Source organism: Gopherus evgoodei, chromosome 11 (assembly GCF_007399415.2).
Source record: "Gopherus evgoodei ecotype Sinaloan lineage chromosome 11, rGopEvg1_v1.p, whole genome shotgun sequence".
In the NCBI taxonomy this organism is placed as follows: Eukaryota; Metazoa; Chordata; order Testudines; family Testudinidae; genus Gopherus; species Gopherus evgoodei.
This window is the reverse complement of record NC_044332.1, coordinates 6870414-6942502: the sequence shown is the minus strand read 5'-3', so window position 1 is coordinate 6942502 and position 72089 is coordinate 6870414. Positions and strand designations below refer to the sequence as shown.

Here is a 72089-nt window from a genome sequence, read left to right as displayed (position 1 = left end):
ACATGCATCTGACGAAGTGGGTATTCACCCACGAAAGCTCATGCTCCAAAACCTGTGTTAGTCTATAAAGTGCCACAGGACTCTTTGCTGCTTTCTCCCTAAGAGCATCACAGAGCTGTGCAGTGGGAGAGTGTTCAGTGTTGGGAATTACACAAGGCTCAGCCGAGTGCATGGCTGGAGAAGGATGATCGGATCAAGAATTAGGGTCCAAAGCCAGGTGGGATTTTGAGAGAATCCCAGGACCACAGAGGCACCTGCAGCAGGGGGGCATCCTGGTGATCCCGTTCCCCCTTTGCTAGAGTTGAAGCAGTGGGAGTTGGAGCGGAAAGCAAAGGAGGAACAGAGACTATCAGACTGTGAAAGGCAGCGAGCTGACCAAGAGAAAAGGGTAAACATGAGGAGGAGCAGAGGAAAAACCAAGAAGAGCAGCAATAGCATGAAGTGGGAATGGAAAAGCAAGAAGTCTCTTGGGGGGAGAGTGGGGAGAGACCAAAGGAAGCCAGTTCCCTAGGAGCCCAGATACGAAATGGTTGGCCCAGCTTAATAGGCTGGGGTGGGGGGATGCGGTATAGATGCCTACCTCACTGCCTTTGAGAAGGCTTGTGACTGGAACCAGGTTGATCCTGCAGACCATCTTCTCTGTGATCCCTCCTACTTGGTGCCAAAGTGATAGAGGTGTATAGCCAGGTAGGTGGGGTTGATACTGGAAACTATGAACAGGGCTCTACTGCATAAGCTTGAATTGATGTGTGGCTTATAGGAAAAGGTTTTGGGATATGCAAAGACCCAGGGTTCATTGTATATGGAAACTGCCGCCCTGGTGGTGAAATATCTCTGCAAAGCAGGTAAAGAGGCAGGTGTCACTACGCTGGAAAGTTTTTATGACCTAGTGAGGTTAGAGCAACTCTGTGAGATGTGTCTCCATGAGCTTCAAATGTGAGTAGTGGACAAGAATCCTGAGGATCCGTGTAGCACATTCCAGGTGGCAGATGAGTTTGTGGACAGTAGGACCCAGAGTGAAGAAAACCAAAGGGTGACTGGACCAAGTTGGTGACCCAAAAGGTGGTGGTGGGGGGGGCTACACAGGGGCACCCCAGAAGTGGGATTCAAGTAAATTGAAACCCGGAGTGACAGGCAATGTGGGTAGACGAGCTCCAAGCGATCCTGAAAACCTGACATGTGGCATCTGTAGGAAAATTGGGCCTACGTGGGTGCGCTGCTCAAGGCTGGAGAAGATGGGTTGTGTCCAGGCCCGAGGGGCTTACCCATGCTGTGTCCAGCCAAGAAGGCTGCCTGTAGCTCAGCCTCATCTAGTGAGCTATGTGACTGAACTTCCGGAGGAAAGCAGTCTCACAGCCATCTCCTCTGGGTGAAAGGGTGAGCTGGAGGATGAGCTCCCTCCCCAGGCACTGGGCGTGTGTCCGGTGTGTTCAGACTCGTCATTCCCAGCAGGAGTGGAAGGTGGTTACTGGAGGGACTTTACTTGGGTGGAGAGATGCTGGGAATGAGAGACCCCTTGTCAAAACCCGTGTGGTAAAAACCCCACTGAATGCTGAAAGGAGGCACAGCCTGGGGCAAGGGGCCAAAGGTGAAGCCATTTGCCCTACCTGTGGCTCATGTCCCTGTGCAGACACAGGAAGGAGCCATGGGCTAGCTAGGAATGGGTTCTCCAGGATCTCACTGTGACTCTATCGGGGTTCCCAAGGTGTCTGGGGTGAAACACTACCAGCTCCATGCAGTGTGGGAGATCCTCGGCTGTGCCCACCAGGGGAAGTTCTCCCAAACCTGCCAGCTTCTGGCAGCACAAGCACACTGATGTGCTCTACGCGTTCCCTCTGCAAGCTAGCAGTTAATGCACCCACCTTGTTACACTGAAGTACCCACTCCCTTGTCTTCTGGGCACCCACTCTGTACAGTGATTTGCTGCCTCGATAGGAAGCAGTGCACCCTGGGGTCGCCAGCCTCCCTCTGCTTAACACATTCTTGGTTGCTTCTCACTAAAGAGTCGTGTGGCACCTTATAGACTAACAAACATATTGGAGCATAAGCTTTCTTCGGTGAATACCCACTTCGTCAGACGCATGTGGAAATTTCCAGAGGCAGGTATAAATATGCAAACCAGAATCAGTCTGGAGATAATGAGGTTAGTTCAGTCAGGGAGGATGAGGCCCTCTTCTAGCAGTTGAGGTGTGAAAACCAAGGGAGGAGAAACTCGTTTTGTAGTTGGCAAGCCATTCACAGTCTTTGTTTAATCCTGAGCTGATGTTGTCAGATTTGCAAATGAACTGAAGTTCAGCAGTTTCTCTTAGCTAACTCAGCACCTACACTCATGCTTCATTGACCATGGTCCATCAGTGCTTGGGATGTCACTGTGTTGGTGCGTCTCTTGGTAGGAGACAACTTTAAGCATAGACATGTGAACAGTTTTGTAGCGTAGAGCAGGCCTGTAAATAGTGTGACTGCACTGGTATGTAAAAGGCGGTGGAGTGAGACAGTGTAAATAAACTTCAGAGTGGTATCTGTGCAAGAAAAGGTCTCTGAGTGGTCTGTGCAAAGCCAAGAGGACAGGCATAGTGAGTGCTCCATCACACGTGGGGGCTTGTCTGGCATCCTGCCTTTCTCCATGTGAATAGATAACATGACAAGCGAGATGCTGGAAAAGTTTGGCAGTCCAGGAGATGGAGGAAACTTTAAAATGGCAGGTTGATGACCTTGCAGGCCTTCATGCTGTTCCACCATTTGAGGAAGAGAGTCCTTGCTCACCCGTCAGGCTGAGGAACTAAAAAGCATGTGGGAATATATAAGGAAGGAATCCCTGATGCAGCAACAGCTATTACAAAATATGGTGAGTCCTGTGGTGGGAACAGCAGCTGGGCACAGGGGATTGGCCTCTGCAAGATGGACCCCACAGTTGACCCCAATGGATATTTGGTCTCATTTGGGATGGTGGCTATGGGGACAGGATGGGAAAAGGGAATATAGGCCCTATGGCTAGCTCCCTGTTGAACAGGGGAAGCTCAGGCAGCTTCCCTGACACTCAGTGATGAGCGGGAAAGGATCTACGAAATGGTTCAGGCAGCTGTATTAGATTGGGTGGGCCTCTTGGCAGAAAAGTACTGGCAAAAAAATTTCAAGCCGCAGGATGGACGGGAGGATTATGACCCTGGACATTTGCCCAAAACTGACAGACTGGGCCACTCGTTGGCTAAGGCCAGACACCCAGTATGTGGCCAACATTATGGACACTCATTCTTGAACCGTTCCTTTAAAATCTCCCAGACAGGAGCCCATTATGGGTCAGGCGGCATGAAACAGTCACCCTAGATGCGGCAGTTAATTAACAGAGTTTGCAGAGGCAGACATTCCCAGAAGGGGTTGGTAGTTTAAGAATCTGGATCCAGGGAGGAAGATCAGGGAAGCTACATCAAGAAAGGGAGCTGAGAAAAAGAGAGTAGAGGCTGAAGAAATGGTGGGGTCTCGGCTGATGATGTCTTACAAGTGTGGGGGACCAGGACATATGAAAAGAGACTGCCCATATATAGAAGCTGGGTTTACAGAATTCTGTGGTTGGGCCGGGACTCGCTGGGCAGGGAGGAAGAAGGAAATTACTGACCATTTAGATAACATTGAGAAGGAGCTATCAAAGGGATCTGGTAGACATTGCCTCAGCCTTTTTACTAATCAGGCATGAGTTGGTGAAACCCCACTGAAGAGTGAGGCTCAAATATAGAAATGGGGGTAAGAAACTGCCCTGTGGCACAGGTGCCCTTGGAATTTCAGGGGAAGTTTAAATGGAAGCCAGCTGGGGTAGTGGATGGGTTACCCCATCTCCTTGTGTTAGGCACAGTCAGGAACCCCTTCCTATTAAGGTTTCAAAGGGGCATCTGGAAACCCTGGAGGGAAGGAATGACACAGTTAAGGGAAAGAGCCATTAAGCACAGAAAGGTCAGAAAAGATCACACAGGAGAACACAAGCCAGAGAGAACATAAAGAAAGGTGAATTCCCCAAGAGATGAAGAAGGAAGAAGAAAAGGAAATAGCTGCAGGGGATAAAGTTAACCCAAGCTCATTAAAAGCAATTGAGCGGGTATTGGAACTGCTGCCTCTGAATTGCCAAGGAGGGGGGACCCGCAGGAGCAGCTTGGAAGGCTTGCAGAACAAGAGACAATATATAGAGACCATGAGAAGGAGGGACACCAGCAAACTCCCCCCACAAAACAAAGAGGTTGAGAATGAAGTGTGTGTATCATTCCCCTCTCCCCACCACTCCAGTATGAGGACCTGTGGGTTGAAGTGAAATTATGAGACATCCTCTGCCCACCACATATGACTTTAGTGGGTGGAGAATGGATGGGCCCTACAAAGGGATCCTAGATGAGTGAACAGGAAAGAGTTTGCGTAACCCACAGCTCAAAAGCAGTAGTGACAGACAAAGGGAATGTAACGCATACATACACCCAAAAGACCTACTTGGTAGGAGATGGGGAGAAACTGGGGAACAGAATTTTTACCACCGTGAGGAAGCAGCTTGAAGCCAGTTGAATACCAAGGCCCTAGAGAAAGCTGACTCTGCAGTCTTGGTAACTGTAGTGGGGTGCTTACCTTGCTCCTTCCCTGAAGGGCTTAAAACAGCCCTGGGAGAGGTCTGTGACAGGGAAAGCAGCTACTAGGCTGACTGAGGAAGCAGCGGCAGTGGGGCCATGCCCCAATCAGGCATCAGCTCGCCCTGTAAAGGAGCTCAAGCAGATAGTCTCTCTCTGTGTTCAGAGAGCAAAGGGCCTGGCTGCAGGGAGGTGAACCAGGTATCTGAGTGGAGCAGGGCTGAGGAAAGGCCAAGGGAGCTGGGGAGCTCCAGCCTGGAAAGCGCTAGGCTACGGGCTGGTAAGGCCTATTAGATACTGGGTTGCAGGGGCAGCCCTCGGGTAGCCAGAGGCAGCAGGTCCAAACCCCTTTGCCTGTCATGAGTGCTAGTCTGCCCCAGTGAATAGGGGCTAGATGAAGACTGGGCAGTCATGAAGACTGAGATGAAGTGGGGATAGTGGTTGGGGATTCCTCTGGGAGGGGGAGACCCAGAACTGTGGGGGTACTGCCAGGGGGCAGCACCCAGTTAAAGGGGTACCGGGGTCCTGGGAGGGACACAGGGGGCCCAGTGGTAGCGGATTACCAGCCAACAGAGGGCTGGTGAGCTAATTCCCATGGATGACCAGCTGGAGGTGCTGCAGGGGTGAGTCCTGCATCATTACACTAACACTTGTAGCTGAGACCCAAGAAACAGATAAGACCATGCAAAGAGTGCGATCTGCAGCTGAGAGACACAGAGGAGACTTGCTGTGGGTGCTCCAGGATCAATTGCTCCAGGAGGTGTGACAGCTAAAGAGGGATTTGGAAGCAATAAAGCACACTATCTGGTGGAGGCACAGCTCATAGACCTCACTGGGGGTTGGAGCAAGGTTTTTAAGGGTGGGGGACATATGTGATATGGTTTCCTCCCCATCACCTGTAAGACAAAGGACAGAACCTAATTAGTTATGTGCTGCACCTGGGAAGTGATTAACTGATTGCCTGCTGGCCAGAGGAGGGGGAGCTAGATGGAAAGAGGGTCTTGGCAGTGAGGAGAGCGAGAATATTTTCTGATCCTAAAATGAAGTTCCTTTGGAAAATGAAGAAAAGCCTAGTAGGGAGGGAAAATGGATCCAAGTAGAAAAGAAAAATAAAATAGATGCAGACTCAGATGATGATACCAGCAAAAAAGGAAAGCTGAGGAAGGAACTAACCTGAACTGTTATAACTAAGGGCTGGTCTACACTATGGGGGAAAATCGATCTTAGATACGCAACTTCAGCTACGTGAATAATGTAGCTGAAGTTGAAGTATCTAAGATCGAGTTAATCATTGTCCTCACGGTGCGGGATCGATGTCCAGGGCTCCCCCTGTCGATTCCGCAACTCTGTTTGGGTTGGTGGAGTTACGGAATCGATATAAGCGCGTTCGGGGATCAATATATCACGTCTGGATGAGACGCAATATATCGATCCCCGAGCAATCGATTGCTACCCGCCGATACGGACCCTAAGATTCTCTCGCCAAAGCAATGAGAGCAGGTGACGTTAACCCTGTGAAAGTAGCTGATTGGGTTATAAGATGTGGATCTTTTAACTAAATGTAAGAACAAAGAGCAGGTTGATGAACTGCTGTAAACTGCAATGCTAGGTAAAGTTAAAATAAGTTGCCAGCTACAAAAGTAGATTCCTAGAGTGAAGGGGGGTGATGTATAGGATGCCATTGGAACTGAGCAGTGATGAGAGAAGGAGTATTAGGAAGTCTGTGCCTGTCATTGGGCTTGGGGGCAATGCACATCAGTGGGGGATTGTGTCACCACTAGCCCTGAGTGCCCCACAATGCTTTGCAGCTGTGCCTGCCAACCTGGTTGGATCCCACAGAATATCAGGATAACAGGGAATTAAATGGCACATAAGTTAGCTAAAAATGCTTCAAGAAACCCTAGCACAGAAAAATATAAAAAAAGAATTGCAAAAATTTTGGACTAACAAAAAAAATAAATAAAAAGAGGCAGAAGGATTTTGAATTGTGCCCTAGAGTTTAGGATAACAACATACTTCAAGGCCTGGTTAGGAAAAATTAAATGATTTTTAGGGCTGTCAATTAATCACAGTTAACTCATGCGATTAATTCAAAAAAATTTATTGTGATAAAAAAATTAATCACAGTTTTAATCGCACTGTTAAACAATAGAATACCAATTGAAATGTATAAAACATTTTTGATGTTTTTCTACATTTTTATATAGTATTCTGTTGTAACTGAAATCAATGTGTATATTATAAATATTTGAACTGTATAAATGATAAACAAAAGAAATAGTATTTTTCAATTCACCTCATACAAGTACTGTAGTGCAATCTGTCGTGAAAATGCAACGTACAAATGTAGATTTTTTTTTGTTACATAACTGCATTAAAAAATAAAACAATGTAAAACTTCAGAACCTACAAGTCCACTCAGTCCTACTTTTTCAGCCAATTGCTAAGAGACAAACAAGTTTCTTTACATTTACAGGAGATAATGCTGCCGCCTTCTTTTTTACAGTGTCACCAGAAAGTGAGAACAGGATTTGCTTGGCACTTTTGTAGCTGGCATTTACTTGCAAGATATGCTAAACAGAAATCTTAAAAGATCAACATTCTTATGCGGAAACTATAGAACCCAAACCACCAAAAAAGGAAAAACAACCACCTGCTGGTGGCATCTGACTCAGATAATGAAGATGCATTGGTCCATACTGCTTTGGATTGTTGTTGAGCAGAAACATGGTGGTTGAAGCATGAAGGCGAACATGAATCTTTAGTGCATCTGGCACATAAATATCTTATGATGCTGCCTACAATAGTGTCATACGAACGCCTTTTCTCACTTTCAGGTGTCATTGTAAACAAGAAACAGCAGCATTATCTCTTGCAAACATAAACAGACTTGTTCATCTGAGCAATTGGCTGAACAAGAAGTAGGACTGAGAGGACTTGTAGGTTCTAAAATTTTACATTGTTTTATTTTTTAATGCAATTTTTTTGTACATGATTTTATATATGTAAGTTGCACTTTCACGATAAAGTGCTTGCACTACAGTACTTAGGTGAATTGAAAATACTTTTTTTAGTGCAAATATTTGTAATAAAAATAAATGTAAAGTGAGCACTGTATACTTTATATTTTGTGTTGTAATTGAAATAAATGTATTTGAAAACGTAGAAAACATGCAAAAACATTTCAATAAATGTTTTAATATTTAACAGTGCAATTAATCACAATTAATTTTTTTAATTGCTTGACAGCCCTAATTATTTTGTTTAGAGTACTAACTAGCCACAGTGGCCTAAACATGGAAACTTTTTAGAAACACCATAATAGAGGTGTTTATTTGTTTACCCCAAATAAAAAAAATCTGTAAAAGCATCAAAAAAAAATTTCACCATGGCTTAATAACCAAATAAGAAAGGTGGTTAGAGACAAAAAAGCCATTCTTTAAAAACTGGAAGTCAAATCCTACAGAGGAAAATAGAAAGGATCATAAACTCTGGTAAGCCAAGTTTAAGAGTAGAATTAGACAGGCCAGAAAAGAATTAAGAGCAGCTAGCAAAAGCCACAAAAGCAAACAGTAAATTTTTTTTCAAGTACATGAGAAGCAGGAAGACTGCCGAACAATGAGGTATGGCCACTGGATAATCTAGTGTTACAGGAGCAGTCAAGGAAGAAAAAACTATTGCAAATAAGCTAAATGAATTCTTCACACCTGTCTTCACTGCAAAAGAATGAAAAAGAGATTCCCACACCTGACCTAGTCTTTTTAGTGACAAATCGGAGGAACTGTCCCAGATTAAGAAGTTAGTGTAGGAGGTGTTAGAACAAATTGATAAAGTAATAAGTCTCTAGGAATCCAAGAGTTCAGGTGAAAATCAAATATGAACTTGCAGAGCTACTAACTTTGGTATGGAACCTATTGCTATCATGGGGTCTATTCACCGCTTGTATTAGGGGTGCTCATCATGCCCATTCTCTTATGTTCCCTGAGTGCCTGCATTTCCACCAAATTGTCACAAGGTTCGCTCACCACTAGGGTACTTCCTCCTGGCTGCTCTGGGGATTAGCTTTTTCCAGATCCAGTACCTACTTCTGCAGCTCATTGCACACCCTGCTGCCTCTGTCTCCCAATCTCTACCACTCTGGGTGCTCTCTTTCTGTGGTTTGGCTCTCTAGCCAGATCACTGTATGTTTTGCCAGCTATTAAAGTCTCTCCATGAACAATGTTTCTAGCAGTTTTCCCATCCACTGCCTGGTCTGTACCGCTTCCCTGGTAGATGGTAGGGGAACCCGGGCCAGCCCTCTACTCTAGATTTCAGCTCAGGGGCCCTATAATCAGCAACCAAGGTCTGCACCTCTTAAACTTTTCTGCCATTTTCCTGAGCCTTTTGTACACCCTCTCCTGCTTGTTTTCCTTGCTTCCCTCTCTAATGTGAAGAGTGGCTGCAGGCTCCCTCACTGCAGCCTCTTTCAGCTGCCAGCTTTCTGTTTTTTCCAGCTTCCTGCATGGTGACATGCCTGCTTGGTGCGAAGGTTGCGGGTCTCTCGAGACATCTAGATAGGCTTATGTGTAGTGCTGGGGAGGAGCCGGTGGTCGTGGTACATGTAGATACCAGTGACATAGGGAAGGACAGGAGAGAGATCTTGGAGGCCAAATTTAGGCTGCTAGGTAAGAGATTGAAGCCCAGGAGCTCCATGGTAGCATTCTCTGAGATGCTCCCAGTTCTATGCGCAGGGCCAGTTAGACAGGCAGAACTGCAGAGTCTTAATGCATGGATGAGACGATGGTGTAGGGAGGTAGGGTTTAGATTTATTAGGAGCTGGGGAAACTTTTGGGAAAAGGGGAGCCTATACAGGAAGGATGGGCTCCACCTAAACTAAAATGGAACCAGATTGCTGTCACTTAAACATTAAAAAGGTCGTAGAGCACTTTTTAAACTAAGGGCTGGGGAAAGCCAACAGGTGCGGAGGAGCACGTGGTTCAGACATCCCTTAGGGGAGGATCTAGTAATAGAGAATCTCTATGTCCTAGTGAGGATAAGAGGATGGAAAATGATAAAGTACAGGTAGGGTCTGATCAGAAGCAGTCAAATAAAAGAGTCCCATTCAATTAAATTGTGTAATGGCAGACAGCTAAAAGGAGACAAGTTTTTAAAGTGCTTATATACCAATACTAGAAGTCTAAATAATTAAAATGTGTGAACTAGAGTGCCTCGTATTAAATGAGATTATTGATATAATAGGCATCACAGAAACTTGGTGGAATGAGGCTAATCAATGGGATACAGTAATACCAGGGTACAAAACATATCGGAAGGACAGAACAGGTCGTGCTGGTGGGGGAGCGGCATATGTGAAAGAAAGCGTCGAATCAAATGAAGTAAAAGTTGTAAATGAATCAAACTGTACCACAGAATCTTGCATACTATAAGAATATAACGGTAGAGATATATTACTGACCACCTGACCAGGATGGTGATAGTGACTGTGAAATGCTCAGGGAGCTTAGAGAGGCTATTAAAATAAACTCAATAATAATAATGGGGGATTTCAATTATCCTCATATTGACTGGGTACATGTCACCTCAGGACGGGATGCAGAGAGAAAGTTTCTTGATATCTTAAATGACTGCTTCTTGGAGCAGCTGGTCCTGGAACCCGCCAGAGGAGAGGCAATTCTTGATTTAGTCCTAAATGGACACAGGATCTGGTCCAAGAGGTGAATATAGCTGGACCGCTTGGTAATACTGACCATAATATAATTAAATTTAATATCCTTGTGGCAGGAAAAGCACCACTGCGGCCCAACACTGTAGCATTTAATTTCAGAAAGGGGAATTACACAAAAATCAGGAGGTTAGTTAAAGAGAAATTAGAGGGTACAGTGCCAAAAGTGAAATCTCTGCAGACTGCGTGGAAACTTTTTAAAGACACCATAATGGAGATTCAACTTAAAATTATATCCCAAATTAAAAAAAGAGACCATGGCTAAACAACAAAGTAAAAGGAGCAGTGAGATGCAAAAAGACGTCCTTTAAAAAGTGGAAGTTAAATCCTAGTGAAGAAAATAGAAAGGAGGATAAACCCTGGCAAATGAAGTGTAAAAGAGATTTTGGAGTCATTCTGGATAGTTCTCAGAAAACATCCACTCAATGTGCAGTGGCAGTCAAAAAAGTGAACAGAATGCTGGGAATAATTTAATGTAAATTTAATTATATAAATTAAATATAAATCACTGGTGTGCCCACATCTTGAATACTGTGTGGAGATGTGGTCGCACCATCTCAAAAAAGATATACTGGCATTAGAAAAGGTTCAGAGGGGGCAATTAAAATGATTAGGGGTATGGAATGGCTTCCGTATGAGGAGAAATTAATAAGACTGGGAATTTTCAGGTTGGAAAAGAGACGGCTAAGGAGTGATATGATTGAGGTCTATAAAATCGTGACTGGTATAAAGTAGATAAGGAAGTGGCGTTTACTACTTCTCATAACACAAGAACAAATGAAATTAGTAGGCAGCAGGTTTAAAACAAAGAAAAGGAAGTTTTCTTCACACAATGCACAGTCGAGCTGTGGAACTCCTTGCCAGAGGATGGTGTGAAGGCCAAGCCCATAACAGGGTTCAAAAAAGAACTAGATAAATTCGTGTAGGATAGGTCCATCAATGGCTACTAGCCAGGATGGGCAGGAATGGTGTCTCATAGACTTTAAGATCAGAAGGGACCATTATGATCATCTAGTCTGACAATGCGGGCCACAGAATCTCACCCACCCACTCCTGTAACAAACTCCGAACCTATGTCTGAGTTATTGAAGTCCTCAAATTGTGGTTTAAAGACCTCAAGTTGTAGAGAATCCTCCAGCAAGTGACCCGTGTCCCACACTGCAGAGGAAGGCGAAAAACCTCCAAGGCCTCTGCCAATCTGCCCTTTAGGAAAATTCCTTCCTGACCCCACATATGGCAATCAGTTAAACCCCGAACATGTGAGCAAGACTGACCAGCCAGCACCCAGGAAAGAATTCTTTGTAGTAACTCAGATCCTACCCCATCTAACATCCCATCACAGACCACTGGGCATATTTACCTGCTAATAATCAAAGATCAATTAATTGCCAAAATTAGGCTATCCCATCATACCATCCCCTCCATAAACTTATCAAGCTTAGTCTTGATGCCAGATACGTCTTTTGCCCCCCACTACTCCCCTTGGAAGGCTGTTCCAGAGCTTCACTCCTCTAATGGTTAGAAACCTTCGTCTAATTTCAAGTCTAAACTTCCTAGTGTCCAGTTTATATCCATTTGTTCTTGTGTCCACATTGGCACTTAGCTTAAATAATTCCTCTCCCTCCCTAATATTTATCCCTCTGATATATTTATAAAGAGCAATCGTATCTCTCTTCAGCCTTCTTTTGGTTAGGCTAAACAAGCCAAGCTCTTTCAGTCTCCTTTCATAAGACAGGTTTTCCATTCCTCAGATCATCCTAGTAGCCCTTCTTTGTACCTGTTCCAGTTTGAATTCATCCTTCTTAAACATGGAAGACCAGAAGTGCACACAATATTCCAGATGAGGTTTCACCAGTGCCTTGTATAATGATACTAACACCTTCTTATCTTTACTGGAAATACCTTGCCTGATGCATCCCAACACTGCATTAGTTTTTTTCACGGCCATATCACGTTGGTGGCTCATAGTCATCCTGTGATCAACCAATACTCTGAGGTCCCTCTCCTCCTCTGTCACTTCCAACTGATATGTCCCCAATTTATAACCAAAATTCTTGTTATTAATCCCTAAATGCATGACCTTGCATTTTTCACTATTAAATTTCATCCTATTACTATTGCTCCAATTTATAAGGTCATCCAGATCTTCCTGTAGGATATCCGGGTCCTTCTCTGCATTGGCAATACCTCCCAGCTTTGTGTCACCCGCAAACTTTATTAGCACATTCCCACTTTTTGTGCCAACATCAGTAATAAAAAGATTAAAAAAGATTGATCTCAAAACCGATGCCTGAAGAACACCACTAGTAACATCCTTCCAGCCTGACAGTTCATTTTCAGTACGACCCATTGTAGTCTTGCCTTTAACCAGTTCCGTATCCACATTTCAATTTTCATATTGATCCCCATCTTTTCCAATTTAACTAATAATTCCTCACGCGGAACCGTATCAAATGCCTTACTGAAATGGAGGTAAATTAGATCCACTGCGATTCCTTTGTCTAAAAAATCTATTACCTTCTCAAAGAAGGAGATCAGGTTGGTTTGGCACGATCTACCTTTTGTAAAACCATGTTTTATTTTGTCCCAATTACCATTGACCTTAATGTCCTTAACTACTTTCTCCTTCAAAATTTTTTCCAAGACTTTGCATGCTACAGATGTTAAACTGACAGGCCTATAGTTACTCGGATCACTTTTTATTCCTTTCTTAAAAACAGGAACTATGTTAGCAATTCTCCAGTCGTACAGTACAACCCCTGAGTTTACTGACTCATTAAAAATTCTCGCTAATGGTCTTGCAATTTCATGTGCCAGTTCCTTTAATATTCTCGGATGAAGATTATCTGGGCCCCCTGATTTAGTCCCATTAAGCTGTTTGAGTTTGGCTTCCACCTCAGATATGGTAATGTCTACCTCCATATCCTCATTCCCATTGGTCATCCTACCATTATCCCCAAGCTCCTTATTAGCCTCATTAAAGACTGAGGCAAGGTATTTGTTTAGGTATTGGACCATGCCTAGATTATCCTTAACCCTGAGGATGGAGTGGAGATTTAGCAGTCCCACTTCTTCTTTCTTTGTTTTCTTCTTATTTATATGGCTATAGAACCTTTTGCTATTGGTTTTAATTCGCTTTGCAAGGTCCAACTCTACATGGCTTTTAGCCTTTCTCACTTCATCCCTACATGTTCTGACCTCAATAAGGTAGCTTTCCTTGCTAATCTGTCCCACCTCCCACTCCTTGTAGGCTTTCTGCTTTTTCTTAATCACTTCTCTGAGATGCTTGCTCATCCAGCGTGGTGTACAACTCCTGCCTATGAATTTCCCCCCCTTTCTTGGGATGCAGGCTTCTGATAGTTTCTGCAACTTTGACTTGAAGTAATGCCAGGCCTCCTTCACCTTTAGATCCATAAATTCTTCAGTTCAAGCCACTTCCCTAACTAATTTCCTTAATTCTTTGAAGTTAGCCCTTTTGAAATAAAAAACCCTGGTCCCAGGTCTACTTTTGTTTATCCTTCCATCTAGTTTGAACTGAATTAGCTCATGATCACTCGAACCAAGGTTGTCCCTGTCATAAACAGATAGCTAAGGGTTAATGTCTCTTTCACCTGAAACACCTGACCAGAGAACCAATCAGGAAACTGGATTTTTTCAACTTTGTGTGGAGGAAAGTTTGTGTCTGAGGTCTTTGTTTTCTGTCTGCCTGCTTTCTCTGAGCTTTGGAGAAGTAGTTCTGTTTTCTAATCTTCTGTTTCTGAGTGTAAGGACAAAGAGATCAGATAGTAAGTTATATGGTTTCTTTTCTTTGGTATTTGCATGAATATAAGTGCTGGAGTGCTTTGATTTGTATTCTTTTTGAATAAGGCTGTTTATTCAATATTCTTTTAAGCAATTGCCCTGTATTGTATCACCTTAATACAGAGAGATCATTTGTATGTATTTTTCTTTCTTTTTATATAAAGCTTTCTTTTAAGACCTGTTGGAGTTTTTCTTTACTTCAGGGAAATTGAGTCTGTACTCACCAGGGAATTGGTGGGAGGAAGAAATCAGGGGAGATCTGTGTGTGTGTTGGATTTGCTAGCCTGATTTTGCATTCCCTCTGGGGAATAGGAAAGTACTTTTTGTTTCCAGGACTGGGAACAGAGAGGGCGAGTCACTCTGTGTAGTTTCACAGAGCTTGTGTCTGTGTCTCTCTCCAGGAGCACCTGGAGGGGGAAGGGAAAAAGGATTATTTCCCTTTGTTGTGAGACTCAAGGGATTTGGGTCTTGGGGTCCCCAGGGAAGGTTTTTCAGGGGGACCAGAGTGCCCCAAAACACTCTAATTTTTTTGGTGGTGGCAGCAAGTACCAGGTCCAAGCTGGTAGCTAAGCTTGGAGGTTTTCATGCTAACCCCCATATTTTGGACGCTAAGGTCCAGATCTGGGACTAAAGTTAGGACAGTCCCCTACAACCATTTCTTCTATGAGGTCCTCACTACTCACCAAAACCAAATCTAAAATGGCATCCCCTCTTCTTGGTTCTTCAACTACTTGGTGAAGGAATCCATCAGCTATCGCATTCAGGAAAATCTGAGCCCTATTATTACTAGCACTTGTCCTACAGTCTATGGGTATGTCTACACTATGGGATTATTCCAATTTTACATAAACCAGTATTTGGAAACAGATTGTATAAAGTCGAGCGCACACAGCCACACTAACCACATTAATTTGGTGGTGTGCATCCACGTACCGAGGCTAGCATCGATTTCCAGAGCGTTGCACTGTGGGTAGCTATCCTATAGCTATCCCATAGTTTCCGCAGTCTCCTCCTCCCATTAGAATTCTGGGTTAAGATCACAATGCATGATGGGTCAAAAACAGTGTCACGGGTGATTCTGGGTAAATGTCATCAGTCAACCCTCCCTCCGTGAAAGCAACAGCAGACAATCATTTTGTTTCCTTTTCCCTGGATTGCGCTGGCAGACGCCATAGCACAGCAACCATGGAGCCCGTTCAGCCTTTTTTTCACTGTCACCATATGTCTACTGGATGTTGCTAACAGACGCGGTACTGCAGCACTACACAGCAGCATTCATTTGCCTTTTGCAAGGTAGCAAAGATGGTTACCACCACTACTGTACTGTCTGCTGCTTTGCAAATTGGCAATGACGGTTGCCAGTCATATTGTACCATCTGCTGCTGTCATGGGTGCTCCTGGCTGTCTTCGGTGAGGTTGGCCGGGGGCGTATGGACAAAAATGGGAATGACTCCCCAGGTCATTCCCTTCTTTACGTTTTGTCTAAAGGTAGAGTCAGTCCTGCCTGGAATATCGGGCAAGCCTACTAAAGAACCAGAGAGGCAAACAGCCACTCCGAGTCAGAGCCCCAGACATCCCGCAGAAATGATGAGCTGCATGCCATTCTAGGGGGTGCCCCTGCAACAACCCCACCTGTTGCTTCCCTCCTCCCACACCCCTCCTGGTCTACCATGGCAGCTATTCCCCTATTTGTGTGATGAAGTAATCAAGAATGCATGAATAAGAAACACTGACTTTATTGAGATAAAACGGGGGGGAGCGCAGCCTCCAGCTGCTATGATATTCCAGGCAGGACTGAATCTCCAGGAGACAAAGCTTAAAGAAGGGAATGACCGGGAGTGATTACCATTTTTGCCCAGGCACCCCCAGCCGACCTCACCGAGGCCAGCCAGGAGCACTTATGGGATGATGATGACGGATACCAGTTCTATTGTACCGTCTGCCATCAGGAAGGGAAGGCAATGGGATACTGCTGTGTAACGCTGCAGCACTGCGTCTGCCAGCAGCATCCAGTAGACATATGATGACATTGAAAAAAGGCGAGAAACAATTTTTTTTCCCTTTTCTTTCACGGGGTGGTCGTGGGGGGAGGAGAGATTGACGCCATATACCCTGGACCATCCATGACAATGTTTTTGACCCTTCAGGCATTGGGAGCTCAGCCAAGAATGCAAATGGTTTTCGGAGACTGCGGGAACTGTGGGATAGCTCGAGTCCTCTGTCCCCCCTCCCTCCCTCCGTGAGCGTCCATTTCATTCTTTGGCTTTCCATTTCACTTGTCACGTGGCACTGTGTTGAGTCCCTGCTGTGGCCTCTGTCTATCATAGCCTTGGAGATTTTTCCAAACACTTTGGTATTTCGTCTTTTGGAACAGAGTTCTGATAGAACAGATTCATCTCCCCATATAGAGATCAGCTTCAATATCTCCTGTAAGGTCCATGCTGGAGCTCTTTTTTGATTCTGGGACTGCATGGTCACCTGTGCTGATCGGCGCTCCACGCTGGGCAAACAGGAAATGAAATTCAAAAGTTCACAGGACTTTTCCTGTCTATCTGGCCAGTGCATCTGAGTTCAGATTGCTATGCAGAGTGGTCACAATGGTGCACTGTGGGATAGCTCCCGGAGGCCAATATCGTCGAATTGCAGCTACACTAACCCGAATCCAAAATGGCAATACCGATTTCAGCGCTATTTCCCTCGTCGGGGAAGAGTACAGATATCGGTATTAAGAGCCCTTTATATCGATATGCAGGGCTTTGTTATGTGGACGGGTGCAGGATTAATTTGGTTTAACACTGCTAAATTTGATATAAACTCGTAGTGTAGACCAGGCCTGTAACTGGGAAGTTAAAGTCTCCTATGATCACACTATTCCCATTAGTGTTTACTTCATTAAAAACATTAAAGAGGTCTCTATTCATGTTCAAATTGGATCCTGGCAGTCTGTAGCACACCCCAAGCACTATCTTAGGGGAGGCTCTACTAGCTTTCTTTCCCAATATGATTTTTGCCTAGACTCTATCTTATCCATTCCATCACTTCTTATTTCTTTACCGTTAACCTCATCATTGATATTCAGTGCTACTCCACCACCTTTGCCTTTATTTCTATCTTTCCTAAACAGCACATAGCCCTCAATACCTGTACTCCAGGCATGACTACTATTCCACCATGTTTCTGTTATCCCTATAATATCCGGTTTCACTTCCTGCACCAGTAGCTCTAGTTCCTCCATTTTGTTACCTAGGCTCCTCGCGTTAGTGTACAAACATCTTAATTTTTGCCGTTTGGCTTCACTGACATTCTTTACCCAATTAGGCAGAGACATTCTACCACCAGTATCACGTATTAGACTGGTATCTACACTACCCTTCCTCCTTATGTCCATTCTCATACCCACGGCTGTATCCTTTCTTTCTTCGTTTTCTTCCCTCTCAGTGTTAAATTCTGGCGTGGATATTACCTGGACATCCCCCAATCATCTCCCCCAAATTCCTCATTTAAAGCTCTCTTAATCAGTTGTGTCAGCCTCCATCCTAGAAATCTCTTTCCCTCCTTACTCAAGTGAAGTCCATCCTGAGAGAACAGTCCTCTGTCCATGAAGGCTTCCCAGTGGCCTTACATCCCAAAGCCCTCCTTATAGCACCACTGCCTGAGCCCTAATCTTGTCACACCTTTGTTACCCTTCTCTAGGAACAGGCAGTATCCCACTGAAGATCACCTGAGCCTCGATTTCCTTAAGCGTCTTCTCCAGCCTGGCATAGTCTTCCTTGATACGTTCCAGCAAGAATCTAGCTGTATCATTTGTTCCCACATGAAGGACAATCAGTGGATTCTTTCCCACGCCCATTAGGATCCTTTTCAGCCTCAGATCCACATCCCCTCTTCCTGTAGGACTAGCTGCTCTTCTCTTTTTCCTTGCCCTCTCACCTTCAGCAACCACCTGATGTGCCCCTTCTTCAATTTCCAACTCTGCAAACCTGTTCCTGAGCTCTAGTTCTCCTTCACTAGTCTGTCTTTTCCTCTGCCTGGTTCTCTTAGTTACATACTTCCACTGTCCTCACCCAGCAGTCTCCCCTCAGAATTCTTTGGTCCTGTTTCCATCTGCAAGTCTGAACTTTTTCCTTCAGCCTCCTCATGTCTTTGCTCTATCATCTGCTTGAGTCCCTTCTGTTTGCCAGAAGCTGGGAATGAGCGGCAGGAGATGGAACACTTAGAATCCTAGAATATCAGGGTTGGAAGGGACCTCAGGAGGTCATCTAGTCCAAACTCCTGCTCAAAGCAGACCAATCCCCAACTAAATCATCCCAGCCAGGGCTTTGTCGAGCCTGACCTTAAAAACCTCTAAGGAAGGAGATTCCATCATCTCCCTAGGTAACCCATTCCAGTGCTTCACCACCCTCCTAGTGAAAAAGTTTTTCCTAATATCCAACCTAAACCTCCCCTACTGCAACTTGAGACCATTACTCCTTGTTCTGTCATCTGCTACCACTGAAAACAGTCTAGATCCATCCTCTTTGGAACCCCCTTTCAGGTAGCAGCTATCAAATCCCCACTCATTCTTTTCTTCTGCAGACTAAACAATCCCAGTTCCCTCAGCCTCTCCTCATAAGTCATGTGCTCCAGCCCCCTAATCATTTTTGTTGCCCTCCGCTGGACTCTTTCCAATTTTTCCACATCTTTCTTGTAGTGTGGGCCCCAAACCAGACACTCCTCCACATGAGGCCTCACCAATGTTGAATAGAGGGGAATGATCACATCCTTCTATCTGCTGGCAATGCCTCTACTTATACAGCCCAAAATATTGTTAACTTTCTTGGCAACAAGAGCAAGTTGACTCATATTCAGCTTCTCGTCCACTGTAACCCCTAGGTCTTTTTCTGCAGAACTGCTGTCTAGCCATTCGGTCACTAGTCTGTAGCAATGCATGGGATTTTTCTGTCCTAAGTGCAGGACTTTGCACTTGTCCTTGTTGAACCTCGTCAGGTTTCTTTTGGCCCAATTCTCTAATTTGTCTAGGTCCCTCTGTATCCTATCCCTACCCTCCAGCGTATCTACCACCCCTCCCAGTTTAGTGACCGACCCTTGGGGCACTCCACTTGAAACTGGCTGCCAACTAGACATGGAGCCATTGATCACTACCTGTTGAGCCCGACAATCTAGCCAGCTTTCCGTCCATCTTATAGTCCATTCATCCAGCCCATACTTCTTTAACTTGCCGGCAAGAATACTGTGGGAGACCGTATCAAAAGCTTTGCTAAAGTCAAGGAATAACACGTCCACTGCTTTCCCCTCATCCACAGATCCAGTTATCTCATCAGAGAAGGCAATTAGATTAATCAGGCATGACTTGCCCTTGGTGACTCCATGCTGACTGTTCCTGATCACTTTCCTCTCCTCTAAGTGCTTCAGAATTGATTCCTTGAGGACCTGCTCCATGATTTTTCCAGGGACTGAGGTGAGGCTCCTCCTCCTGCCCTTTGGGCACTACATTAGCTTTTTTCCAGTCATCCGGGATCTGCCCCGTTCGCCATGAGTTTTCAAAGATAATGGCCAGTGGCTCTGCAATCACATCCGCCAACTCCTTTAGCACCCTCGGATGCAGCGCATCCGGCCCCATGGACTTGTGCTCGTCCAGCTTTTCTAAATAGCCCTGAACCATTTCTTTCTCCACAGAGGGCTGGTCACGCCCTCCCCATGCTGTGCTGCCCAGTGCAGCAGTCTGGGAGCTGACCTTGTTTGTGAAGACAGAGGCAAAAAAAGCATTGAGTACATTAGCTTTTTCCACATCCTCCGTCACTAGGTTACCTCCCTCATTCAGTAAGGGGCCCACACTTTCCTTGACCATCTTCTTGTTGCTAACGTACCTGAAAGAACCCTTCTTGTTACTCTTAAGATTGCTTGCTAGCTGCAGCTCCAAGTGTTATTTGTCCTTCCTGATTTCACTCCTGCATGCCGGAGCAATACTTTTATACTCCTCCCATGATCATTTGTCCAGTCTTCCACTTCTTGTCGCCTTGCCATATTTACTATTTACTATTCTTTCTACACATCGGGATGGTTTGTTCCTGCAACCTCAATAAGGATTCTTTAAAATACAGCCAGCTCTCCTGGACTCCTTTCCACCTCATGTTATTCTCCCAGGGGATCCTGCCCTTCAGTTCCCTGAGGGAGTCAAAGTCTGCTTTTCTTAAATCCAGGGTCCGTATTCCGCTGCTCTCCTTTCCTCCTTATGTTAGGATCCTGAACTCGATCATCTCATGGTCACTGCCAGGTTCCCATCTAATTTTGCTTGCCCTACTAATTCTTCTCTGTTTGTGAGCAGCAGGCCTAGAAGAGTTCTGCCCCTAGTTGGTTCCTCCAGCACTTGCATCAGGAAATTGTCCCCTACACTTTCAAAAACTTCCTGGATTGTCTGTACGCCGCTGTATTGCTCTCCCAAGAGATATCGGGGTGATTGAAGTCCCCCACGAGAATCAGGGCCTGTGATCTAGTAACTTCTGTTAGTTGCCAGAAGAAAGCCTCGTCCACCTCTTCCCCCTGGTTTGGTGGTCTATAGCAGACTCCCACCACGACATCACCCTTGTGGTCACACTTCTAAACTTAATCCAGAGACTCAGTTTTTTTCTGCAGTTTCATACTGGAGCTCTGAGCAGTCATATTGCTCTCTTACACACAATGCAACTCCCCCACCTTTTCTGCCCTGTCTGTCCTTCCTGAACAGTTTATATCCATCCATGACAGTATTCCAGTCATGTGAGTTATGCCACGAAGTCTCTTGATGTCACTTGATGATATTCCTCTTCTGTTCATTCCCTGTGAAGCATCAGGCACCAGCCACTGTGGGAAGACAGGATACTGGGCTAGATGGGACCCCTTGGTCTGACCGGTGAGGTCATTCTTATGTTATTATGTTATGTTTTATCCTTGCCCCTCCCTGCTCCTTTTGACAAACCTCCATGCTGCTTGATAATGACCAAGCAATGCAGACCGATGCATGTTCATTTCATTATCTGAGTTAGATGCCACCAGCAGAAGGTGTTTTTTCTTTTTGGTGGTTCGAGTTCTGTAGTTTCTGCATCAGAAAGTTGGTCTTTTAAGACTTCTGAAAGCATGCTTCTCACCTCATCCTTCTCACATTTTGGAAGGCACTTCAGATTCTTAAACCTTGGGTCAAGTGCTATATTTATCTTTAGAAATCTCACATTGGTATCTTCTTTGCATTTTGTCAAATCTGCAGTGAAAGTGTTCTTAAAACGACAACATGTGCTTGGTCATTATCCGAGAACAGTTGCTATAATATGAAATATGTGGCAGAATATGGGTAAAACAGAGCAGGAGACATCAATTCTTCCCCAGGGAGTTCAGTCACAAATGTAATTAGCTCATAATTTTTGTAATGAGCATGATCAGCATGGAAGCATGTCCTCTGGAATGGTGGCCCAAGCATGAAGGGACATAGGAATGTTTACCATATCTGGCACGTAAATACCTTGCAATGCCAGCAGCAAAAGTGCCAGGCAGCATTATCTCCCACAAATGTAAACAAACTTGTTTGTCTTAGTGATTGACTGAACAAGATGTAGAACTAAGTGGACTTGTAGGCTTTAAAATTTTACATTGTTTTGTTTTTGAGTGCAGTTATGTAACAAAAACAAATCTGCATTGTAAATTGCACTTTCACAATAAAGAGATTGTACTACAGTACTTGTATGAGGTGAATTGAAAAATACTATTTCTTTTGTTCATCATTTTTTACGGTGCAAATATTTATAATCTTCTTTTGTATGGCTGGTGTACAGCAACAAGTACAGTTTCACCTGAAGTTGTTCATGGGAAATGGCTACATCAGGAGTAGCAGGATCTACTGCAGTAATGCCTCCTTCATATTTATAAATTGTGCAGTAAGTAGTGATATGTTCGATGGTCTTTCATGGGGAACCACACTCGCACGCTGGGGAGTCCTTGATTTTCCATTTTCGAATTAGATATCCGCATCTACCATGGTTGGTTCACATTTGGTTCAGCGTTGACCAAGATGACGGTGGAAAGTTAAACTCAGGAACCTTCTGCATGGGATTTGCACAAGATGCTTATTTTTGTTTCTTGTTTAGCCCAGTTGCTTTTCAAGCCTTCTTCTGATCATAGTCTGATGCATGAGGCTAAATGAATGTTCCCAAAAAGGTCGATGTCTTCCTTCTGGGTTACCAACCTCATAAATAATCTCTCCCACCTGTCTTATCACCTTGAAAGAGCCTTGCCATCAGGCCAGTAGCTTGGATTCAAAGTCAGCAGCAGAAGTATCGCTCAGTCTCCAGGTTGGAGCCCTCAAAGACAGGCCTTGCTGTTGACCTGCTCCTGGTTGTGTTGTGCCATTGCAGCTTTTCCCTCACAAGTGCCCTCAGGGTCTTCAGTTCTTTCTTGACTGTATAATATACTGCACTACATTGATTGTTTCTGGAATTCTGCCCTTCCCATGTCTCATGGAGGAGATCCAAGATTCCCCTTGTTTGCCTCCTGTTAAGTAATTCAAATGGGAAAAAACCTGTGGATGCCTGGGGCACCTGATGGGTGATGAGAACAGGTAGGATGATCCCAGTGTTAGGAGTCAGTGGTCATGACCTTCCTCAATTTTTTAATGTTTTGTTAAACTGTTTCCACCAGGCTGTCGGTTTGGTGGTTGTATACCAATGTCTTCAAGGACTTGAACTTGACTTGTATTAACTGTGAGGTGACATTTGTCCCTTGCTCTGTCAGTAATTCTTTTGAGATCCCTTTTCAGTCAACTTTCATGAGCTTACTGGCAACAACAGCTGCCATTTCTGACCAGAGGGGAATTGCCTCAGGTTATGTGGTCGCACAGTCCAAGGTCACCAATCTACATTAGTTCCTGGCTGCAGATGTTTTCAATGGGCCCACCAGCTCTGTGCCTATTCATAAGAACATAAGAACAGCCATACTGGGTTAGAGCAATGGTCCATCTAGCCTAGTATCCTGTCTTCTGATAGGGCCCAATTTCAGATGCTTCCAAAGAAATGGACACAACAGGGCAATCATCCAGTGATCCTTCCCCTGTCCCCCAATCCCGGCAGTTGACAGTCAGAGGGACCCCTGCAGTGGGTAGTAGTACCAGGGGGGCCTCTAAGATCTTTTTCTGGCTCACTCACTGCCATTTGGGGCAGGTTGCACAATAGTCCCAGGCCTCTGGAGTGGATCCCAGCCAGTAGACCTCCGTTGGTCACTCTGTTGAGTGTCTTCTCTTCCCCAAGTGCCAAGGCACAACACTGCATGGGCCCAATTGAAGTACCTCCCCTTTGGAAATTCCTGGGTACCAAAGGCTGCTTCTGACCTCCCCTATCAGAAATAGGGCCACTGTTTCAAACTGCTGAGGTCTAGCACTTTGTCATCTACATGGGTGAGATGTTCGTAAACCTGACTCATGGTTGGGTCCCTCCTTTGCTCTCTCACGATGTTTATTTGTTAGACAGCAGGTCCAGGTTGCAAGGTGGTAGCAGGCCTCTACTGCTCCATTCAAGTTCAGGTGAAAAGTCATTTATCCATCAGCATACTTTCTCTCTCCTGGATCTTTGGCTTCCAATGGAGCCATCTCCTCTTGGCCACCATGACCATCTGCTGTCCTCCTGGTTCTTCCAGTCCAGGCTCTAGCCCTCTGCAGATGCTCCACCACATCCTTGGGACATCCTCCCTGAACACTTCCAGTCATGCCAAGTATGACCAGATAGGCCAGGTCTTTGGCCACTCTGGCCTGCACGGTCTCGCTGTGGTCTAACAGAGTGAGTTGGTCTCATCGAACAGGGTTGTATGTTGCATGGATACATTGGCAGTAGATCATGCCTCTAGATTCTCCTTCTGACTCAACCAATCATTCCTTGATTAAAGTCTAACTGCAGCCAGAGTCTATTTTGTACTTTTACTCCATTCACTTGCAAGGAGACTAACATTTTCCTTGGGCCCATTTTCTGAGCCCAGTTATCCACTCTCCAGGCCTGCCCATAATTATAGTCCATGAGTGGGCAGTCCCATCTGAAATGGCCTGGCTGCTCACATGCAAGCAGCCCCCAGGTTTTACCATTAATTCTCCTAAGCGGGATGTCCCCTTCAAATAAGGCTGCTCGGCTTGACCCAAATGTCTTTTCACTACCTGAAGGTGGGCTTCCAGGCTCCTCTATTGGTCTTTGTATTCCTGTCTCCAAGACCAGCTGGATAGCCTCAGTGAGGTTTGGGCTCAGTGAGAATTGGGACTCCGGAGGATTCACCAGACTGGCTTTTGGTGTTTCAGCTATGGACCCAAGGGACATCAAGTAATTCTCCACCATGGCAACGGCCTCTGCTGAGGTCTCTGGTTAGTGTCTCATCTCCCCTCCAGCTCCCCCTGAGTCAAAAGAGCAGAGCCCTGTGGGGTCTGTTGGTTGTGAGAAAAGAAAGAGTGGGTTTTGGAGATGGCATGGCCTGGGGTCCTCACCACTGTCGTTCTATCCCAGGTTCCAACCTTCCAAGTGACTTTTCAGGAGAAGGACCTGTTTTCCCTTAGCCTGTTCCCTCTCTCCATTTCCTTGGGCTTCTAAGCATCTTTTAACCTGTTTCCTTCAGCTGAAGCATGCTCCGCAGGCCTCGGGGCATGGCTACCTGTACCCCGGTAGTGTCCTTTAGCCTTATCAGGCCCAATGTGGGGACTGTGTACCCCATCACAGTTAAATATAATCATATCAGGTTATGCCTGTGTTTGTCATATCCATCTGCCATTACATTGTTCACTCTGCTCCTGTATTCTAATTCTTCCCCCACCTCAGGGTATGGACATTCTACTACTCTGTGTCTATACAATGCCGAGAACAATGGGGCCCCATTTTTTATTGGCCCTTAGGCACTACTGTAATGAGCATGATTAATAATAATAACTGTCCTACTGATTGGAGCCCAAGAATGCTTAAAAGTGAGCTGAGCGTAAAACCATGGAATGTTCTTTGTGACAAGTATCCCACAAATTCCACTGATCTCTCTTGTTTTTGTTCTGTTACGTAGGTTTTCCAGTTTCCAAACCTCATGTGATCTCCCGACTGGAACAAGGGGAAGAGCCATGGGTCTCAGATCTCCAGGGCTCTGAAGAAAGAGAGCTCCAGACAGGTGAGGACTCAGCTAACCAACTCAGAAACTCTACATGAATGAAGGAAACGTTTGGGATTCCTTACAAAGGTCTTGTGACTTCTCCGAACTCAGAATTGTTCCCAGCGGGTGTGGCATCCTCATGGCAGATGCCACTCCTGGCTTCCCTTCATCTCCTGACTGACACCAGGCTGTAGCTCCCTCTCCAATCTTCCTTGCCCCTGAATGGAATGTGGACCCAGAAATGACCTCGTCTCTCTGTCTGCAGGGGAAGGGCTTTTGGTAGAGCAGATTGGGGCAGGGTTGCAAATCAAATCCTTTTTGTTTGATGTCTCCAGCGCTTATTTTGGTGTGGTCCGACCTTCTCCTATTCCTCTCTGGGTTTCCTTCTCCCCAGCACAGGGAGTGACCGATACCTGGATTCTCTCTCTCATCTCCTTCCAGGTAATTGGATGGTGAGTGAGAATGAGGAGCAGACTCCACAGCAGGTTGATGCTGAGCAAGCTGGAACCACATGGGACATATCAGGAAGATGCAAAGAGAAAGTTCTTGGAGCTGTGGAGAGGTTAAAGCTATGAGAGTCAGCATGGGGCAGAGAAAAGCTTTAGTAGCTGCTCAGACCTTATTAGAAACGAAAGAATCACCACAGGAGAGAGACCCTACTCATGCTGCTATTGTGAGAAATGCTTCAACCACAGCTCAAACCTCAGCAGACATCGGAGAGTCCACACAGGAGAGCGACCGTACACATGCTCCGAGTGTGAGAAACGCTTCAGTCGGCGCTCACACCTTATCACACATCAGATAATCCACACAGGCGAGCGCTCCTTCACATGTCCTGAGTGCGGGAGAAGTTTTAGACAGGACTCAGCTTTTATGAGACATAAGAGAACCCACACAGGCAAGTAATGCCAAAAATGTCTTCACTAGGACTGGCCAAAGATTTGTAAAGAAATACATTAGGTAGTTTGCACCATTTTCTTCAGTGTGGTCTCAGCTCCATAAGAGTGGCCTGTTTCTGTCTTTGGCACCTCCCCCCTTCTTTCACAACGCTTTGTCTGATATGTCCTGGATTGTGTTGTCCTCCTGCCAGAAATACCATCAGTGCCCGATTGGGGAGATGGGGTTGACCTACAGTGAGGTGAAAAGTACCTGTGCTTTATCTGCACTGGGATTGTACATGGGAGTTAGCTGCTCAGCTTAGCGATCTTGAAGAAACCATGGGCTTGAGTATCTACATTGTAATTTTAACCCTATGTGAAGACTTTTTTAGCCTGTGCTGGAACCTAGGGCACTGGCGTCCACACAGCAGTGCCCAGACCTGAGTCAAAGTAACCACATTCCAGAGTCACTAGTTTCCCTCCCAAAATGTGCCCTCTCTAGCTCTAAGACTGTGGTGCACTGTGGGGAAAATTTACTGCTCACCTCTTTGTCTTCTGGGGAAGAGGTATGAGGAGGGGCAGTAAAGGTGAAATCAAATCCTGCTTTCTTTTATATCTCCCAAGCATTTATTTTGGTTTGTTCCTACCTTTTTCCATTCCTTTCATAGACTATCAGGGTTGGAAGGGACCAACCCTAGTCCAACCCCCTGCTCAAGGCAGGACCAATCCCCAGACAGATTTTTGCCTCAGATCCCTAAATAGCCCCCTTGAGGATTGAACTCGGAACCCTGGGTTTACCAGGCTAATGCTCAAACCACTGAGCTGTCCCTCCCTAAGGTTTCCTTTATCCTCAGCTCAGGGAGAGTAACTGAAATAGGATTCTCTCTCCTTCCAGGCATGGGATGGTGAGTGAAAACAAGAAGACCACCTCCTGCCCAGGAAGATACTGAGCAAGTAGAACCACATGGACATTAGCAGGAAGATCCAAATGGAAATATCTGGAGTTGTGCAGAGCTAAAGTCTGTGAGAGTCAGCATAGGCCCAGAGAAAACCTTCAGTGGTGGCTCAGACTTATTAGACATGATAGAATCAACATGGGAGAGAGACCGTACATGTGCTACTGAGTGCGGGAAACCTCACTTGGCGCTCAGACCTATCACACATCAGAGAATCCACACAGGAGAGCGACCTTACACGTGCTCTGAGTGTGGGAAAAGCTTCAATCGAAGCTCAAATCTTATCGCACATGAGAGAATCCACACTGGAGAGCGACCCTACAAGTGTTTTGAGTGCGGGAAGAGCTTCAGTGTGAGCTCACACCTTATCAGACATCAGAGAATTCACACAGGCGAGCGCCCCTACAAGTGTTCTGAGTGCGGAAAAAGCTTCAGTGTGACTTCACACCTCATCAGACATCAGCGAATCCACGCAGGAGCGGGCTCCTTGACATGCTCTGACTGCGGGAAAAGTTACAAAGACCGCTCATACTTCATCAGACACCAGAGAGTCCACAAGGGAGAGACATCCTTCACATGCCCTGAGTGCGGGAAAAGCTTCAAAGTCAGTGCATACCTCATCAGACATCGGAGAATCCATACTGGAGAGAGACCTTACAGATGCCCTGAATGCGGGAAAAGCTTTCGTTGGAGCTCAAGTTTTATCCGACATAAGAGAATCCACACAGGCGAGTAATGCCGTAAATGTCTTGACTAGGGCTGACCAAAGATTTTTAAAGAAATACATTAGCAAATTTCCACGTAGTTTGTACCATTTTCTTCAGTGTGGTCTCTCAGCTCCATGTGAGATTCCTGCCTCTGTCTTTTGCCGCTTCCCCTTCTTTGGAGTCATTCCCATCAAACTTTATTAACTTCTGTCTTTTATATCTCCTGGGATTGTGTCCTCCCACCAGAAATATCCATCAGCACCAGGTGGGGAAGATGGGTTGACCATGACTAGCTACACTGAGGTAAAGACTACCCATGCCTTGTCCTCAGTGGGGTTCTACATGGAAGTAGCTGCTCATTCTTAAATGATCTTGTTGTAACAACACAACTACATTTGCAGTGCAGACATAACCTGGGTACAGTGGCTGGAGCTAGCTTTCCCCTCACCTCCATCATTTTTCCTCGTCTAGACAAACCCCATGCTTTACATTGATACCATTCCCCCATTAGAAAGTGATTGTTAGTCACAGGCCTGGTCTACACTATGAGTTTATTTTGAATTTAGCAGCGTTAAACCGAATCAATGCTGCACCAGTCCACACAATGAAGCCCTTTATTTCCATATAAAGGGTTCTTAATATTGATATCTTTACTCCTCCCCAACAAGGGGAGTAGTGCTGAAATCAGTATTGCCATTTCGGATTAGGGTTAGTGTGGCCGCAATTTGACAGTATTGGCCTCCGGGAGCTATCCCACAGTGCACCATTGTGACTGCTCTGGATAGCAACTGAACTTGGATGCACCGGCCAGATAGACAGGAAAAGCCCCGCGAACTTTTGAATTTCATTTCCTGTTTGCCCAGCATGGAGTGCTGATCAGCACAGGTGACCATGCAGTCCCAGAATCAAAAAAAGAGCTCCAGCATTGACCGTACAGGAGATACTGAATCTGATCTCTGTATGAGGAGATGAATCTGTTCATGATGGACAGAGGCCACAACAGGGACTCAACACAGTGCTGCTTGAAACTTTAAGAGCTGAGACAAGCGTACCAGAAAGCCAAAGAATGAAATGGACGCTGACGGAGGGAGGGGTGACTGACGACTGTAGCTATCCCACAGTTCCCGCACTCTCTGAAAACCATTTGAATTGTTGGCTGAGATCCTAAAGCCTGAAGGCTCAAAAACATTGTCGCAAGTGGTTCAGGGTATGTATCGTCAGCCCCTTCCCCGCCCCCCATGAAACCAAAGGGAAAAAAATCGTTTCTTTCCTTTTTTCAATGTCACCGTATGTTTACTGGATGCTGCTGGCAGACGTGGTGCTTCAGCGCTACACAGCAGCATCCCCTTCCCTTCCCTTGCCTTGCGGACGGCAGACAGTGCAGTATGACTGATATCCATCATCGTCATCCCGTGAGTGCTCCTGGCTGGCCTCGGTGAGGTCGGCCGGGGGCGCCTGGGCAAAAATGGGAGTGATTCCCAGTCATTCTCTTCTTTAAACTTTGTCTAATGGAGATTCACTGCTGCCTGGAATATCATAGCAGCTGGAGGCTGCCCTCCCCTCCCCTATTTGATGTCTGTTTGCAGAGGCAATAAAGTCAGTGTTGTTTCTTATTCATGCATTCTTTATTACTTCATCACACAAATGGGGAGATAGCTGCCATCTGGGAGGAGGGAAGCAGGGGGGGGGGTGTTGCACCCCCTAGAATGGCATGCAGCTCATCATTTCTGCGGGATGTCTGGGGCTCAGACCCGGAGTGACTGTTTGCCTCTCTGGTACTTTAGCAGACTTGCCTGATATTCTAGGCAGGACTGACTCTCCCTTTAGACAAAATGTAAAGAAGGGAATGACCTGGGGAGTCATTCCCATTTTTATCCATGCGCCTCAGGCTGACCTCACCAAGACTAGCCAGAGTACCCATTACAGCAGCAGATGGTACAATATGATTGGGAACGTCTCTGCTAACTTGCAAAAGGCAAGGAGATGCTGCTGTGTAGCACTGCAGTACCACGTCTGTTAGCAACATCTAGTAGACATATGATGACAGTGAAAAAAGGCTGAAAGGGCTCCATGGTTGCCATGCTATGGCGTCTGCCCGGACAATCCAGGGCAAAGGGCGCAAAATGATGTCCGCTATTGCTTTCACGGAGGGAGGATTGTTCTGACAACATTAACCAGAATCACTCGCGACTCTGTTTTTTGCCCCATCAGGCACTGGGATCTCAACCCAGAATTCCAATGGGACAGGGACATTGCGGGAACTATGTGATAAGCTATGGAACAGCTACCGCACAGTGCAACACTCTGGAAATCGACGCTAGCCTCGATACATGGATTCACACCACCAAATTAATGTGCTTAGTATGGGTCGCGTGCACTTGACTTATACAATCTGTTTCCAAAAATCGTTTCTTCTGTAAAATCGGAATAATCCCGTAGTGTAGACCTACCCACAGTATTCCCTCTTGGGGACAGATTGTCTCAATCCCACTTATTCTCACCTTGCTCAGGGTTGTGCTGGACAGAATAATTTTTTTTCTACCATTTTCCTCAATTAAAATAGATTGAAATGGAACAAAGAGCAGGAGCGGCATAAGGAAAAATTTTATTTCAGCCTCTGTGACACCTGAAGGAGATGGGGTGAATCAAAGGGATTCCCTCCTTCCCAATCACTGTGACACTCCCCCCCTCGCTCCAGGCAGCATTAGCTTCTGTGTAAGCAACAATAACGTTTATCCTCCCCATGTTCTAGACCCCTGTACCTCTCAATGTATTTGATTTTGAGTGATCAGACATAATTGCTTTGGAATTTCATTTTATATGAAACTGAAAGTGTCTTCTGCTCCTCTGTTCCGTGGGTTTTCTTCCTTCCTGAAGGTGGTTTGGTCCTCATAATGGATATTACTTTTGTTTGACAGACTGTACCTCAGAATTATTGGAGACTTTGAGACAAATGACCGTTTTCTAAAGTGATAATAGCTTATTTTCTATGGGTCTTTCCTACTCCTCCATCATGATATGGAGGAAGTTCAAGTGTAGTTCAGCTAGCAGGAAGAAGCTCCAAACTATTTGGCATGCTACTAGGAACAGGTAGCATTTAATATTTCTATTCTGAAACAGCAGGTTTGGCCAGTTGTGGCTCCCAGTGGCCATGGTTTTTCTGTCCCAGGCCAACGGGACTGCAGGAAGCAGCGCGGGCCGAGGGATGTGCTGGCCGCCCTTCGTGCAGCTCCATTGGCCTGGAGCAGCGAACTGCGGCCAGTGGGAGCCCTGATCGGCCAAACCTGTGGACGTGGCTGGTAAACAAACCAGCCTGGACTGCCAGGGGCCTTCCCTGAACAAGTGGCAGCCCAACTTGAGAAGCACTGATCTATGCTATGTTGTGCCTAGCCCGTAATTACAATGTTTCAGCTCTTTGTTTAATGTAAGTGAAAAAGCATTTTGGAAGATATTAACATGAGGACAGTTCAGGAAACATATGTGATATTATATATAATTTTCATACTGTACAGGGTCTGTCCTCATCTTACGCTGGGGTTATGTTCCGCAGTCGGCATGTAAAGCAAAAATCACATATAGTCAAATTACATTGAGTGTAATGGCAGCGGAATCGCCCGCACTACAGGCAGGGCGGGCTCTGCTTTTTTGCCGCCCCAAGCAAAAAAGAATAAGGGCAGCCAGAGCGGCGAAGCAACAACAACAAAAAAACAGGGTAAGAGTGGCTGGAGTGGCAAACCAAAACAATAACAACAACAAAACAGGGTGCAAACTTTCGGTGCTTTTTACTTGGCAGCTTGTGGCTGCCTCCCCCGGCTGCACTGGTGAGCCTCTAGGTGGCCGGCGGCTGCACTCTGGCTAGTGGGACTCCCTGCGCTGCAGACATGCCCTGGCCAGTGGAGTGCGTGCCCTGGCTAGTGGGGCGGGGGGGGAGAGAGAGAAGTGCGGTGGCCAGGGCTTTCTTCAGCCGGGGCACTCGCCACTCAGCCCCTCCTGCCACGCCGCCTGCCGCGAGGGCTCCATGCCGCTCCCACTGCAGGTGAATTGAAAGTAATCGGTCGGTGGGGAGGGAAGGATGCGAGCTGCCGGGCTTGCTACAGACCTGGCATTAGCTGGGGCAGACAGAGTGCACAGCCCGCTCCTAGCAGGGCGCAGCCACTCCTGTCCTCTGCCCCCTACAGTGGCGCACTGAAAGTCATCGGACAAACAAACAAACAAACAAAACCAGGCAGGTACAGTATTTAATTATTATTTTCTCTCTTTTGTTTTTGTCCCACGCATAAAGCTGTATTTGCGCATGTTAAATGCGCGTAAGATGTGACAGTCCTGTATATACTATTAATATAGGCTAATTATTGAATTCACAGACTTTCTCTCACCTAATTTCATATATATTGTCATAGCCAGATATAGCAAAACACCTAGAAGCTGTTGTATTTAATGTATTTTTCAAGCTTCTTGTATCTTAATTTTTGCTAAGCTTGTAGCACAACACAAAGCAGATGTTTTTACGAAGGCTGCAGCATCTACCTACCATACAGTTTGTCAGAAGTTAACATGAATACAAAGGACTTCAGATATTATATACTTTACCTATGCACTATTGAGTTTTTTATTTTGATTATAAATATCATTATTTCACTTATACTTTCTACAATAATACATTTATATTTTTATCAGTTATCACATTTTTAACCTTTTACTTATAAGAACTGATATCCCAGTGTATCTTATCCAGACAAACTGGTAATTTGTAGTAAAACAATTTACATCCCTGAATAATAATTCTGATTGTGAGACCTTAGATAAGCAACCTACATTCTAGAATAAGAGTTCCATGGTAGAACTTAGGGTTGAGTAAAATTCCATTCTTACGTGGTAACTGTCATTGCAACAGCACTGCCGTGATTTCACAACCGGGTATTTTTCCACTTGTCTTTAGTTTAGCTGAAGAGTATACTGACTCAATTTGCTCAATAGTTGGATCGCAGATCCCTCTGGTCTAGTTCTGTCAGCTAGTGTGATGAAGCACTGTGGGTTTTAACCTAGTTTGGTCAACACACTGTTGTTCACTTGGCAATATGGCAATATAGTTTTAGATATCTGGGAAGCGTATTCCCCAGTTAGTGTCTTGGAATTTGGCAAAAGGCCCATGGATTTGGATCCCAAAGCAATTGTTGTCCAGGCCCTACAGGAGGTTACTATTGAAGACATTTCCTTCCAAATCAGGTGCACGCTGCCTGTTATTTGGGAAGCGCAATCCCTCTGTAGAGATGGAGAATGTGGCATTTTTGAGGAGCTTACCCCTGGTAGATGCTGCAAATATGTATACAATGAAGTCATTGTTGAATGTGAGACAGCTTCAGAATTATACCTGTTTTTAATAAACACCTCACCTTTGGTGGATTACAGGGATTCTGGTCCAGGCCTGGATCTAGTCCCTGTCTTAGATCTGTGCCACCATATCTAATAAACTGAGCATGTTTGGGGAAGCTATTCCTCACTGTCACAACGGACATTTGGTGTGGTTTGGTAAGGATTCTACTACAGAGAAGTGTCAAGTTATCCCAAGCAAGGCCAAGAATTAGACAAGAACTCAGGCAGAAATAGCAGTTATCCATTGGTTGATTTTCACTGCAGAGATGGAAACTGTGATGACCTATGGCCCAGCTAAACTATTTATTTTTAGAACACTGCTCCTTAGTTCAGGGGAATTCATTCTGGTGCCAAAGAATGCCATGATTAAATTTGGAGCAATTGTCATTTGCCATTTGGGTCCAAAGTTTCATGGGTCGAAGAGCGAAACGGTGCCTTCAGAGGACATTCCTTCTCCCTGCATCCCCATCTGACGGCCTTTTTGGACAGGGAGCACTTCCATGCTGTGCACATGATGATGGTCAGTGAAGGAATAATGTGACTCCAGGTTCAAACTGCAGGATACAGGAATGTGGAATCCTGATTCTATGCATTTGTCTCTTAGCTTTGCTCTTGTGTCTTATGCATTTGCATCACTTCTCCAACTCCTGCTACTCTGACAGATTAGAAAATGATAAAATAGAATACAGGTGGGTTTTTTCATGATGCAAATCTTCCAACAAAGTGCGAGACCCCTTCCTCCAATGCTTATAGCAAAAGACATTATGTATATCTACACTGCAATATAATCTCTGGGCAGGTCTTCACTACCCGCCGGATCGGCGGGTAGAGATCGATCTATCGGGTATCGATTTATCATGTCTCGTCTAGATGCAGCTAAATCGATCCCCAAACGCACTCCCTATCGACTCGAACTCCAGCTCATGAGAGGCGGAAGCAGAGTCGATGGGGGAGCGGCAGCGGTTGACTTGCTGCCATCCTCACGGCCAGATAAGTCAACCTAAGATACGCGTAGCTGAAGTTGTATATCTTAGGTTGACCCCGCACCTACTGTACACCAGGGCTCAGGCTTAGTGGGAATTGAGTCAGATAACATGTGAAAAAAACCTGTCTTGTGTGTCTGTATTGTATTTTAAGCCTGTGTTAAGACTTTTCTAACTTTTGCTAGAACTTAGGACTCTGGGGTCCACACAGCAATGCCAAGACCCAAGTCAAAATGACCACACACAGAATTTCTAGTGACCTAATATAGCTGCTCTGGCTCTAGATTGTGGTGCAGTGTGGGAAAATTTACTACCCACCTCTCTATCCTTTGGGGAAGAGGTGGAGATAAAGGGTGGAAATCAAATCCTATTTTGTTTGATCTTTCTTGCACTTATTTTGGTTTGTTCTCACTTTTTTCCATTCCTCTCTCTGAGGTTTCCTTTCTCCCCAGCACAAGGAGTGACCTATGTCTGGATTCTCTCTCTGTCCTTCCAGGTGATGGGATGGTGAGTGAGAACAAGAAGAAGACTCCCAAGAAGGAAAATACTGAGGAAGTAGAGCCACATGGGATGTTCACAGAAAGATCCAAAGAGAAAGTGTCTTTGAGTTGTGCAGAGGCAAAAACCTGTGAGAGTCAGTGTAGACCCGATAAAAGCTTCATTAGCTGCTCAGACCTTATTAGCCATGAAAAAATCAACACTGGAGAGAAACCCCATACGTGCGCTGAGTGCGGGAAAGGCTTCAATCAGCGCTCACACCTTATCACACATCAGAGAATCCATACAGGCGAGCGACCCTACTCATGTGCTGAGTGCGGGAAAGGCTTCAATCAGCGCTCAAACCTTATCACACATCAGAGAATCCATACAGGCGAGCGACCCTACTCATGCTCCGAGTGTGGGAAAAGCTTCAATGTGAGCTCACACCTTATCAGACATCGTAGAGTCCACACTGGAGAGCGCCCCTACACATGCTTTGAGTGTGGGAAAAGCTTTCGTTGGAGCTCAGACTTTATCATACATAAGAGAATCCACACGGGAGCGACCCTACACATGCTCTGACTTTGGGAAAAGCCTCAATGGAAGATTACAGCTCATTACACACCAGAGAATTCACACAGGAGAGCGACCCTACACATGTTCTGAGTGTGGGAAAAGCTTCAGTGTGAGCTCAACCCTCATCACTCATCAGAGAGTCCATACAGGAGAGAGATCCTTCACATGCCCTGAGTGCGGGAAAAGCTTCAAACACAGATCAAACCTGACAGCACATCGGAGAGTCCACAATGGAGAGAGACCCTACACATGCTTTGAGTGCCATAAAAGTTTTAGCCAGAGTTCACATCTTATATCACATCAGAGAATCCACACAGGAGAACGCCCCTACTCATGCTCCGAATGTGGGAAAAGATTTAGTGAGAGGAAAACCCTCATCACGCATCAAAGAATCCACACAGTAAAGAGACCCTTCACATCCTCTGAGTGCAGCAAAAGTTTTAGACAGAGGTCAGCTTTTATCAGACATAAGAGAATCCACACAGGCCAGTAATGCCATAAACCTCTTGACTACAGCTGGCCAAAGATTTTTTTGTAAAATAATTCCCAAGTAATTTGCATCATTTTCTTCAGTGTGGTGTCTCAGCACCACGTGAGTTGCCTGCCTCTGTCTTTTGCCCCTTCTTCTTTGGGGTGAATCCCATCATCCTTTATCAACTTCTCTGTCTGATATCACCTGGGACTGTATCCCCCTCCTGCCAGAAATATTCATCAGCACCAGGTGAGGGAGATGGGTTTGACGTTGACTAGCTACAGTGAGGTAAAAACTACCTGTGCCTTATCTCCACTGGGATTGTACGTGGAGGTAACTGCTCAATTTAGTGATCATGTAAACAACACAACTACATTTGCAGTACCGACATAACCCCAGGACAGTGGATGGGTTATATTTCTCCTTGATGAGCTCTCCTGCATCATTTTTCTTACTCTAGACAAACCCCAAGGATCAAGTTGATACCATTCCCCCATTACAAAGTGATTCTTAGCCCTTTGGGGACAGATTGTCTCAGTACCAGTTGTTCTCACCTTGCTCAGGGCTGTGCTGGACAAAGTATTTTTTCTATCATTTTCCTCACTAAAATAGATTGAAATAGAACAAATAGCAGGGGTAGGAAAAATGTGCAGACTTAACAGCATTAATTTGGGTTTGAATAAGGACTGGGAGTGGCTGGCTCATCACAAAAGCATTTTTCCCTCCCGTGGTATTGACATCTCCTCATCAGTTATTGGGAGTGGACCACATCCACCCTGATTGAATTGGCCTTGTCAACACTGGTTCTCCACTTGTAAGGTAACTCCCTTTTCTTTATGCTTGAATCTGTAACTTTCACTCTATGCATCTGAAAAAGTGGGTTTTATACCCACGAAAGTTTATGCCCAAATAAATCTGTTAGTCTTTAAGGTGCCACTGGAATCCTCATTGTTTTTGTGGATACAGACTAACACAGCTACGCCTCTGATATTAAATCTTTTGTACATAAACATATCTCAATAATAATGAGATGGGCACAGAGTGAGAAAGTTTGATGGACCAGAGAAGAACACAATGGGGGAATCTGTTTTTGATTTTGAGTTATCAGATATAAGCTGCTGAGGAATTTCATTTATATGAAACTGAAAATGTCTTCTACCCTTCTGTGTTACGGGTTTTTCTCTCTGTCTTGAAGGCAGTTTGGTCTCACAGTTGGATATTACCTTCGTTTGTCAGAATGTACCTCAGATTTTTTGGGGACTTTGAGACAAATGACTGATTGCTTAAAAGGTAATATCTTATTTTATTCATGTCTTTTCCCTGCCCCTCTATGATGACATGGAGGAAGTTCAAGTGCAGTTCAGCCACTGGGAAAAAATACTCCAAGCTTTTGGGCATGCTCTCAAGGAAACAGAACCATTTAAAAAATTTTACCCTGAAACAGTGAACAATGGCATACCACAAATTGCAGAACTAACTCAAGTAACTGGACATGATCATGCTAGTTGTTGGTGCACAATACATTAAAAACAAGAGATGTCCAATAACTAAGTTTAATCAATTTATTAATCAATGATTATTAGTCAAAGAATAATGCAGCATTATATACGAAGGAAGAGTGTTTACTTTAACAATCCCTATGGAAGACAGGAGTTACAGCAGTCACATTGTCTCAAAGATTTTGTGCTTCTTTGAGTGCTTGGTCATGTCGATTCCATGTTAGGTGTGTGTGCGCCCATGTGCACGGCTGCCAGAGATTTTTCCCTTATTGGTATCCGTAGGCCCGGCTCTGGTGCCTCTGTAGTTCTGCGCTTATGCACCGGTATATTAGGTGCCGCCGACCCTGTGCCCTTTCAGTTCTTTCTTACTGCCCGTGACGGTCACTGAAATGTCTTCTCCCTTTGCAATTCACAAAGTGATCTTTGTAGTTAACTTTTGTAGTTTTTTGTATATAATTGTTCACTTAGTAAAGTTAGTTAGCTTAGTAGTTAGGTTAAAATAGTTGGCAGTCTCCTTAGGGACTTTGTCCCAGGGACAGGGCATGTCTCAGTGTTCAAGCCGTGTGCCATTTACCACAAGTACATGTTGCTCAGCGGCCCTCACACAAGCTGTCTGAAGTGTGTTGAGGAACTGCACATTAAAGAAAAGTGCAGAATCTGTAAGAGCTTTATACTCAAAAGGACAGAGACACCGGTTTCAAAGCTCTCCTGATGGAAGCGTCTCTTAGACTAGATTAGAACCCTCATGCTCCTACTCGGCACCAAGTACCTCAGCCTTGGTACACAGCATCCCACTGGCACCAGGTTCCCTCCAGCACTGCTCCATCACTGGTGCTGCAAAAGTGCCGTAAGAAACAGCATGTTGAATGCAGCTGATCTCTGGTTTCAAAAAAGAAGGGGAAAAGGGTGACAGGCAAAGGACCTGTGTCAGGCCACCCTATCAGGTGCAGCGTCCCCACCCAGGGCTCTGAGCCCAGTATCGGAACTGCCTCCAACTCCTGAGAGCGGCAGGGGTCCCATGCACCTTATGGTGCTCTCCACACAGTAGGTCTTCCAAACGGCCAGAGATCTGATGGCCCTACCAGTGCTGCCCACTGCATGGGATCTCCCTCCGCTGACAGAATCAGTGAAGGCTCCACCTCCCAAGGGGAAGCCTCCCATGTGCTGCCCCAGTGGTTGCTTGGGTGTCGCAATTCACTAGAGTCTCAGCACCACTCCCCAGCCTCACAGCCCTAGTCTCTGGCACTGCATCCACGGTCTCTTTCCCCAGCTCAATGCTCTCAGTCCCCGGCCATAAGACATGGATTGTCGGCCTCCCAGTGTTTGTTCCTGATCTCCCCAGTACCGACGACCCTCCTCCAAGCACCGCTCAGCATCACATTCTCCAACGCTCTATTCCCAATCTCCGATGCTTCGGTCTCTGTCTCCATGTGTTTCACCACCAATTCGACTCCAGTCTCCGACATGGCCCTGTTCTTTGGACTCCCGCCACCGGTCACCTTCTCCCTGGCGCTGTTTGGCTCTGCGTCTTAACTGACAGCGAGAGGCATGGCGTTGGTCCCTGAGAGAGGAGTCCTCCTTGGAGTTGGAAAGGGACCTTGGTTCCTGTTCCTAGAGGCACTGGGTCGGCCCACGCACCAGACTGCAGTACCAGCCCTGCAGCAGGTGTCTTGCCACAAGTTCAATGGCCATTACATTGACCATACTGGAGCCCATGCAGGCTCCCTATGATGCTGGGACCATAGTCCCAGCAATTGTCCATAGCCGTGTTGGGAAGGTGAACCAACCCCAGCCCTACCTCAGTACAGGAACCGGATTCAGGTTCTGACATGGATACCGAGGTACAGGCTTCAACTCAGGGAGAAGCCTCTCCAGTGGAGGAAGGGGCACCTGTACCCCACTGAGTGTTACCATCTTCCTCGTTGTCCCCCGACAAGGGGGTCGCCAAGCTTGCTCACCCAGTCCCTCCAGATGACTTTAGGGCCTATCAGGATATTTTGAAGAGGGTGATCTCAAACTTGGGGTTAGAGGTGGAGGAACTCAATGAGCCCTTGGGCAGCATCTTGGATATTTTGGCCTTTGCAGTACCATCGAGGGTGTCACTCCCAGTGCATGATGGGGTGCTGAAAGTAGTAGAGGCTCCCTGTCTGACATTTTCCTGCTCCCTGGATGAGAACACTGCTGTACGCCTTCCCACCGATACCCCTGGTTCACAAGGTCCGATTGAAGATCAAGAGAGACAAAGTGAAGGGCATCCTGGTGGCTGCAGCGTGGCCTAGCCAGCACTGGTTCAACATGCTTTTGGACGTGCGCAAACTCCAGTCAAAGTACCCACATCCCTTGTCTCTCTTCCTCACCAAAAAAGTGTGGCCGTTCTAGTTCCAGGACTGTGGTGCACTTTGGGAAAATGTTACCAGGAAGAAGCTTACTTTGCCAAAGGCTTGATGGATTCAATCTCCTTTGCACGCTCAGGAGACTCTCTCATAGCATGCTTACAGCTCAGTAGTCAGAAGCGAATGGGTTAATGCTGACCTGAGCAGCTGCCATTTGCAAAGGGGGGAATGCTTCTGTTTTCAGTAGAGTGGATTGCAGATTGTTGGGGAGAGGGGACTAAGGAATTTGTCCCATGGAATTGTGGGATACTTCCAGCTGACTCCTGGGACTCCAGTCAAGTGGGGCTGCATCTGCACTGCAAAGCAATGGGGCTCAGCCTTGGGGCTCAGCTTAACTTGAGCTTGGGCCCTCCAGCCCTGCAGGTCCTGGAACCCTGGATCTGAGCCCTGAATTAGTGCAATTGCAGTGTAGATGCAAAAGGGCTTAGGCTTGAGCCTGGGCTCATGCACAGTCTTATGTTGCAGTGTAGACATACCGCAGAAACAGATGAACTCTCAGAAATGGAAGGCACCTGTGTTAGTGGAGAACAGAGCGTTACACAGGGCTCATTGGTGGAAATGAGGATTGAGAGAAAACTAACCAATATGATTTTGTAATCTTTGAATATGGTGTTGTTGTTACCAGTGATAATGGAATTAAACATGAAGTTAATCATTACAGAATAAGAGACTGATTATTTGATAACCGGAATTTTATTGTAAGATGGAAAATTATATTGTTTTTTGTTTCTTTTATTTTTTTGTTTTTTTTTTGTTTTTGTTGCATCAGTATTTTAGAAAATGGTGGCTAATTCTGACAAGTTTATTTGCTGTAATTCAGCCCCTTTGGATTAAGCAGTGCTGAAGTAAAACCTCACTCCAAAGGGGTTGAGAGAAGTAGCATATATGAGAATGGACACCCAATAGAGACTTTAATTATTTCTGTTTCAAATGGAATTTATGTTGATCAGCTTTAAAATAAACTTTCTGTGAAGAGGAAAATTTTGGAAGGAGACAAGTTGTGTAACCATCTCCCCCATCAGACTGTAACAGTCACTGCAATGTGAGCCTGGGTGTGTGGGACTCGATCTGCTGGCTCAGTGTGTCTAAGCCTGTGCTAGAGAGTCCACACTGAACGGTGACCTTGGGTTTAGAATTTCAAGACCTGAGTCTCACACTAGCGTTCACGTGCCCACAGTGCACTGTGCAGACCCAGTCAAATCAGCCTCTCCCAGGCTTCCTAGTGCTCTCCCAGCTGTAGCCTCCTCAGCCCTTTGTTCCTTGTGCACCATGGAAACACCTGAGTGTCCCTCCCACAGCACTTTATCAGAAGTTGTCTCACCTGCCAATACAGCCAGGCAAGCTGTGTTTTGGGTCTGCAGGCTGCCGGCAACTAGAGTCAGCAACATGGATGAGGCCCGATTTGAAGAATTTGCCATGCTTGCATTTTCACTCCTGTTTCATAAGGTGAGCAAAACATAGGTGAGGTGCTGGTGGCAGATTCAGAGCTAGTGAAGGCTCCTGACGGAGGAGGAAGATACATGTCAACTGTCTGATGCTGCTCATGATTCTTGGTGTAACTGCTGATGCCTCCTATGTAGTCCAGCACCTGTGGAGAAGGGCCACAAGCCCATACTGGTGGGATCGCATTGTCATGCCGACCTGGGATGCCCAGCAGTGGCTGCAGAACTTTCACATGCAGAGAGTGATGTTTCTGGAGCTTTGTGAGGAGCTTGCCCTGACTCTGCAGTGTCAGGACACATACAAGTGGGTGGTGAAGTTGATCCAGAAGCAGGTTGCTATAACTATCTGGAAGCTGTGCACTCCTGGCTGCTAGAGGTCCACTGCTAACCAGTTTGGTCTTGGCAAATTAACTGTGGGGGCAGAGGTTTCTTCGGCATTCAGGCATGCGATTTGCCCAAAGGTGGTGAGCATAAACAATGTCAAGAATGTAACTTAAGAACATAAGATTAGCCATACTGGGTCAGACCAATGGTCCATCTAGCCCAGTATCCTGTCTTCCAACAGTGGTCAACGCTATATGCTTCAAAGACAATGAAGAGAACAGGGCAACTATCAAGGTTCCTTCCCCACTCTGAACTTTAGGATACAGATGTGGGGACCTGCATGGACACTTCTAAGCTTAATTACTAGCTTAGATCTGGTATCGCTGCCACCATCCAGAATTTTCAGTGTCTGGATCACACCCTTTCCCCCCAAAACCTTCCCCTCCCTGGGTAGCCTTGAGAGACTCCTTCACCAATTCCCTGGTGAGTCCAGATCCAACCCCCTTGCATCTAAAAACAAGGAAAAAATCAATCAGGTATTAAGAAAAAGGTTTTTAATTAAAGAAAAGAAAGGTAAAAGAAAACCCTCTGGGAGAGATTAACATACCAGCTACTGTGACAGACAACAGATTCAAAACGCAGAGGATGTTCCCCTGGGCACAAATTTAGTTACACAAAAAAATACCCAAATACCCAATTTGATTCTACCTCTAATTGCATAAGACAGTTTACAAAGAAATAAACATAAACCTATTTATTCCTTTCTAAAACATACTACTCTGATAAGAGGCTGGTTCCTTGATCTTTTTCACTCTGGCTGAAACTGAAACTGACTAAACAAAGGAAAAACTTCCCTCCTTCCTTTTGAAACATCTTGTTCCCCCATTGGTTCCTCTGGTCAGGTGTTTGCTAGGCTAGGTGAACTTTTTAACCCTTTACAGGTAAAAGAGGCATTAATCTTTAACCATCTGTTTATGACACGCGCCCCAAATCTCAGACAGTGTGGAACCACACTGGCGTGATTTCTTCCTAGAACTTTAGAATAAACAGGTTAATAAAACACATGCACCTTTACATATACTACTAATTATGTAAAACTACAAGATTTTTCACATTCCAAGGACAATTTAACCAGTTAATTCCAGGAAACTTTCACGGGAGAGTGCATCAGCTACTTTGTTAGAAGCTCCTGAAATGTGTTGAATTTCAAAATCAAAATCTTGGAGAGCTAAACTCCATCGAAGAAGTTTTTTGTTGTTTCCCTTGGCAGTATGAAGCCACTTTAGCGCAGCATGGTTGGTTTGTAGCTGGAAACGCCGTCCCCAAACGTATGGGCGTAACTTTTCCAGGGCATATACAATGGCGTAGCATTCTTTTTCACTGATTGACCAGTGGCTTTCCCTCTAAGACAGTTTCTTGCCGAGAAACACGACAGGAGGAAATTCTTGATCCGGTCCTTCCTGCATTAAAACTGCTCCTACACCACGCTCAGATGCATCTGTGGTTACTAGGAATGGTTTGTCAAAGTCTGGGGCCCTTAGTACAGAGTCAGACATGAGTGTTGCCTTAAGCTGTTTAAAGGCCTTCTGACACTCATCAGTCCACTTAACTGCATTTGGCTGTGTCTTTCTGGTCAGGTGTGTTAGTGAGGCAGCAATTTGGCTGTAGTGTGGTACAAATCACCTGTAATATTTGGCCACGCCTAAGAAGGATTGGACCTGTTTCTTTGACTTTGGGACAGGCCTCTTTTGGATAGCATCCACCTTGGCCTGTACGGGTTTATTGTTCCTTGACCCACCTGGTGTCAAAGGTAAGTCACTCTGTTTTGGCCTATTTGACATTTTGTAGCCTTAACAGTTAGTCCTGCCTGCCTGATGCGCTCGAAGCCTTTTTCCAGGTGCTCCAGATGTTCTACCCATGAATCAGAAAGAATGGCCACATCATCGAGGTAGGCAACTGCAGATTCTCCCAATCCTGCTAGGAGACCATCTACAAGTCTTTGGAAGGTGGCGGGTGCATTTCGTAGCCTGAAGGGAAGCACATTAAATTCATACACTCCTGCATGGGTGATGACGGCTGTCCTTTCCTTGGCGGGTTCATCTAGCAGTACTTGCCAGTACCCCTTGGTTAAGTCTAATGTAGAGATGAACTGGACGCGTCCCAATTTCTCCAATAGCTCATCGGTGCATGGCATTGGATAGTTATTGGGATGAGTTACAGCATTTAGGTTATGGTAGTCCACGCAAAAGCATATTTCCCCATCTGGTTTGGGAACTGGAACCACTGGAGATGCCCATGCACTGTTAGAGGGGCAGATTATACCCATCTGTAGCATGTTTTGGATCTCTCGTTCTATAGCAGCTTGGGCATGAGGAGACACCCGGTAGGGTGGTGTTCTAATGGGGTGAGCATTACCTGTGTCAATGGAGTGGTATGCCCTTTCAGTCCATCCTGGGGTGGCTGAGAACATTGGTGCGAAGCTAGTGCGCAGCTCCTTGATCTGTTGCTGCTGCAGACATTCCAGGGTTGTGGAGAGGTTCACCTCTTCCATGCCACCGTCACTTTTTCCTTTGTAGTAGACACCTTCAGGCCACTCAGTGTCATCTCCTCCCTGGGCTGTAAACTGACAAACCTTTAATTCTCTGGAATAAATGGGCTTTAGAGAATTAACATGGTACACTTTAGGCTTTAGGGTTGAGGTGGGGCATGCTATGAGATAGTTAACACTCCCAGGCACTCTTGGACAGTGAATGGCCCTTCCATCCTATGGGCCTGTTGCGCCTTCAAGACCATAACCTGGTCCCCTACTTTGAAGGAACGCTTTCTGGTATGTTTATCATACCAGGCCTTTTGCTCTTCCTGAGCATCCTTTAGATTTTCTTTAGCAAGGGCTAAAGAGTATCATAGGGTGCTTTGTAGGTTGCTTACAAAGTCTAGAATGTTAGTTCCTGGAGAAGGCATAAACCCCTCCCATTGCTGCTTCACCAACTGTAATGGCCCCTTAACCTTGTGGCCATACACAAGTTCGAATGATGAAAACCCTAAACTGGGATGTGGTACAGCCCTATAGGCAAAAAGCAACTGCTGCAACACTAGATCCCAATCATTGGAGTGTTCATTTACGAATTTACGTATCATGGCCCCCAAAGTTCCATTAAACCTCTCCACCAGCCATTGGTTGATGGTGGTAAGGGGTGGCAACCAGTGATTCACCCCATGAGCTTCCCACAGGTTTTTCATGATCCCTGCCAGGAAATTAGTTCCTGAATTTGTAAGGATGTTGGAGGGCCAACCTACCCTGGCAAAAATGTCTGCTAAGACCTGGCACACAGTTTTAGCCTTGGTGTTGCTTAGAGCTACTGCTTCCGGCCATCGGGTAGCAAAATCCATGAAAGTCAGGACCCAGAATATCCACAGCTACTAGCTGAAATGGGACCTCAATTATGGGGAGTGGCTGGAGAGGGGCTTTGACCTGGTCTTTGGACTTTTCCACTCATTGGCACAGCTCACAAGACCGGACATAATTAGCAACGTCCTTGCACATTCCCTCCCAGTGGAAAGACTTCCCCAACCGGTCCTTGGTTCTGTTCATCCCAGAATGACCACTGGGATGATCATGGGATTGATTAGAAGAGCTAAGAGGTAGTTGGGTGCTCCGTGCTGCCACTCAAGCTTTCTGAAGGCTGTCATCTGATTCCTGCTCAGCATGGAACTGTTCCCTTGAGGCTGGAGACATCAGTTCCTCCTTAGACTGTGGACTTGGGCTTGGTCCCTGTGGAAGCGATGCAGGTGATGGGGTTGTTTTCGTTGATTGTGGAACCGCTTCCGCTGGTGCACTATGTGATATTTCAGGCTCTGGCTGGGTAGGGTTGTCCGCTGGTTCTGCCAGTTCAGGCCCGCTGGTGCCCTCTGGCATTGGAGTTGTAGATGGGTTTGCAAGTGCTGGAGTCAGTGATGGCAACGGTTCTGGTGCTGGTTGCTTTGCCAGTTCCGGTTCTGGGACTGGATTCACTATGGCTGTAGCATTCATGGGTAGAAGATCCAGTTCCACCACCTTTGTCTGGGTCTCTGGTAACACAGACTGGGCCCTTGTGGATGGCTCAGGAACAGGGATGGGTCTGGAAGCTTGCTTGGCCTGGCTGCGGGTGACCATTCCCACCCCCTTGGCCAGCTTCACATGGTTGATCAAGTCCTCCCCCAGTAGCATGGGGATGGGATAATTGTCATAGACTGCAAAAGTCCACAGTCCTGACCAGCCTTTGTACTGGACAGGTAGTTCAGCTGTAGGCAAGTTTAAAGGTTTTGACATGAATGGGTAAATTGTCACTTGGGCTTCTGAGTTGATGAGTTTGGGGTCCACTAAGGACTGGAGGATAGCTGACTCTTGTGCCACAGTGTCTCTCCACACGATAGCCTTCTTTCCGCCCACTCTCAAGGTTTCCCTTTGCTCCGAGGGTATTTGAGAGGCATCTGGGCCTGGGGATCTGTGGTGTGATGGTGGTATAATGAACTGTAATGGGTTGGGGTTCTTGGCGCAATGGGCCTTTATATGTCCCAGTTCATTACATTTAAAACATCGCCCAGCTGACTGGTCACTGGGCCGAGGTGGGTTGCTGGAGACTGGTGAGGTGGGACAATAAGGGGTCTGGGGCTTTTCTTGGGTTGTAGATGGGGCCTTGGGTTGCCCCCGGTGATAGTGTTTAGTTTCGGTTTGCCCCCTCTGATATTCGCTCCAACTGCTAGTAGTTTTTTTCTTTTCTGCCACTTCCACCCATCTGGCTCCAATCTCCCCCGCCTCGGTTACAGTTTTGGGCTTCCCATCTGGGATGTACCTTTCTGTTTCCTCAGGAACACCCTCTAAGAACTGCTCCATTTGCATTAGGAAGGACAGCTCTTCCAGAGAGTTAGCACTTGCTCCTGATATCCAGGCATCCCAATTCTTTCCAATGTGGTAGGCGTGTCGGGTAAATGACACCTCTGGTTTCCACCTTAGGGCTCTGGACCACTGATGGGAATGCTCAGGTGTTAGCCCCATTCTGATTCTGGCCTTGGTTTGAAAAAGTTTATAATCGTTCATGTGTTCCTTAGGCATTTCAGCCGCCACCTCTGCTAGGGTCCACTGAACTGTGGCCTCAGCTTTATCATGTACTGGTCTGTAGAGATGTTGTACCCAAGGCAGGCCCTTTCAAAATTTTCTAAGAGAAGGCCTCAGTATCATCACCTGCCTTGTAGATGGGGAATTTTCTGGGATGGGAAACAGTATCTGGAGAAGGGTTGTTAGGGTTGGCTGGTAATTCCTGCTTAGCCCTTGCTAATTCCAGGGCCTGCTTGTGGGCCTCCCTCTGGATCTCCATAGCCCTCTGGTGGTCAGCCTCTTTGGCTTTCTCTTCTCTTTCTCTCGCCTCCATCTCTTTTTGTTTCTCCTCCATACCTCTTTTGTGGGCAGCCTCATCCCTGCCATCTGTCTGTTATGTTCTTTTTGGTTCTTCTCAGCCCGGAGTTTGGCTAATTCCAGTTCCTGCAGTATGTTTTTTTTTCCCTTGCTTGACATGTTTCCCTGCTCTGCCTGAGCTATCTTGGTTTGCGAGGTTAAAAAAAAAAACACCACAGCTTTTAACTGGACTTCTCAGAATGAGAAGAAACCAGAAAAACTGGTTTGTAACTTGTCTTTTGCAAACTGTTAATTACCCTCCAGCTAAGCCCAGCTAGAATCCTTTCTAACAAAGCCTTGTTAGAAAAACCTTTATCTGTTTGCCTTCAGGGTATCTCTCCTTCACTGCTTCCCCAGCATCTCAAAGGAGGAAAAAAAAATCTGGCTTTTGGTTCCTAAAAATCCTCATCGCTGCTCACCATGTCAAGGTTCCTTCCCCACTCTGAACTTTAGGGTACAGATGTGGGGACCTGCATGGACACTTCTAAGCTTAATTACTAGCTTAGATCTGGTATCGCTGCCACCATCCAGAATTCTCAGTGTCTGGATCACACCCTTGTGACGTTGCAGTTCTGGCGGGACCCAACTGAGAGTGCCAATTCAGGACCAATTGCTCAAACAGGGCAGTCACAGCCCAAGGCTGGGGTTTTTCCACCTCTAAGGCAAACCAAACCAGCCAGACAAAAAGGACTTCGGTTTTACCCCACTGGCTAACCACAAGTCACACAAGCAATTTCCTTAGACACACCAGTCTCCCAGTATCACCACCAGTGCCACCCGTCCTGGGATGAATGGTTATGAAAACCAACACCCCAGTAAAAGAAAAAGGTTCTCTCGATCCCAAAGGACCAAGCCCCGGACCCAGGTCAATATACACATTAGATCTTACCCACAAATCATGCTGTTGCCAATCCTTTAGAATCTAAAATCTAAAGGTTTATTCATAAAGGGAAAAAGATAGAGATGAGAGCTAGAATTGGTTAAATGGAATCAATTACATACAGTAATGGCAAAGTTCCTAGTTCAGGCTTGTAGCAGTGATGGAGTAAACTGCAGGTGCAAATCAAGTCTCTGGAGAACCTCCCCCACTGGGATGGGTCCTCAGTCCCTTGTGTAGAGGTTCAGCTTGTAGCAAAATCCCTCCAGAGGTAAGAAGCAGGATTGAAGACAAAATGGAGATGAGGCCTCTGCCTTATATAGGCTTTTCCAAGTGTAAGAACACTCCTTTGTTCCTGCTGTGGAAAGTTACAGCAAAATGGAGTTTGCAGTCACATGGGCCAGTTTCTGCACACCCTGCTGAGTCACAGGGCGTAACTGCCTTCTCTCGATGGGACAATTGTGTAGGTGATGGTCCTTAATGGACCATCAAGCAGGCTAAACAGAGCTGACACCAACTTGTCTGTGATCTTTCCCAGTAACGCAACACAAGTTTGCAATACGGACAGCATACAGCCAATATTCATAACTTCAACTACCAAAATGCTACAGACATACAGACAGCATAATCATAACCAGTAATCCGTAACCTGGTCTTAGACACCTTATATGACCCCCTTTACCTAGGATTTGGTGCCGCTACAGGACCTTGGTTGCAACCCATGTTCTATATGGTCCCAGTTTATATCAATAACGTCACACCCCCAACACAAAATTGATGCAGGAAGGGATGACACAGATATCACTGACTGCATCCCAAGAGCTCCCCATCCCTGGGTCTGTTTTACTACAGCTAGTGTTGGGCTAGAAGCCATATTAGTGTATAACAGAAATGGTTTATCAAAGTCATGTTTAATAACATGATTGAATCTCTCTACAAACTCAGGTAAAAGTCAGTTTGAACAACGTGGATCGGATCTGCTCTTGCAGCAGGATTCCTGTATGTCTCATATGATCTTGCCAAGAGCTAAAGAAACTAGCTATTTTATCTTTACAAGCTCTGGCAATGTTTGGAACCAAATTAACATTAAACCAAGTGAGATATTAATGTTGTTCATAGTCCAGGAATTCTGGCATTTAGCCATGAAAGCCATATGGTAGTGTGCCTCAGTTTCCCCTTTCCTTGTGTACATCAGGTCTGGAATGTCTTTTCCTCTGTGAAAAGTTTCAATACTGTTTACAGGCACTAGCAGTGAAACATCAGTATAACAAGGCCTTTTAACATAAAGTGTGTTCTTATGTACTGCTTTCAACACGTTCAAGGGACTTTCCAAAGGATTGGGCACATTGTACATTCTTACCATTCTCGGTAATAGCAACACATTAGTTACAAAAATCACCATTAGCAATAACAACAAATTCATTGCCGGTGTCCATTTACAATTATGTTGGTTATGCCACACCTTTGGCTCAATACCATTGGAGTTTGGGCATTTTAGGGTTAACTTTTGGCTTCCCTTTGCAAAATTCAGTTTTTTCTTTCCTCCTTGTCCTGCAGGATCAAACCCTGATCTCTCTTGCTTAACCAAATTTACTGGCTGATGGGGTGGGCTCTCTGTGCTAACAGCTATTAGCAAGTTCTTCTCCCTGCCAGCCAGGTAATTTGCATTAACACAAACACCAGCTTTTAACTTCTTAGCTGCCACCAATTCCAAGGCTGGACTCTGTCTTACAGAGATACCACACAGATCCAAAGGGTTTGAGAGTGAGAGTTTGTTTGCTCTCCCCTGCATCCTCAAGCCTTTATCCATAAAACCATTCTGCTTTGAAACACCAGTAACCCAATCTGTTCTCAGATCCTGAAGCACAGACTGCTCACTTACAGAATCAGCATGGAGACAGTCCTGTTCCAACACCATTGTCTTCCCAACCAGCTGGTCAAACCCAGGCACTTGGTTATATGGCTGTGCAGCTTTCTTAACAGCTTTTACTTCATCTGAGACCTTTTTAAAGCTATCCACACTGGATCTTTCAAAGGGAAAGTCAGTGGATCCATTCACCACAGAAAATTTCTGGTTGTTAGGAACTGAAACTTCCTTGATTAAATCACTTTCACACCCTTCAATTGCAGTAAACTGTTTCCACAGGTTACCATGAGGATTCCTTTCCCTATGAGCTTCTCTAAGCAGCAATTCATCCCTCTCAGACATTCTGCCCTTACCCTCTTCACCTTAGAGCTTGCTCTAAAGGAACACTTCTCTGAGCCCCCACAGACTCTTTCTGGGTCTCACTTACATCCAGAATTACCTCTGTTTCATCAGGCAGATTCCTACACAATCCCCTTCCAGGCAAACCTATAGACTTTCTAGCTAACAGGCTAGAAGCCTTCTCCTTCCCTTGGCCATGAACAGGTTCAGGAATCTTTTTCTTCTTTCTACAAATTGTTAAACTGTCAGTAGATAACACAATTAAATCACCTTTTTGCTCTCCTTGTGCCCTGGCTAGGGTATCACCCTGATTAGACAGAGCTGCTACACCCTTTTCCAGCCACACATTACCAACTGGCAAATTACAAGCACCAGAATTGTCTGGTCTCTGGGATTTTTCTGCGACACTAACTGGATGCAACCTAGTTACAGTGCCATTCTCCCCAGCAGACACAAACTTAGGACCATTCCCTTCCTGGGCTTTAGCTGTATTTACAGCCAACTCAGAGACAACTGAATCACCCTCAGCCATCACAGGCTGAAAGGCACCTTCTGTCTGCTGCACAGACACAGAAGAGCCGGAGACACATTCTCCTTTACCAGACACACAGCTTGGGATCTCACTTCCCTTGTCCATGCACACAGGGCTGTTCACAGACAACTGCTTGGAGACCGGGGTAGCTTCCTCCATAGGCAAGTCAATACCCCTGACAGACACAGGCACATTTTCTTCACTGTCACATTTCTCCACACAGGAAACAGGTAAGGGATAGGGACACTCATTTTCCACTACCCCTGTCTTCCCACACTGCTGACTAGACAAAGCCATCAGCTCACAAGGCTGCCTAGGCTTATCCAGACTTTTCCTACCATGCACATTGCCACTCCCAACAGATAAGCTGCTGCTTTTTTCACTACACTGAGCTACTTCCAGCAAACCACAGTTACCCATTTTAGGTTCACTTTTACAAGCTGCACTAGCCACCAATCCATCACCAATCACAAATTTACCCTTTCCTCCCTCAGTTAGGGTTTTCACCTGACCATCTACTTTAATCTGCTCCTGAGAAACATTTTCCTCCCCAATGAGATCTTTTTGCTCTTGATCTAACTCCAGATTCCCTTCTGAGACATTAGACAGACATTCAGAAACTCCATTCATAGACACATTGCTTTCTTGCACAGACAAACCTTTGGAGCAACCCTCCTCAGGCAAACCATTCCCCACAATAGACACAGGTGTAAGATCATTCCTGTCCTGTGACTTGCTAACTGAACTGAACAAAGCTTTAACATTTTCCCCAATTAAAAGATCTTTAGGCAATAACTTCCTTACCCCAGCTATAACTTCATGCTTAGCTCCGTTCCATTCGAGGTGGATTCTGGCTAAAGGCACACGGACAGTAAACTCATAGCCCACGTCCACACTACAGGGTAAAATCGATGTTATTAAAATCGATTTTATAAAGCAGGCTTTATAAAATCGATTCTGCGCGTCCACACTAGGGCTACTTACATCGATGTTGAGCGTCCATGTTCCCTGGCGTCCATCTTTTCCCTGAGCGTTGCACTCTGGGTACCTATCCCACAGTTCCTGCACGGGTCCCTGGCCTTTGGAATTATGGGTTACTACCCCAGTGCATGATGGGATCAAAGTCCCCGTCCTGGGTGGTTCTGGGTACAGCCTCCCCCCCCCTTCCTGTAAATGGCACACAGTCAGTTCGCGCTGTTTTTACTGGCTGCAGTGAGGGAAATGCCATTTTGCAGCAAGCATGGATCCAGGTCTGCTCTTGTCCTTGATCGCGAATACTGTAAATACTTCACGCATTGTCGTTCTATCACTGCTGACCCATGATGCAGAAATGCAAGAGAGAATGCTTGAATGCGGGGACGACAGCGATGACGAACTGGAGAACGATTTTTCTGACACCCCGGGCCCCTGCACGTTGGAGCTCCTGACGGTTATGGGTGAGGTTCTACCCGTTCCGCGCCGCTTTTGGGCATGGGAAACAAGCACTGACTGGTGGGACCGCATAGTCCTGCAGGTGTGGGACGATTCGCAGTGGCTGCGGAACTTTCACATGCGTAAGAGCACTTTCTTTGAACTTTGTGACTCGCTTTCTCCTGTCCTGAAGCAGCATAATACCAGGATGAGACCAGCCCTCACAGTGGAAAAGCGAGTGGCAATAGCCATATGGAAGCTTGCAACGCCAGACAGCTACCGGTCAGTCGTGAATCAATTTGGAGTGGGCAAATCTACTGTGGGGGCTGCTGTGCTGGAAGTATCCAAAGCAATCATTAAGCTGCTGCTTCGAAAGGTTGTGACTCTGGGAAACGTGCAGGCCATTGTGGATGGCTTTGCTGCAATGGGATTCCCTAACTGTGGGGGGGCCATAGATGGAACCCATATCCCTATTTTGGCACCGGAACACCAGGGTGCCCAGTACATAAACCGCAAGGGGTACTTTTCGATGGTTCTGCAAGCCCTGGTGGATCACAAGGGACGTTTCACCAACATCCACATGGGATGGCCAGGAAGGGTTCACGACGCACGTGTCTTCAGGAGCACTACACTGTTTAAACGGCTGCAGCAAGGGACCTACTTCCCTGACCAGAGAATAACAGTTGGGGATGTCCAAATGCCTATAGTTATCCTTGGGGACCCAGCCTACCCCTTGATGCCCTGGCTAATGAAGCCATACACAGGCAGCCTTGACAGTGCTCAGGAGTTGTTTAATTACAGGCTGAGCAAGTGCAGAATGGTGGTAGAATGTGCATTTGGCAGGCTGAAGGTGAGATGGCGAACGCTTCTTACTCGCTCAGGTCTTAGCCAAACCAATATCCTTTTTGTCATTGCTGCTTGCTGTGTGCTCCACAATCTCTGTGACAGCAAGGGGGAGGCCTTTATAGCGGGGTGGGAGACTGAGGTAAACCACCTAGTCACTGATTATGCGCAGCCAGACACCAGGGCAATTAGAAGATCACACCAGGATGCTGTGCGCATCAGAGAAGCACTGAAAAGTAGCTTCCTCATGGGCCAGGGTACAGTTTGAATGCTGATTTTCCTTTCAATTGATTGCTGCCCTCCCTGTCTATGCGGTGTTGCTGCTGCAAGATACTTTCCCTGCAGCATTACTCAATTGCGTGCTTAGGTTACTTGCGAGAGCTGTCCATTGGAAAACATATAATTCTATATTTCCCAATTATTACCTACCTCCACCATTAGCTGCTTCCGTCTGCTGCTAGGCACTGTACCTGCAACCTTCCTTAACTGCTTTTTTATTGAAAAATAAAGTTGCTATTATTTGTTAAAAGAATTGTGCTCTTTATTTAAAATCAGACCCTTTCATCAATCAAACATCATGTTTGTTGTTACAATACTGTGCATGAAATTTCATAACTCAGCGTTCTATGGGGGACGGAGCGAGGGAGGTTTGGAGGAAGGGCAAGGGAGGTTGGAAAGAAGAAAGTGCATCAGAGAAGACAGAACAGGAATTCTCATGGACCAGGGTACGGTATGGCTGCTTTCTTTGTTTTCCCTTTATTACCCATATCCCCAATTGTCAAATCCTGATGCTGATAACTAGCTTCCGTGCAGCTTTCCAAAGCTGCTTGCTTTACTTCATTACCAAGCTACAGTCACACTGCCTTAATAGCATGACCTGAGAGTAAAAATAGGCAAAGGTGCCATGGGAGAAGTTTGGATCATTAGAGGAGGGAAAAAACAGGACACAAAGGCCTGTTCAATTTAATGAAAGCCTTCTGGTTGGAGTGTCCGCAGCGGTGGAGGGGGCTGGTGCAGATAGCCTTCCCCCACGCGTTCTTACACGCCTGGTTCTGGAAGGTGTGGGACAGGGTGAGTACTGAGGGAGGTTATACACGGGCTGTAGGGGCATTCTGAAACCACGGAGCTCTTGCAGCATATCGCGGAGGATGTCAGTCTGATCACGAAGAAGATCCACAGTTGCTGCTTGCCAGCGCTGATCTTCCTGCCACCTGACATCATTTTTGGCGTCCCTCCTGTCTTCGCGTTGACTGGCAGCCTCCCTGTACTTTGCGACCAATTGTTTCCAGTCCCCCTGCTGAGCTCTCTCTGTACGGGTTACTGCCATAATTTCGGTGAACATGTCCTCACGCGTCCTCCTTTTCCTCAGTCTTCTTATGATACCCCCCCACACATAGAGGAGAAGCGAGAGGGAGGCTGGAGAAATGTGCAGCTGTGTGTGGGGGGGTGGGGATAGGAAAGAGTGATAAAAGAATCATAAGAGACACATTTCATACAACAATGCATACAGTCTTTCTCCTCACTGACCTGTGCCTGTTATCGAACCTTGAACATTTTACTTTACCACAAGGGCGCCTTAGGATTCCTTTAATACTTATTGCTTGTGGGTGAGGACAAAGATTTCTGCTCAGACGCAGGTCAGGGGAGCACACAGACCGTGTCCCGAGAAAATGGTAAGTTAATAATGGCTAGTAATCCCTGTAGTAGATTGTACTGGTAATCAAGCTGGTCTCCTTCCCCGGTTTGCTCTCGCGGTCCCCGAACAAGCAGGTCTCCTTCCCTGCGGTTTGCTGGGTGGTTCAGGGAACGCGAGAGCAAACCGCGGCGAGGCTGATCTCCTTTCCCGGTTTGCTCTCGCGTTCCCCGAACAAGCAGGTCTCCTTCCCTGCGGTTTGCTGGGTGGTTCGGGGAACGCGAGAGCAAACCGCGGCGAGGCTGATCTCCTTTCCCGGTTTGCTCTCGCGTTCCCCGAACAAGCAGGTCTCCTTTCCTGCGGTTTGCTGGGTGGTTCGGGGAACGCGAGAGCAAACCGCGGCAAAGCTGGTCTCCTTTCCTGGTTTGCTCTCGTGTTCCCCGAGCAAGCAGGTCTCCTTCCCTGTGGTTTGCAGGGGGGTTCGGGGAACGCGAGAGCAAACCGCGGCAAAGCTGGTCTCCTTTCCCGGTTTGCTCTCGCGTTCCACCAACAAGCAGGATGAATCCGCCCTGTTACAATGGAGACGTTTCTAAAAACCACCTCATGGGTCACTGTTTTAGGAAAGGTTTTTAATCTACTTGGTCAGTGACTCATAGTACAGGTAGTGATTTGAAGCACCCAGTAAAAAAGGCTTACATTAAACCGAAACTTTTATTAAAAGAAATTACACTCACCAGAGGACGGTCCCTCAGCTTCATTTTCTGGAGTACTGCCTTGAGATGGCTGGCAGGGAACCTCAGTAAGGGTGAGGAAAAGATCCTGGCTGTTTGGGGGGATAAAATGCTCTGTGCTCTCTGCTGGAGCCTCCTCCTCTTGGTCCTCATCATACTGATCATCGCCATCAATTAAATCTTCCGTAGTGGCGGGAATCACGACGCCCACCTCTGAATCCACAGACAAGGGGGGGGTCGTTGTTGCGCTGTTCCCCAATATTGCGTTAAGCTCGTCGTAGAACCGGCATGTTTTGGGGGCAGAGCCTGACCTGCCCTTTGCTGCTTTGGTCTTCTGATACGCCTGTCTGAGCTCTTTCACTTTCACTCGGCACTGTAAAGAGTCTCTGGTATGTCCCCTCTCCCGCATGGCATTAGAAATTTTTTCAAAGGTTTTCTCATTTCGTCTGCTCGAGCGCAGTTCTGAAAGCACCGACTCTTCTCCCCATACAGCTATCAGATCCTGTAACTCCTGTGTGCTCCATGCTGGAGCTCTTTTCCTATTTTCAGGAGACTGCATTCTTCTCTCTGCTGCTGAGAGCTCCACGCTCTGCAAGCAGGAAATGGAATTTCAAGGTTCCCGGGGCTTTTCCTGTTTACCTGGCCAGCAGTAGAGTACCTTTACCTGTGTAGAGCAGCCACTAGAGCACTGTGGGATACGTCCCGGAGGCCATTAACTTCGATGGCCGTCCACACTATCATAAAATCGATTTTAAGAAATCGATTTTGGGTTTACTCCTCTCGTTTAGATGGAGTTCCAAAATCGATTTTAGGGACCCTTAAAATCGATTTTATGCACTCTGTAGTGTGGACGGTTACAGCTTTAAATCGATTTAAAGCTGTTTAAATCGATTTAAAGCTCTAGTCTGGACCTGCCCATAGAGGATCACAACAATCACACTCTGATTTGGTAAATAATCTTCCTCTTTGACCAGATCTGCTTTAACAAGAGTGATGTTAGATGCCATCATTAGCCCTAAACAGCTTTTACCATTGACTTTTACACTCTCTATGAATTTTTCATTACCCTTCTCGTACATAGCACTGGCACAATTTATGGACCCACCTTCTACTGAACCCACAGTAACAGCATTGACATAAAAGGTGGCAGTGTTGGGGTACATTTGGTTACACCCAGACAACTGCTCAGAGTTATACAACATACCGACATTGTTATAAACTGGACTTTCAAGAGGATACAGTTTCTGCTGTTCTTGCCTTGCTTTTTTGACTTGGAGCTGAAGTCTGGCAGTTTCTTGTTGCATCTTCTGTTGCCTCTGTCGAGCTTTCTCCTCAGCAGCCAGCAGTTCCAGATGCCCCTTACGGGCTCTTTCTTCTCTCTCATCAGATTCTTTCTCTCGTTCAGCAGCTTCTTTCTCTCGTTCAGCAGCTTCTCTCTCTCGTTCAGCAGCCTCTTCCTCCAGCTGGGCCAAGGCTAGCTTCTCTCTCATTCGAATTTCTGCCAGTTTTTGCTCATATTCAAACTGCAGTCTGTCCATCAGGGCTTGCAGTTTCATTGCTTTTGCTGATGCTTTCTGGCTCATGGTCACTGATCTTTAACCAACCAAACTCTCAATTCCAAAATTGAAATTTGGATAGCGTGGGGTTCTGATCCAAAGCTTAATTGACCTGGTTCTGTGAATCCAAGCACAACTACGCCACTGTGACATTGCGGTTCTGGCGGGACCCAACTGAGAGTGCCAATTCAGGACCAATTGCTCAAACAGGCAGTCACAGCCCAAGGCTTGGGTTTTTCCACCTCTAAGGCAAACCAAACCAGCCAGACAAAAAGGACTTCGGTTTTACCCCACTGGCTAACCACAAGTCACACAGGCAATTTCCTTAGACACACCAGTCTCCCAGTATCACCACCAGTGCCACCCGTCCTGGGATGAATGGTTATGAAAACCAACACCCCAGTAAAAGAAAAAGGTTCTCTCGATCCCAAAGGACCAAGCCCCAGACCCAGGTCAATATACACATTAGATCTTACCCATAAATCACGCTGTTGCCAATCCTTTAGAATCTAAAATCTAAAGGTTTATTCATAAAGGGAAAAAGATAGAGATGAGAGCTAGAATTGGTTAAATGGAATCAAGTACATACAGTAATGGCAAAGTTCCTAGTTCAGGCTTGTAGCAGTGATGGAGTAAACTGCAGGTGCAAATCAAGTCTGGAGAACATCCCCCACTGGGATGGGTCCTCAGTCCCTTGTGTAGAGGTTCAGCTTGTAGCAAAATCCCTCCAGAGGTAAGAAGCAGGATTGAAGACAAAATGGAGATGAGGCCTCTGCCTTATATAGGCTTTTCCAAGTGTAAGAACACTCCTTTGTTCCTGCTGTGGAAAGTTACAGCAAAATGGAGTTTGCAGTCACATGGGCCAGTTTCTGCACACCCTGCTGAGTCACAGGGCGTAACTGCCTTCTCTCGATGGGACAATTGTGTAGGTGATGGTCCTTAATGGGCCATCAAGCAGGCTAAACAGAGCTGACACCAGCTTGTCTGTGATCTTTCCCAGTAACACAACACAAGTTTGCAATACAGACAGCATACAGCCAATATTCATAACTTCAACTACCAAAATGCTACAGACATACAGACAGCATAATCATAACCAGTAATCCATAACCTGGTCTTAGACACCTTATATGACCCCCTTTACCTAGGATTTGGTGCCGCTACAGGACCTTGGTTGCAACCCATGTTCTATATGGTCCCAGTTTATATCAATAACGTCAAACCCTTTCTCCCCAAAACCTTCCCCTCCCTGGGTAGCCTTGAGAGACTCCTTCACCAATTCCCTGGTGAGTCCAGATCCAATCCCTTGGATCTTAAAAAAAGGAGAAATTAACCATCCCCCCTCCTTTCTCCCACCAACTCCTGGTGGATCCAGATCCAACCCCCTTGGATCTAAAAACAAGGAAAAAATCAATCAAATATTAAGAAAAAGTCTTTTAATTAAAGAAAAGAAGGTAAAAGAAAACCCTCTGGGAGAGATTAACATACCAGCTGCTGTGACAGACAACAGATTCAAAACACAGAGGATGTTCCCCTGGGCACAAATTTAGTTACACAAAAAAAATACCCAAATACCCAATTTGATTCTACCTCTAATTGCATAAGACAGGTTACAAAGAAATAAACATAAACCTATTTATTCCTTTCTAAAACGTACTACTCTGATAAGAGGCTGGTTCCTTGATCTTTTTCACTCTGGCTGAAACTGAAACTGACAAAACAAAGGAAAAACTTCCCTCCTTCCTTTTGAAACATCTTGTTCCCCCATTGGTTCCTCTGGTCAGGAGTTAGCTAGGCTAGGTGAACTTTTTAACCCTTTACAGGTAAAAGAGGCATTAACCCTTAACCATCTGTTTATGACAGCAACCATTAAGTGATCCATCCCCTGTTATCCAATCCCAGCATCTGGCTTCCAGAGTCTTAGGGACACTGAGAGCATGGGGTTGCATCCCTTACCATCTTAACTAATAGCAGTTGATGGAACTATCCATCAATTTATTTAATTTTTTTTTGAACCCTGTTACCGTTTTGGCCTTCACACCATTCCCTGGCAACAAGTTTCACAGGTTGGCTGTGTGTAGGGTGAGAAAGTACTGCAGAACCCTGTTCATCCAATCTAATTGGGACTGGGGCCACGTTAGATAATCAAAAATTGGATAATCTGGAGAATGGGAATGTGTGCGGCTGCATCATCATCTAGCAGCCACAGGAGAAATCACCTGCTTCTGGACCTGCATGCACTGGTTGTTTGGTTCGGTTGTTTGGAGAGTTGGATAATGGAGGGTCAGATAAACAGGGTTCTGCTGTACTTCCTTTTGTTTGTTTTAGACCTATTGCCTATTAATTTCATTGGTGACTTCGGGTTCTTGTGGTATGTCAAGGGATAAATAACACCTCTTTATTCACTTTCTGCACACCATTCATGATCTTATAGACCTCTATCATATGCCCCCTTAGTCATCACTTTTCATAAGAATGGCCATTTCGGGTCAGACCAAAGGTCCATTCAGCCCAGTATCCTGTCTTCCGACAGTGGCCAATGCCAGGTGCCCTAGAAGGAGTGAACCTAACAGGTAATGATCAAGTGATCTCTCTCCTGCCATCCATCTCCACCCTCTGACAAACAGAGGCTAGGGACACCATTCCTTACCCAACCTGGCTAATAGCCATTAATGGACTTAACCTCTATGAATTTATCCAGTTCTCTTTTAAACCCTGTTATAGTCCTAGCCTTCACAACCTCCTCAGGTAAGGAGTTCCACAGGTTGACTGTGCGCTGTGTGAAGAAGAACTTCCTTTTATTTGTTTTAACCTGCTGCCCATTAATTTCATTTGGTGACCCCTAGTTCTTGTGTTATGGGAACAAGTAAATAACTTTTCCTTATTCATTTTCTCCTCACCACTCATGATTTTATATACCTCTGTCATATCCCCCCTTAGTCTCCTCTTTTCCAACCTGAAAAGTCCTAGCCTTTTTAATCTATACTCATATGGGACCTGTTCCAAACCCCTAATCATTTTAATTGCCCTTCTCTGAACCTTTTCTAATGCCAGTATATCTTTTCTGAGATGAGGAGACCACATCTGTGTGCAGTATTTGAGATGTGGGCATACCATGGATTTATATAAGGGCAATAAGTTACTCTCCTTCTTATTCGCTATCCCTTTTTTAATGATCCCTAACATCCTGTTCGCTTTTTTGACTGCTGCTGCACAGTGCGGGGACATCTTCAGAGAACTATCCATGATGACTCCAAAATCTCTTTCCTGTTTAGTTTTGGCTAAATTACCTCCCATCATATTGTATGTATATTTGGGGTTATTTTTTCCAATGTGCATTACTTTACATTTATCCACATTAAATTTCATTTACCATTTTGTTGCCCAATCACTTAGTTTTGTGAGATCTTTTTTAAGTTCTTCACAGTCTGCTTTGGTCTTCACTATCTTGAGTAGTTTAGTATCATCTGCAAACTTTGCCACCTCACTGTTTACCCCTTTCTCCAGATCATTTATGAATAAATTGAACAGGATTGGTCCTAGGACTGACCCTTGGGGAACACCACTAGTTACCCCTCTCCATTCTGGAAATTTACCATTTATTCCTACCCTTTGTTCCCTGTCTTTAACCAGTTCTCAGTTCATGAAAGGACCTTCCCTGTTATCCCATGACAGCTTAATTTACATAAGAGCCTTAGATGAGGGACCTTGTCAAAGGCTTTCTGGAAATCTAAGTACACTATGTCCACAGGATCCCCCTTGTCCGCGTGTTTGTTGACCCCTTCAAAGAACTCTAATAGATAAGTAGGACATGATTTCCCTTTAGAGAAACCATTTTGACTTTTGCCCAACAATTTATGTTCTTCTATGTGTCTTACAATGTTGTTCTTTACTATTGTTTCACCTAATTTGCCCGGTGCTAAGGTTAGACTTTTCCAAGCTGAACAGTCCCAGTCATTTTAATCTCTCCTCATATGGAAACTGTTTCATACCTTTAATATTTTGTTGCCCTTCTCTGTACCTTTTTCATTTCTAATGTATTTTTTTTTAGATGGGGTGAGCAGAACTGCACATAGTATTCAAGATGCAGGTGTACTGTGGATGTATATAATGGCATTATGATATTTTCTGTCTTATTATCTATCTCTTTTCTAATGATTACTAACATTCTGTTAGCATTTTTGACTGCTGCGGTGTATGGAGCGGATGTTTTCAGAAAACTATCAACGATGACTCCAAGATCTCTTTCTTAAGTGGTAACATCCAACTTAGTCCCAATCATTTTATATGTATAGTTGGGATTATGTTTTGCAATGTGCATTACTTTGCATTTATCAACATTGAATTTCATCTGCCATGTTGTTGCCCAGTCACCCATTTTTGGGAGATTCCTTTTAAAATCTCTGCAGTCTGCTTTCAACTCAACCATGTTGAATAATTTTGTATCATCTGCAATTTCGTATTTGAGTCCTTTGAGAACTCTTGCATGAATCCCTTCTGGTCCTGGTGACGTATTACTGTTTAATTTATCAATTTGTTCCCAAACCTCCTCTACTGACACCTCAATCTGTGACAGCTCCTCAGAATTGTCACCTAAAAAGAATGGGTCAGATGTGGGAATCTCCCTCACATTCTCTGAGGTGAAGACAAATGTAAAGAATTTATTTAGTTTCTCTGCAGTGGCCTTGTATTTCTTGAGTGCTCCTTTAGTATCCAGTAGCTCCACTGATTATTTGATAGGCTTCCTGCTTCTGATGTTCCTTCAACAATTGCCATTTTTGAGAGAATAGGTTTCAAACTGCGCCAGAGCCACTGATGGGACTGACATGGTCCTAGTTTGCCATCCTCAAAAAGCATAAGAGTACATAAAACACAAAGGGTACTACTCCATTATTATGCAAGTGTTTGTGGACCACAGAGGCTGATTCATGGGCTGCACTGGAACAGTTGATGATGCTGGGTTTGCTGCTAATCAGGAATTTACCTTCGAGGACAGGCTGATGCACTATTCCCACCTAATGACTTTGTTGTAAATGAAGTAACTGTTATTCTATGGGCCCCAGGTACCCCCTTTTGCCTTCGTGTGTGAAACCATACCGTGGTCTCAGAGGCCCTGGTAGAAGATGGTTTCATTACACTCTCAGTAGAGTGGTGGTTCAGTATGCATTCGGCAGATTGCAATTCTGCTGGCACTCTTCACAGAACCCTTTGGATGGCTCTGTAGTCCATGCTGTCCACATTATTGTGTCTTGCTGTGCTCCTCACAATCTTTGTAAATCCAAAGGGGAGCTGTTTGCACTGGAGCAGACCCATGACAGTAATGGGTTGCTGAACTGCAGCATGCATCTCGAAAGTGCACATGCCACAAATGGACCAGGAGATAGGTGTGCAGCAGAAATCAAAGATGCTTCGTGCACCCAAATGTAGACTTGCATGGGCCAATGGAAAAGGGAGAATATTACATTTATGAATGGGAGTACTTTTGGCACCTTAGAGACTAACAAATTTATTTGAGCATAAGCTTTCGTAGGCTTATGTTCCATTCTATGCATCCGATGAAGTGGGCTGTAGCCCATGAAAGCTTATACTCAAATAGATTTGTTAGTCTCTAAGTTGCCACAAGTCCTCCTGTTCTTTTGCTGATCCAGACTAACACTGCTGCTCTGAAACCTGACATTTCTGAATATATTTATACAGGAATGTCAACAGTAAATGCAGCAGTATCACTAAGCTACAGATGCCGTGCCATCTGACTATGGACTACGTGCAAACACACTTAACAAACGGACTGTTATTACACAGTCACAACCCCCCGTGCCGTATTTTGGGCAGTGCATTTGTCATCCATGCACTACATTTCCATTTCCCCCTCAGAGTTTACAGGCAGCTTTCTACTCTGTGGTGTGGCTGATTTGTATGGTGCGGTATACTTAAGGGAAGGCAATATAAGGTTCTTATTTTTAACACCCCAATGCAGCTTTGTAACAATGTGCAAACATGCAGTAAAAATGTCATTGTAAATGCTTGTTTAACTGTTGTTTCCACTATCTGGTATCCATTCTGAATTCCATGTCATGGGGGGTTACCCCCAAAATCAAACTCAAGGCACCCCCACAATGACCTGCCTATGTAAGTAACTCAATTGTCAATTTGTCTGGTTTTGTAGGTGAAAGGAGGTGGCCCACCCTCAAGGAATTGCCACAGTTTTACCAAGTGTTTCCCTCTGACCTTTGGAAAACTCCCAGGCTCGACCAATCCTGTTGACCCTTGGGAGGACACGCATACAGCCTTCCGCTCGAAGGATTGACACTCAGGCAGTAGTTCTTCAAAAAACAAAATAATCTTTATTCAGTATACCAGTATACACAATAATATTAAAAGCATACATCAAGAAACAAAGCACAAATCCCATTAGCACAGGTATGCATATTAAAGTACCCAATACTGCAATACCGTACAGTGGGAAATAGCTTGTAAGTGGTTACATTCTACATGCGGTGAGCAGTCACGTGTAGGATGCTGACAGCAAGTTGTTACTTGAACATTAAAACTGGAATTGACTGCTCTGGCCCAGGGAGGTGGGGCTGGAAGGTTACTTACGTGACATATAGGGCAGTCACGCATCCTCTTCTTTATATTGTGCCTTCCCTCCCCATCAGCAGGCAGTAGTCATCTCTGAAGCTGCCACCAGAACCAATCAGACGGCAGAGCTCACAGACAAAGGAGTTGATTTACATTCAGTGGTTGGCTGTTGATGGAGTGGAGCGGAGGGAGATGCCCATTGACCTTCCCACTGAGACACAAAGGGAGATGTGGTCAGGCTACTGAGAGCCACCTGAATTGTCCCTTGGACTGCAGAACAGGGAGACTGAAGATCTGGTAAGAAACCTCATGTTTTCTTGTTTTCCTTATGAATTTCAAGCTGGCCAATGAGTACAGGGCGGCAGCATCACCCCCTAGAGAACTGTTACTCAACTCCCATTCCGCTATGCAGGGACTGGGCAGGAGCTGGGGGATTGGGTCCCTTGAAATGCTAGGGGTGCAGGGTTTAAAGTACTGTGGATGGCTGAATATTCTAGTTCAGCATTTCTCAAATGTGGCCACCAGCGGCTTTTCTTGTGGCCACAGCTTCCTGGGCAGTCAATGGGAGGGAAGGAAAAAGCAGTGGACCCAGGGCCATCAGCAGGGGATGGGCCCTACCCTCCTCTGGAGTCACAAACACCAGAGGAGCAGACAGCCAGTTGAGTTCCCCATTTTCCTGGAGATGATGAAGTTCAAGCTTTGGACTTCAGCCCTGGGGTGGCATGTTGCTGAGTCTTTCAGCAGCTACCCCATTGCAGCTACCTCTCCGGCTGGATCTGTTGTCCCAGAATCACAGCAACCTGCTGCACCCAAACCTGGCATCACTGCACTTGACAGCTTGGCTGTTGTATGGCTAAGAATGGATGAACTAGAGTGCTCTGCTGGTCTCAACAGGTCCTGCTGGGCAGCAGGAAACCTTCCAGCAGGGCTGTGCGGCAAAATGTAAACGGTTCATGTGTTGGACCTCGGACCAACACATTTGTGCAGAAGAGGCCTTGCTGCAGGACATCCTAGACCAGGAGTGGGCAAACTTTTTGGGTTGAGGGCTACATGTGGGTGGGGAAATTGTATGCAGGGCTGGGGCAAGGGCTTGGAGTGTGGGAGGGGGTGCGGGGTGTGGGAGGGGGTGCAGTGTGCACGAAGAGGCTCAGGGCAAGGGGTTGGGGCAGAGGGGTGCAGGATGTGGTAGGGGGCTCAGGGCAGGGGGATGGGGTGCAGGAGGGGTGCAGAATGCAGCAGGGGGCTCGGCAGGGGGTTGGGGTGCACAGCGGTGCAGCAGGGGGCTCAGGACGGGTGTAGGGGGATGTGGACTGCAGGAGGGGACTCATGGCAGGGGGTTAGGGTGTAGGAGGGGTGCAGAGTGCAGGAGGGGGCTCAGGGCAGGGGGTTGGGGTACAGGAAGGGTGTGGGGTGCACAAGGGGACTCAGGATAGGGGGTTGGGGTACATGAGGAGTGTGGGGTGCATGAGGGGGCTCAGGGCAGGGGGTTGGGGTGCAGGAGGGGTGCAGTGTGCAGCAGGGGGCTCGGCAGGGGGTTGGGGTGCAGGACAGATGCTGGGTGTACAAGGAGACTCAGGGCAGGGAGTTGGGGTGGGAGGTGCAGGTAGCGCTGTGGCCACTGGGTGGGGGCGGGGGGGTGGAGGGTTCTGCATGTGCTGCCCTTGCCGCGCCTCCAGGTACCTCCCCCAAAGCTCCCATTGGCTGCTGTTCCCTGTTTCTGGCCCATGGGAGCTGCGGGGGATGGTGCCTGGAGGAAAGGGCAACACGGAGCACTCTGCCCCCCTCCTGGGGGCCGCAGGGAAGTGGTGCCAGCCGCTTCTGAGAGCGGCGCAGGGCCGTGGCACCACGGGGGGCAATCCCGCCAGCTGGGTCCAAAGCCCTGAGGGGCTGGATCAGACCTGCGGGCCATAGTTTGCCCACCCCTGGACTAGACTATTTACTGCACCTTAAAGTCCAGGGCCTGTTGCTACCCTTGATCAAGCTTAGCATTAGGGTTAGGGGGTAGGAGTAGGGTTAGGGTTAGGCAACTCTAATGAAAGTCAGTGCAGGAGGATGTGCAAAGAGAAATTATTTCTTTGTTTAAATTCCATGGCAAAGAAGTAAAAGCAATGTTATTGAAAGATGTGCCGTGGGTAGTAGGTCAGACTACATTTTGGAAATATACAGTGATTTGTGACAGCATGACTGAAAGAGCTATATTAGGAGCAGGCTGGTTGTGGAGGAGAGAGAGAGGGACTGTGAATGAGCAGATTATAACAGGAGGATTGAGAAAGCTATGGCAGCTGTGGTACCGCCAGACACTGAGTGGATAAGGCATTTTCCATGGTCTGGGCTAGAAAGAAATCTGAAAGTGGGGTGTGGAAGCAGCAGTTAAGGTAGTGGAAAAATCTGTAAACCCAACTTCTCCGTATTCCTATCCAGCAGGAGCTGTTCCTCAGAGAACTGTTGCAGGATTTGAAAGCACAGGGAGTAGTAATGGAGTGTCAAAGCCCCTACAACTCCCCAGTCTGGCCTGTACAGAAACTGGATGGCGGAGGTGTCCCATGATTGATTATAAAAAAAAAAAAAAGAATGACGCTATAGTACCTGTGACCCCAATTGTAGCCAACCTTCTAACTATAATGGCCGGAGTAGTGGCCATGGCTAAGTAGTTCTCTGTACTGATCATTGCTAATTATTTCTTTGCTATTTAACCTCTTTAAATTAATAACAGGCTAAGTTATGAGAACTCCTGAGTTCCTGTTAACACGAAAGAAACAAATGGTTGAGTGGGTATAAAAGAAGAGCTGGATGGCAAATTTGGTGCAAACAGTTAAGAACATTTTGGCAGAAGAAAATCAATGTAAAGCGAAGACCAGAAGGAACAATTAGAATATCAATGGAAAATAGAGGAGAAGGTGATGCTTAAATACTGGGTAAAAGAGGTAAAATAAAATCTATATAAAAGGAACCCTTTCCAGTTAAGTATGTGGCCAGTCCTATGGCAGTTTTAGTAACCACTCTGGATGGAGATGTGTGAAAACATTCTGATCAAATTGTACTTGCCAAGGGACTAGTGTCACGGAGTCCCCAGGCAATGCTCTGGAACTGCTCCCCACAAAGCCAGTCCGGACTTTGAGGAGCCTCCTCTGTCTTGGAGCAGACTGTTTTCAGGGCAAGAAGCTCACACGGCTTCACCTCTTGGGTCTCTCCTTGGAGCATTCAGCATCCTCTGCCCCTCCATGCGCTTCCCACAGCAAGCCTGCCCCAGCGGGGTCCTGGGGAAGCCAGAGGCTCCTGCACCCCCACTTCGCAGTCAGACGTGACTCTCAGCCAGCCAGTAAAACAGAGGCTTATTAGATGACAGGAACACAGTCTAAAACAGAGCTTGTAGGTGCAGAGAACCGGACCTCTCAGCCAGGTCCATTCTGGGGCCCAGTGAGGCAGACCCCCACGCCCTCACTTCTCGTCCCCCGCCAGCCCCCAAACTGAAAACCCCCTCCAGCCCCTCCTCTGCTGAGTTCCTTTTCCAGACCAGGAGGTCACCTGACCTCTTTATTCTCCCACACCTTTAGCATCCCCTTGCAGGGAGGAAGGGCCTGGCCCTTAGTTGCTAGGTAACAAAGGGTCGGCCAGAAACTGAGGTCCCCCCACAGTATTCAGAGGAAACATTAAGAACAGTCCCACTTTGTCACAACTAGACATAACAATTCTCAGAAATAAATGCACAATATTTACTAACCTATAAGGCCCGGTTAGAGACCTTATGTTTTTGTTTGCTTATATTTTTTCAGGTTAATCTATGAATTTATGGAAGCAAGAAGTATGCTGTGAAGTTTGCTTTGTTTTGTTACTTGTGGGATTGTTTGCTGTGCAACTACTGGTCCTGTTTGTGCCACAGGACCCTATCCAAAGAATAAACCAGAAGTTTAAGTTAAAATTTGGTTAACACAATAAGCACCCTTATTCGGGGCACAAACATAAGAATGGCTATACTAGGTCAAACCAAAGGTCCATCTAGCCCAGTGTCCTGTCTTTCAACAGTGGCCCATGCCAGGTGCTTCCAAAAAAATGAACAGAACAGGCAATGTCCAAGTTATCCAGCCCTTGTTGCCCATCTCCAGCTTCTGGCAAACATAGGCTAGGGACACCATCCCTGCCCATCTTGGCTAATAGCCATTGAGGGACCTATCCTTCATGAATTTATTTGGTTCTTCTTTAAAAAAAAAACTTGTTACAGTCTTGGCTTTCACAATATCCTCCAGCAAGAAGTTCCACAGGTTGACTGTGTGAGGAAATATTTCCTTTTATTTTAAACCTGCTGCTTATTAATTTCATTTAGTGACCCCTAGTTTTTGTGTTATAAGAAGTAAATAATACTGTCTTATTTACTTTCTCAACACCAGTCATGATTTTATAGACCTCTATTGTATCCCCCTCTTGGTCATCTCTTTTCCAAGCTAAAGAGTCCCAATTTTATTAATCTCTCCTCATATTACCCCTGACCATTTTTGTTGCTTTTTTTTCTATGCCTTTTCCCACTTCCAATACATCTTTTTCAAGATGTTGGCAGGGCCGGCTCCAGGCCCCAGCGCATCAAGCGTGTGCTTGGGGTGGCATGCCGCGGGGGGGTGCGCTCTGCCAGTTGCCGGGAGGGCGACAGGCAGCTCCGGTGGACCTCCCACAGGCATCCCTGCAGAGGGTCCGCTGGTCCTGCGGTTCTGGTGGACCTCCCGCAGACGTCCCTGTGGAGGGTCCGCTGGTCCCACAGCTCCGGTGGACCTCCTGCAGGCGTGCGTGCGGATGCTCCACCAGAGCCGCGGGACCAGCGGACCCTCCACAGGGATGCCTGCAGGAGGTCCACTGGAGCCACGGGACCACCGAGCGGCAGAGCGCCCCCCGCGGCGTACCTCTGTGCTTGGGATGGCGACATGGCTAGAGCCGGCCCTGGATGTGGGCATATGATGGATTTATAGGAAGATAATATAATATTCTCTGTTTTGTTATCTATCCCTTTCCTAATAGTTCCCAACATTCTGTAAGCTTTTTTTAGTGGCTGTTGCACATTACGTTAATGTTTTCCAAGACCCCTTTCCTGTGGCAACAGCTAATTTAGGCCCCATTATTTTATATGTATAGTTGGGATGATGTTTTCCAACGTGCATTATTTTGAATTTATCAATATTAAATTTAATCTGCCATTTTCTTTCCCAGTCACCCAGTTTTGTAAAATCCCTCTAAGCCTTTTCAGTCTGCCTGGGACTTAACTACCTTGAGTAGTTTTGTATCATATACAAATTTTGCCGCCTCACTGCTTACCCGTTTTTCCAGATCATTTATAAATATGGTTTACAGTATTAGTTCCAGTACAGACAGCTGAACACCACTATTTACCTCCCTGTATTCTAAAAAGTGACCATTTATTTCTCCAAAACCTCCTCTAACAGCTCAATCTGTAACAGTTCCCCAGATTTGTTACCATGTTTAAACATCTCCCTCACATCCTCAGCTGTAAAGACAGATGCAAAGAATTCATTTAGTTTTTCCATGGTGCTCTTTTCCTTCTTGAGTCTTTCAAGGCACTAAAGGAACCTTAATCACCCAGTGGCCTCACTGATTGTTTAGCAGACTTCCTGCTTCTAATATACTTAAAAAAAATAAACTGGTAGTTATTAAACCAGGTGTGTATCAGTATAAGAAAATAAAGTGAACCTACTAATAAAAGCAGGGCCGGCTCCAGGCACCAGCCGAGCAAGCTCATGCTTGGGGCGGCAGATTCTACGGGGCGGCTTCCACCCAAACCTAGTGCAGCACGGCTGCTTTTTTGTTTGTTTTTTGTTCGTTGCTCCGGCTGCCTTGGAGGGGGCGGAGAAGGGGAGCGCCCTGCAGCAAACTCAACAGGGCAGCCTGCATCCTTCCCGGCCCGCTGACCGGAGTGGAGTGGAGCCCTCCTGGCAGGCGGCGCAGCGGTCGGGGCCGCGGAGTGAGCGCCTTCTGAAGCGCTGGCCGCCCCCCTTCTCTCTCCCCCCTGCTCCCTCCCCCCCCCACTAGACCGGGCGCGCACTCTGCAGCACAGGGAGTCCCCCTGCTCCCTGGCTCCGGCCGGTCTGTAGGGTTTTTTTGTTTTGTTCCCCTCCCCACCGTTTTGCTGTTCCAGCCACGCCAGTCGTGCCGTATTTCTCCCTCCACCCCCCCGTTTTGCCACTTCAGCCACGCCATGTTTTTTTTATCCCCCACCCCCCTTTTTGCCACTCCAATCATGCCGTGTTTTTTTTGGTTTGCCCCCCATTTTGCCATTCTTGCTGCATCATGTTTTTCTTCCTCTCCCCCCCCTTTTTGCTGCTCTGGCTGAGGCCGTGTTTTGGGGTTTTTTTCCCCCCTGCTTTGTCGCTCTGCCCCCCCTTTTTTTTTTTACTTGGAGTGGCAAATAAGCCAGAGCCAGCCCTGAATAAAAGGACTCAATTACCCTGGTGCTTTCCATGCCTTCTTGGTTGCAAAGATTTGAATTGCTTCCTGCTGAAGGTCCACAGTCTGGGCCAGCTCATGCTCTGTTGAGATGGTTGCAATGCCAACCAACCTCTCCTGTGTCATTGTGGAGTGTAGATGTGTTTTTATTAACTTCAGCTTGAAGAAGCTGCGTCCTCCACTGGCAACTGTTACAGGAAGTGTTAGAAGTATGCGCAGAGCAACAAAAGCATTTGGAAAGAGGGTGATCATCTAATTTGTGCACATATATTCCAGAACAGTCTTTGGAGTTGATGCTGCTGAAATGTATCTTGAAAGGGCTTTCAGTTCATCATCTATATCACTTACATCAATATCGCGCATGTCATCATGTGTCAACACAGTCTCTAGTGCCCTGCATTGCTGGTGCAGGTCTTCTTCAGGTATAGGGAGGAATTTTGGAATATCATAGAACATCCCAAATATACTGCTGTGTTCCTTCAGCTACATGAAATGTTCTTCAACTGACTGTATTGCACAATATAGCACCTGGTTAAATAATACAACTTTGAATTGTAGTTTGGAGTCTCTTATGGGATTATCCCGTGCCTCGTAATCAAAATGTCTTCTTATTCGGTGACTCTTGTATTCTTGAATGGGTGGGAAAATAGCTTCAGTGTGAAGTTCCTCTAACAACTTCTATGCAGTCTTCAGAACTTTTTTAAATCCCTCATCTGACCCATAAGAGACTGTAGGTATGACTGCTTTGTCCAGTTGTTCCATTGCTCCAGATATAGCAAGGTCAACACCTTGGAGTCTCTTGCTTATAACATTTATTTCAAACAGTAGGTCATACCACAACACTAAGCCACACAGAAATTTACGTATTGTGACAAAGTTCTTCCTCTACCTTGGTGGGTCCTGTGCTTATTGGCAGAATTGCTCGCCTCACAGATTCACCCTGTGGGTCGGGAAACAGCCCAGAGACCTTCCCCTCTGGTAGAAGCCAAAGTCCAGGTCAATTCCTCCTGTGTTTGATCAGGAGTTGGGAGGTTTTGGGGGAACCCAGGCCCACCCTCTACTCTGGATTCCAGCCCAGGGCCCTGTGGATTGCAGCTGTCTAGAGTGCCTCCTTGGACAGCTGTGTGACAGCTACAACTCTCTGGACTACTTCCCCATGGCCTGCTCCCAACACCTTCTTTGTCCTCACCACTGGACCTTCCTCCAGTTGTCTGATAACGCTTGTACTTCTTAGTCCTCCAGCAGTGTGACTACTCATTCTCAGCTTCTTGCATGCACTTCCTCCCCCCTGGCTCCCTTTAGCCTGACTGGAATGAGCCCTTTTATAGCATCAGAAGGGCCTTAGAGTCAGGTGCTTAACAGCCTCACCAGACTCTTAGCAGATTCATTGGAGTCAGGTGTTCTCATTAGCCTGGAGCAGGTGCTGCTCTGGTCCCTCAGGGAGCAGAAGCCTGCTTCTCCTGGGGCCAGTAGCAGATTTCCCTTTGACTGCTCTGCTGTAGAGGAAGGAGGGAGAGGGTGGCTGCTGCTGCTGCTGCTGCTGCTGCTGCTGCTGTTCCTGCTCCTGCTGCTCCCCTGGCTGGGCTAGACACCACCACCCAGCCCTCTCTCTGCTGTCTGTTTGCTGGCTGGCTAGTGGTTCACCCCCACCTCAGTTACTGCTGTTACTCCACCTACAGCCCCTTGGGGGGGGGGAGCTGCTGGCCTGCTTCCCAGAGAGGAGGGGAATGAGGGACCCCAGCTCTTGTTGCTGAGGACACCACCCTCTGAGCGGGGTCCTTCCTGCCTGGACACCAAACCACCACCACCTGGAGCTGCTGGGGCTGCTGTGGCTGTTGCTGGGGAGCTGTTGGTGCCTGGAGGAGGAGAGGAAGGAGAAGAGGACCGCCTGCTGCTGGAGACTGTGCGAAGACCACTGTGGAGGGGGCTTTTCTGGACTGAGTCTTTTTCGAACTGTGCTCTTGTGGTGGGGGTTTGGACTTTGTCTGCTGGGGCTCTGGGGGTGTGGCATGGAGCCTGCCCCCGGTCCATCCGTGTCCCCCTTCGCCCCCACCACCATCGTTGCCCCCTCCACCACCCCCGCTGGCTGTTTTCCTTCTGCTTTGGACTCCTGCCTCTGGATCTGAGCTGCTCGCCTGGCTCACCACGCCCACTTCCACCATTTGGGCCTGCAGCAGCAGCAGCCAACCATTGACTTTTTGGCACAAGTGCCTATGGGTGCACCACCTCCCCCCTCCTCCTGGACTGATCCCTTGCCCTTTGCCACATTTGTCAACCCCACCTATTTCCCTCTGCCACCTGCTAGTTCTGCCCCAGCCCTGCAGCTGTCCCCATGGTCCCTCTACCCCAATCCAAGCTCGCCCTTTCCTCCCACCCTGTGCACCCCCAGCCCTGATCGGTCCCCCCCATACGCCCCCACCCACTCCCAGGCGCTTGTGCCCTTCCCCATTTGGTTTCCCCTTGTTCACTGCACTCCTCCCTCTACCGTTGCCCCCCCGCTCCACTAGTGC

The 72089-nt window shown here is 46.4% G+C and overlaps 1 pseudogene; it reads left to right on the top strand.

The window, feature by feature from the left end:
* Window positions 1–25202: 25202 nt before the first annotated feature.
* On the top strand, window positions 25203–67303 carry LOC115659629 (annotated as a pseudogene).
* The last annotated feature ends 4786 nt before the right edge of the window (window positions 67304–72089 follow it).